Below are 72,089 nucleotides of genomic sequence, written 5' to 3' on the forward strand. Positions count from 1 at the left end.
CAGGCTCTGTGGAGTATTTCATCCTGGTTTCCCAAAGCTGCATGAAAATCCAGGTTTGTTTATTTTTTTTAAATGTAACTTATAAGCAACCGGTTACGATTAATTCTGCAAAGGTATAAGGTTACCAGAGGATGAGTTTGAGCACTTGTGAAGAGATCAAGAAAGTTATGTTAAATGTCTGGAGCAAAATCCATGTGTACCAAAATCTCATGGAACAGTACTCATATGAGGAAGACTCACCATATTAATGCCTCTTCTAAGGAAAGAAATGGGGGAAAACTGGAAAATAGGGACGTAAGAGAAAACAAACAACTTCGAAGCACTGAAGAAAAGTAGCATTTATCCCAGGAAGACTTCACCCCTTACCTGATTGCTCAGAAGAGAAGGAAAGTAAGTTTCAAAGTAGAGATAATTAAGAAATCATCAGTTGTATTTTTTTTAAGCACAAAGAAAAAAAAAACGATCGCAGGTTTTGTTTTGTTTTAAAAGTGAAAATACATGAAGATGTCTACACAGGTTTCCTAATAGACTCTCAGCTCCAGAGTCTGGGGCTGTCTCTGGTTTACACTGGATTCCACAGTACCTAACACTGTACCCAGCACATACAGGTGCACAATACATAGGTGATGAACCAATGAACTACAGGGTTTTCTAAACACTAAATGGGCCACCTAATTTTAACGTAGAATGTACTATTTTCTGTTGCATATATGAAAGTTTCTATTAGATAACACTAGTGCTTACAAGAGGTGACAGTAGGAACTCACTCGTATCTTTTTCACAGGATCATTTCTACCTTGAATACAATTTAATGATAAGCAACTACTGTGTGCTAATGCTAAAAAGACTTGAGATAGAATGTATAAATGAAGAAGCCTCTTGGATTACTGAAGTACCGTCTGTTACAAGCATAATTACCTTCTTAAATTATACATTTTTAAGAGGGTGTGAAATATTTTTCGAAGCAGTGCAGTGTTTAGTGGGTGGGATGGGAATTGTATATATATATATATATATATATATATATATATATATATATATATATATATGAAAGTACCTAGAAATGTGGGGAATTTTCCTCTCTTTACCATCCAAGAGTAACTAAGAATGGGCTTTTAATACCGTATATATATTTTAAGCGTCCCACTCTTCGGTACCCGCTGTTCCCCAGAGATTATAAGGATTATGAAGTTATCATTCTATTTGTGAAGTTATTTCCAGGTATGAGGTTTCAGCTTTGTAAGAGGCTACCAGATGTGAGCAGCAGATCGAGACACTAAGTTAAATAACTCATAAACTTCATCCCAGCAATGTGTCCAGATTTTCTCAAAGGCTTCACCACTGTTTTAGTCATCTGTAAATAGTATCTGCCAACGTGTAGGGAAAATGCGGCAAAAGGACTGCCCTCGCCATGAGCCTTTTAATGGGAATATGAGAAGGTGTAAGTAAACAGAGGATGCTTTTGTCCAACCCTCTTATTTTACTGCTTCTTCTCCACTCAGGATTTGCACACATGGTCCTCTAGCTCACTGTGTGGACTCCAAAGGCGGCCAGGCTGCCTGACTTGAGAAACCAGGAAAATTCAGGGGCCCGATTCCCTACATGGAGAGCAAGTGCCTCCCTGGCTGATTCTTGGACTAAGTTCTGGTCTTGTTTTGCAGTTTGGGAATAATGCTCAATTCTTGCTATTTTCATATTAACCTTTCCATGCATTAGACTCATTCTGGATTTTTTTCAGTGGTAGATTATGAGGCAACGTGGCTCCCAGCTTCACAGTTTCTTTTCCAATCACAGTTTAAATTTGTTTCAAATGTACCATTAATAGCAGCACAATCATCCAGCTATAGGTATTTCAACTTGAGAAATAAAATAATTTATGTGATTTATCTTACATAACTGATTTACAAGCTTGGTCTGTTTTTTTTTTTTTCTTGCCGATAACACTAAAAGTGAGATTGTTTAAATTATACGGGTTTGACTGCTTTCTTTTGTCTGAAAGTGTTATTTCTCTAGTGCTGCTAGTACCCTGACTCTTAATATATAAACAGTTTTGATATTTTTCTGGTAGGCCACCCAACATGCCTTATAATGACACGGCTGACTAAAGCTGTCTTTTATTCTGCCAGCACTTTTCAAATACTATTGACACAGTTGCCTTCATTTGTTACCACCCAGCCCACAAAAGAAGCTGCTTCCTATTATTATAGCACAGGCACGAAAAACCTGCTTTTCTAATCATGTTGTACTGGCATCAGGTTTAACTAGAAAGCACAAAAGAACTGGTGATAAAAAATATGAATAGTATATATTATATGTATTTACATATGTACTTGGAAACTTCAGTTAGTTGCAAATCTGAAATGGTGTAAGCCACTGCCTGCAATAGCATCTATGCTCTAGAAATGTCGATGAAGTCATGACTGACTGTTAAGACACCGAAGAGATTGGGTTATGTGGAGAGCCCATCTGAGTCAGAACTTTGTCCAACCACTGCAGTGGTCCATGAAGATGAATCTCAATCCAGCAGGGGGTGCTTGTGACATCTTGGCGATGATACTCAGCTCCCCAGCCCTGTAAAGCAAGAAGAGAGCCAAGAGTGAGGATGTGGAGAAATGGAAACCCTCATGTACTGTTGGTGGGAATGCAAACTGGTGCAGCCGCTCTGGAAAACAGTGTGGAGGTTCCTCAAAAACTTAAAAATAGAACTACCCTATGACCCAGCAATAGCACTACTAGGAATTTATCCAAAGGATACAGGAGTGCTGATTCATAGGGGCACTTGTACCCCCAATGTTTATAGCAGCACTTTCAACAATAGCCAAATTATGGAAAGAGCCCAAATATCCATCGACTGACGAATGGATAAAGAAGATGTGGTTTATATATACAATGAAATACTATTTGACAATGAGAAAGAATGAAATCCTGCCATTTGCAGCAATGTGGATGGAACTGGAGGGTATCATGCTAAGTGAAATAAGTCAGTCAGAGAAAGACATATGTTTTCATATCATATGTTTTCACTCATATATGAAACTTGAGAAACTTAACAGAAGACCATGGGGGAAGGGAAGGGGAAAAAATAGTTACAGAGAGTGAGGGACACAAACCATAAGAGACAGTTAAATACAGAGAACAAACTGAGGGTTCATGTGGGGTGCTGTGGAGAGGGGAAAATGGGTGATGGGCATTGAGGAGGGCACCTGCTGGGATGAGCACTGGATGCTGCATGGAAGTGATGAATCACAGGAATCTATTCCCCAAGCCAAGAGCACATTTTATACACTGTATGTTAGCCAACTTGACAATAAATTATATTAAAAAAAAATAGAGCCAAGAGTAACGGTGCCAGACTTTATGGTCAGCCTGCAGAGGTGTGAGACAGACAGGCCTCAGTGCACACAGAGCCCACACACCAGAGCCGCTCCTGACACCTGAGAGAATGTGCACTCGACCTTCCTGTAAGTACAGAACAACTTCTGCATCAACCAGACACCCTAAGATGAGTCCAAATCAAAGATCGCCTCTAGGCTCACAACTAAATACACAGACCTAGAGATGGTCTGGTCTCTAGTCACGTCAGAAACACCGGCAAATCATTTTCTCTTCCACAAGGGAAGGAGCCTGACCTTATGTTCCACCCCTTACTGCTGAACACAGTGTTTTGCACAAAACAGATGCTCACTGCAGACCAGTGACTGGATCTGAAAACTGTGAAGAGAGAACTGAGGGTGTTCTTGATGATTCAAGGGTTGGTTAAAAAGCCTGTTTCTCCTCTCTCTCTTTTTTGGCTCACTTTTTGGCAATTTCCCACTTATTACCATTCATAGGAAAGAGAGTAAAAGTAAAGAAAAAATAAATTTGTGTATTTTTTCTCTAGATGTTATATACTAGTAAAAAGTTATTTTTTTTAAATGAAGAGAGATCACAAATTACTCTTATTGGGAACAGTGACTATCTGTAGGTTAAAAAAACTTGGATTTCAACACAACCATGCTGCCTGATCACACTTTACATTCGAGACCACAAGCCTCAAGTGCCCCTGTGATGCCACCTGGCAATCAAATGACACTCCCCCAGTCCCTGTGCTCTCCCACTACCTCCCACACCCCAAATGACTGCTCACTCTTGTCCTTTTTCCTACAACCTAATACCTACTCCCCCGTCTACTTGAGAATGACTATCTTCTTTTTTATTTTAACCAGAATGAAGCAATCAGAAGGGTTTCCACAGCACTTGCACGAACATACTCAGCCTTTCTACCTCTCACCACAGATTATCTGTGTTTCCAAATAAGCCAGTCCATCCAGTTGTGCAGAAGACTCAAATGCCTTCCCAAAGACATCATTCCAGGAAATCTCCCCATTCTCTCCTATAATATTTTGTTTTCTGCTGGATCATTCCTATCAACATAGGAATATGATGAAATATCTCCCGTCTTCAACATACTTCTCTTGGCCCTAACCACTCCCACCACTTACTGCCCTATACCTTTGACCCCCTTTCTAGCTGTCCGAACTGGCTGTATCAGTTCCTCTCCTTCCGTTCTCTCTTAATTCCATTCTGATCAGCATTTCAACCCCAGCCTTCAACAAAACTGTTCCTGTTAAGATTTAAAAAAAATGGGGCACCTGGTTGGCTCAGTCAGTTAAGCGTCTGACTCTTGATTGTGGCTCAGGTCATGATCTCACAGTCGTGGGATCAAGCCCTGCATCAGGCTCTGTGCTGACAGCTTGGAGCCTCTTTGCCCCTCCCCAGCTCACTCTTTTTCTCTCTCTCAAAATAAATTAATAAACATGAAAAAAAAAGATTAAAAAAAACCCTTTACATGCTAAAATTAATGACCAGCTCTCAGTCTTCATGTCACTTGGGCAGCATGTGATTTGGTTTGTCCTCTCTCCTCCTCAATATACGTTCTTCTTTTGGTTTAAAGAGCACCTTACTTTCTTGGTTTTACTTCTACATTGGTTAATCTTTCTCAGTTTTCTTTTCTGGTTCTTTCTCTTTTAAGGTGGAAGTGTCCCAGGGCCCTGTCCTAGGACCCCTGATCTTCTCGGTTAAACTCAAACAACTCGCATTTCCACTCGGGCTCATGGACAGATACCGTGCATATGCTGACAATTCCTACATTGACATCTGCAGCCCAGCCCTCTCTCCCTAAATCCTGACTCATACCTCTAACTGTCTGTTCAGCACTTCCACCGGGATGTGTGTCAGTGCAAAGTTTCTCTCACTAAAACTGAACTCTTTATCTTGTGTCTAAATCTTCTCCGTCCCGGGTGGAGGGATCATCTTTCTAACTCCTCCTTTCTCAGAACTCACACAGAGTCACCTCCATAACTCAGAATCCTTCCCCTTCTTACAACTTCTTCCATAACACTCCTAGTGGGAGCGATGGTCATCTCTCAACTGAACAGTGCAATGGCCTCTTAGCTGGTCTCTCTGCTTCCATTCTTGCTTACACGATATTTGCAATTCACACGGCAACTATAGTGATCCTTTAAATATATAAGTCAGATCACGAAATCCTCTGCTCGAATCCCTTCAGGGGCTCCCCATCTTGTTAGAGTAAAAGGTGAAATCCTTACAGTGGCTTCCAAAGCACTGATCCGGTTCCCTATCACTGCTCTGATCTCACCCCCCAGCTCCCCACTCACACTCTAGGCACCCTGGCCTCCTGGTTCCTACAAATGTCAGGCCATGCTCTTGCTGTAGGGTTTGCCCTTCCCTCTGCGTCTACCACTTCCTCTCCAGATACCCTCATGATTTAACTCCTTTACCTCCTTTAAGTCCCCAATGAGGCCCACTCTGCCCACCTTTTCAAAATTTGCAAACTCCCCGTACTCCAGTACTCCCAGTTCTCCATACCCTGCTCTATGTTTCTCTTTCCATGCAAGTTCTTTATTATAGCTGTTGTTTATTGCCAGTCTCTCCCTACTGGAATGTTGATTCCATGAGGACAGAGATTTTGAGTAATCACTGATGTATCCCAATGCCTAGAATAGTGCCTGCTGCAGCACAAGGTAGGAGCTCAATAATATCTCACTGACTGACTGAATGAGTCCTAGAATCAGTAAAAATCAGAGCTAAAGATGATCTAGCCCGTCACCCCTCATTGGTAGCTACCAGTGTTTAGTCCTCTTTAATTTCTTATATTTTTTAAATTTTAATAATGTGTTTTATTCAACACAATATATCTGATATTATCATATTAATACATAATCAATATGTAATTAGTAACAAAGTATTTTACATTATTTTTATTTGTATTATCTGCCCCCCACAGTTTTGTTGACATACAATTGATATACACTGTGTTAGTTTTAGGTGTACAACATGATGATTGGATATATGCATATATTGCGAGATGATCACCACAACAAACTTAGTTAACATCCATCACCTCACATACTTACACATTTTTTCCTTACACATTTAAATTTCTTTTAACCTAGTCATCTGTTGTTGTATTTGCAATATTACTTAACTGTTTTCTGTGAATTGTATAGCTTTATGAGATACATCTAGCTGACCTTAGGACAATCAGATTTCTGTGCAAACTTATACTACAGTGAAATAATTACCTCTGATGTACTGGCATTTCATCCTAATTTTAAAAACATGGACCCGGAAAAAACAACTAAGAGTAAAATGGACTGTACGTTCATGGCGATTTAATGCCCTCTGCTGGCTCTAAAGCATCAGAACGTCTGAAAAGATTTCCAGGTATTTGCTAATTGTTTTACAGTATAAAAATGCTTTTAAAACTTAACAGTAAATTTGAATAAAACTGCTTTGTCATCATGAAAGAAATAATTTCAAAAATCCATTTTTTCCATTGCAAACTATATTCTTGATTGTTGTTTTTTAAAATAATTACTAAAATTACAAATACAATAAAAATAGATTTATAGAAAAATAGGACAACTATTTTTCCTGGTAATTTTAAAGGATTAATAAATTTTACTTTGAAAACACCTGAAATGGGACACCTGGGTGGCCCAGTAGGTCAAGTGTCCCACTCTTGATTTCGGCTCAGGTCATGATCTCACAGTTTGTGGGTTCAAGCACCGAGTCGGGCTCTCCTCTGACAGTGAGGATCCTGCTTGGGATTCTCTCTCTCCCTCTCTTCCTGCCCCTCCCTCTCTCTCAAAATAAATAAACATTTAAAAAACAAACCAAAAAACCTGGAAAAAACCATACTGATTTCTTGGATGGGTATGCAACAATGTGAAAACTATGTCACATATACCCAGTTAGTGTGATAAACACACTCCTATTTTGTAATATTAGAATTATTCACCAGTACTCTGCACAAGATGAAACAGCAGGTGGTGACACTCTGGTGACACTGGAGTGTTTGGCATCAGGGTGCAAACCCAGCTGTGTCCTTCCCATGAAGTAACTTCCTCAGTTCTCCAACCTTCACAACAACATGAGTAAGACCTAATTCAAGAAACATTCAACGAATACTCATACACAGAACATCTACTTCTCTCTGAGTTAATCATTCCCGCCATAATATTTCTATCCCAATTTGTTTATGCTTTTATAATAGCAACTTATTGTACACTAGCTTGTATTAGAACCAGTACTGCCTATTTTGTAGCTTAGTTATAAATATTATCTCCTCTGTTGGCCTAAGAGTTAGTTTACTTAATTCAGATAAATTCAACATTTATTGAGAGACAATAGTGCGCAGCAATTTGAGAGATGAAAAAAAAAATCAGATAACTACCTTAACTTGTCCTTCTTTCAAAACTATCATTTTTAAAATGTTTATTTATTTACTTTTTTTTAAGCACAAGCAGGGTAGGGACAGAGATAGAGAGGGAGACACAGAATCCAAAGCAGGCTCCAGGCCCTGAGCTGTCAGCACAGAGACCAATGCGGGGCTCAAACCCACGAACGATGAGATCATGACCTGAGCCAAAGTGGGACGCTCAACCAACTGAGCCACCCAGGCGCCCCCAAAACTAACATGTCTAAGAATTTTCTTGTAACTGCTAAACAAGAGAGTTGATACTCATAGAGGAGCTCTTCCTAAAAACAACTGAACAGAGTTCCAAAAAACGCCCCAAAAAACTCTGTTGTCTACTTGAACTGGCTGGAGAGCTACCACATCACCCAAAGAATGCATTTTGGCTTGTTTTATTTAGTTTTTCACTTTCTACCTTAACACGTGAAAGCAAGCGCTCCTTACCTTAACAAAGCTCATCCGGATAGTGCACATCTTAGTTAACTCATAGACGACTTCAAATCCGTGGTGAACTGACTGAGCCAGCAGCTGAGCAAAGAGCTGGTTGTTGAAGATCTTGAGACTGCAGCCACTGGGGATCTTGCAGACGGTGGCCGGGTGGAAGCCATGCTGATAGTTGCAGTTCCGGCTCTGCACGAAGATGCTGCTGTCACTCACACACTCGGCATACACCTCTCCCCCAACATAGTATAAATGCACGCCTACAAGGTAAAAATGGCGTCCTCAAGCAGCAGTACCAGTAGTTTAGGATTAACACCATCCCCTTCTCATTGCAACGTCAAGGTGTGTGACGGTCTGTTGCGAAATTAATTTTAATATCACCACAACCACAGTATGAAGCGTGACCTCCATGCTTGTGGGTTTTTTCCCACAAGTCCATTTAAAAGTGGATGGCAACCCATGTTTACAATGATTGTGGAGACTCTCCTGTACTCCTCTGTCTGTCACTCTCGATCTCGTGCTCATGCTTATCCACTCTATTATTTTTTATTTATTTTTTAATGTTTACTCATTTTTGGGAGAGAGAGAGACAGAGCACAAGCAGGGGAGGGGCAGAGACAGAGGGAGACACAGAAACTGAAGTAGGATCCAGGCTCTAAGCTGTCAGCACAGAGGCCGAGGTGGGGCTCAAAACCACAAACTGTGAGATCATGACCTGAGCCCAAGTTGAATGCTTACACCCAGGCACCCCATTATTCACTCTAAAAGTAAGCTCTCAGGGTGCTGGGTGGCTCAGTCGGTTGAACATCCGACTTTGCCTCAGGTTTGTGAGTTCAAGCCCCGCGTCGGGCTCTGTGCTGACAGCTCCGAGCCTAGAACCTGCTTCAGATTCTGTGTCTCCCTCTCTCTCTGCCCTTCTCCCTGCTCTTTCTCTCTCAAAAATAAAAATAAATATTAATTTTTTTTAACTTTTCACCTACTATTATAGATCACAGAAATAATGCCTATATTTTACTTGGGAACAAGGAAATCCTTGCCACCTTTTTCAGATATAAAGACTCACAATAAAAATGTGAGTTATGCTACTCTATCTCACATTCTTGTACTTTTTTTTTTTTTCCTTCACATTCTTGTACTTAACAAAGCAAGACAGCATCCTGAGATTGGTGCTTCCCAGGCTAATTTTTATTCCAAATTAAAGCTGAGCTGATTCTTTCCCTCCAAGTATCTGGGTTAAAGACATAACATAAATGCGTATATAGCAAGCGACTGGGGTTAGATGAAATGAAGAAGTTCAAGTCTAGTGAATGTTAAATACCAGAATGGTTTTTCCAGCCTTTCAGCAGAAACACAATTCTCCAGCATTAGGTGTCAATGTGACTGTAAACACAATCGCTGTGCAGTCACAAGGTGTTCATATAAACGGTCCAGAATACACCTAGAGTGATATACTTTGGATCTCTTCAAACTGCAAATACAGATTTTTAAATGATATAATCTAGAGAAGCCTGGGGGATTCTGCACAGCTGTGCACCGAGGAAACATCACAGAGGCAGTGAGCTGCTCAGTGCCTGTCAGGTTCTAAGCAGCACTTGAGGTGACCGTGCATTAGTTGTGACTGCCTTCCATCATATTTAGTTTCCTTTTCCCATCTCCTTTCCCTTAATACAATTTTAGAAAAGAATGTTTTTCAGTACTACGCATTCCAGCCATAGCACTGGAGACACCGATGTGGAGTCATAAAGCTAAAGTATTTGATGTTCAGGCCAGGGTTCCCCTTCTCTCCACCTCGGGCTGGCCCCTCTCCTTTTTTCTCAGCTCTCACTCCCTTTTCTTTCTCATGTCTCTTCTCACAGTCCCTGAACAGCCTGGGATCTGGCACCAATGGCCCAGGCCGTGAATAGTAGGGCAGGAAGGTCCCAACTGGCTGGGACACAGTTACCTGGCTGCATGGACATGGGGGTGAGGCAGGGGCAAATACAAGCAGACTTCCTTTACCAGCCCCTGTGAGCTCCCTGGGGGGAAGGCCTACCTCTGGAGTGGTTGTGGTTTTCTCAGAAGAGGGTGAACCAGTGGGGAAAGAGCCAGCGGAGACTGCTAAGTATTTAGTATGTATTTGAGTTGAATGACCTTCAAATTTGTAATCTTCCCAGAACCTACTAAGTAAAATAGATCGGACTTTTTGTTATCTGACTCTGGTCTTTATTTAGGGGATGATTTTCAATCCTGTTAAAGTATTACCTGCAACCACAGCACCGTTGCCAGAGTAAGGAAAGCAGAGAAGAGCCTGGGCAGGCAGGTGGTAGTTTAGCATCCTGAGCAAAAAGGGGCCAGAGCCCATGGAATTAGCACGTGGAGGCCTGAGTCAGCTCTGAGCAGCAGGCAAGGGTGGATTTCAATGCCAGTGTGAAGGAGGCTGGGTTTTGGTTAGAGAGGGGCATCCAAGGAAAAGTTAAGTAGGCAACTCATTTTATTTGCATCCACCTGATAGGCCAAAACAGGGGCTTTAAACCACATGTATTAGATTCAAAATCTCCACAGAGAACAACGAGCAAAAAGGATAAATGCCCAAAGAAAATGCATCCTGAGATGACAAAGAGGAGCCAGGCAATGTGCTCCCCAGGCAAGCTCTTCCAGCATTTTCTCTCGGGCTGCATCTCTCTTTATCTGAGTTTCCCACTTCTGTGTGACTGCCGCCCACATTTTAGGAGATGAAGGAGTGTGGAGTCCTGTGTTGTGGTTACTTAGGACCAGAGAGAGACACCTTGGGTTTGATTTGGGTCTGCTAAGTCAGATTGCAAGAGTGTTCCCTTTTGGTCTTCTTCCATAGTCTTGAATGACAGGGAAATAACAGGTAAGACTGAGAGGAAGGTGCGTAGGTTGGTGAGAAGGTTCCCTTGGTTTTGTAATTGATCATCCCCTTGCCTTTGTTACCCTCTCGTCTGCACACCATTTTAGCAACCTAGCTGAATATCACAATCATCTGGAGCTTTAAGAAAGTGCATATTTCTGGGTGTAATAATGGTACTTTTAGAAACCCCTTATATAGATATATATGTATATACATACGTATATACACACACGTACATACACATATGTATATACACACATATGTATATACACACATATGTATATACATACACATATGTATATATATACATATATATGCATATATATATGTATCCATATATATATATGCATATATATACTTAAATCTGTGGAGAAAGGATATGAAATCTGAGATTTATTTTAAAATACTCTTGCAAGGGGTGCCTGGGTAGCTGAGTAGATTGAGTGTCTGACTTTGGCTCAGGTCATCATCTCACAGTTCCTGAGTCTGAGCCCTGCATCAGGCTTGCTGTCGTCAGCACAGAGCCCTCTTTGGATCCTCCGTCCGTCTCTCTCTGCACCCCGCCCCCTGCTCATGCTTTCTCAAAAATGAATAAATACTAAAAATTTTTTTGAATACTCTTGCAAAACTATCGTGGAGGGATAGAAGAAAAAATGCACAGAATGCGAATCATTATTGAAGCTAGAGATGGTGCTATGAATATTCACTACGCGATCTGTCCACTTTTGTAGATGTTTGGAATTTTCCAAAATAAAACAAAATGTTTTAATGTATGATCAGAAAATAATAATATAAGAACACAGATTTCCAGATCCACGCTAGGGCTTTGGTTCAGAGGATAGGCCCTCCATTGGACTGTGCCTGCAGCTGTGCACTCCACAATCCAGGGTGTGCCTCGTAGCCTTTTAAGATCTAGGTAATCATTATAAAGCTACTCCAGAAGACGGCAGTAGCTTCTCTTGAGAAAGGGACTTCTAATTCACACAAAGCCATCTCTGGGCTGGTAGCAACGTCAGTCCCCCAAATCCGTATTTGAAGACTGGAAGTCTCTTTGGACGATATGATGAACAAACAGGTTCATCACACCTGTTTGGCCGACACTGAATGGCCCAGGTCAGTACTCACACTCAGCCACTCTGCCGGGCTGGGCCACACTACTGCAGCAATCCTGGCATGCCCTTACATGCCACATCCCACCTCCCCCCACACCCCCTTCCCACCACATCCTTCCACGATCAGGAAAGCCCACTAGAGAAAATTTAGAAAATACAGAGATGCAGAGACTAAAACTCAGCTACAATCAAAGCTAACATTTGCTATATACCTTTCAGGCTTCTCTTTCACATGTGTTTTTTAAACCTTTCACCCTTCCCCTACTAACAGTTTAATTTTATTATAATAGCCAGGGGATCAGTTGAAAATTCAGATCTCGACTTAAATCTATCTTCCTATTTTATGCAGAGTCAAAGCTAAAGCACTTAAAATGGCCTCAAGGTCACTGCAACCTGGTCCTTTCCCCTCCTCCTCTTCAAAGATTCCCCATTCCCTTACTACTCATCTTGGCCCACTCACTGTGGCTTCCCTGATGTTCCTTACAATATACCAGGTAGGCTTCAGGGCCTTTGCCCCTGCTGTTCCCTCTGCTTTGAAAGTTCCCCCTCCATGTAGCTAATTCCCTCTTTCCCTTTCTGTTCAAATGTCACCTTGTTAGGAAAGTCTTCCCTGGCTACCCCACTCTGCATTAAAACATGCTCTCCCCATTTTCTTCCTCTCCTGTGTTTTTCTCTAATCATTAAACATACCATTATTTCTTCTCTGTCTTTCCTTAGTTATAATAGGTAACCCATGAAAGCAGGATTTTCTGTTTTTGTTTTGTTTACAACTGTTACATCCCTAATGATGGAATAATCTGGCTAAGAACAGATGCTCAACAAATATTTGTAAGATGAATGCCTATCTCTGAAATCTAAGTGTCTCTATTAATTAACTCCATAGAAAAAGTTAACTTATTCACTAATCTAGGTGGGCATTTTGCTCCAAATTTATTCGGGCTGGTGCTCTAGGAAGCCTGCTGCTCAGAAACAAATAATCCAAGGGAGCACCTGAGAAACAGTCCTTGGACCTCACAGAAGACTGATAGCTCTTCCTTTAAAAATATTCTGGGGCACCTGGGTGGCTCAGTCAGTTAAGCGTCCGACTTTGGCTCGGGTCATGATCTCACAGCTCGTGGGCTTGAGTCCCGTGTCAGGCTCTGTGCTGACAGCTCAGAGCCTGGAGCCTGCTTCAGATTCTGTGTCTCCCTCTCAGCCCCTCCCCGAATCATGCTCTGGTTCTCTCTCTCTCTCTTTCTCAAAAATAAATAAATGTTAAAATTTTTTTTTTTAATTCTAAGACAACTTTGTGTGTGTGTACCATGCTTTATAATATGACTTATTAACTCCTCTAAGAAAAGGTGGGTTTTTTTTCCACATTAAAGCACTTCCAAACAGCTTTCTGAGAAGACTCTGACTCTGCATTGGAGACCACATGAGGGTGGAGTGCCCTTCCATCCAATCAGCACTTACACAGACTTTATGGCTTCCATAAAAGGCCATCCATCCTAGCCCTTCCAGCCAATCAGCACTTAGACAGACTCTCTGGCTTCCATAAAAGGCCATCCATCCATCCTAGCCCTTTTTCCTATGGCTTCTTAACCTGGGGATTAGCTCTCAGGCAATAATGCAGAACCTCAACTCTCCATGTCTGCAGCAGCAGCACCTTAAGCAAGCTACTTTCGGAAGGGCTCCCAGAAGGTATACAACACTCCTTTAATATCTGAAGTCTATCTTTGGATCAAGTGGCAGCAGCATAAGTCTGAAGTCTAATACACAGACCAATGTGCAAAGCTCCTCAGCACACAGCTCCACAATGTTTTAATGTTCTGCCTCTCGATTTCACTTGGAGATTCTTATAAAAATCACTTGAAAGTAAAACCGCAGTATCTGACAAATTTATTTAAGAATTTAGTCAAAGGGAAAGAATGGCTATGCTTCCTCCTTTACGATAAAAATTACAGTACGGTTGTGTTTCCTTGTTTTGACCTCCCTGTTAGGAAACCTAGAGCAAAATTTTAATCACAATTACAGTGGTCACCTTTAGCTATATTCTCCTTCCCTGCCACCCTCAGCCCCCAGTTTCTGATTTTCTATTTTTCATTTATCATTTCACTGCGAAGTTTTCCCTTATGCCACCTCAAAGCCACTATGGAAAAATACAGGATATAAACAAACATAAATATCACCATGAGAGTCAACATCAATGAATAAATTCAACCTGTTTCTAATCAACAGAGTATAGGTTTCCTATGACAGAAGAAATTTAGGGGGTATGTTAGAAAGAATATTTAGAATGATCATCGAGTACAATAATCAATCTCCTCTGGAAATCTGAAAGAAAAGGCTTGTGGCTACCTTGCTGAAGTGGTCTAAGGGCTGGAGGGAGAGAGAAAAGATAAAATGACTCTAAAGGTTCTGTATGCCTGTGAATCCACAGTAGTCCGACATGACAGTGGACAACCAGGTATTAAACGCTACCAACTATTCTAATATAAAGAAAATGATTTAAAGATCTGCAACCAGGCCTCACACTCGGGTAGGATTTGCTACCGTAGATCATGGTTATGAGACAGGCTTCAAAGCACCACTGGCCAGACCCCAGTGAAGCCTGTGCCCATCTGCTTCGTAACAATGCCTGGCCACAGGAGACCGCCAATTGCTGCCAAAGGTTCCCAAACATAAACAGGTCGTGATTTTCACTACCTCACTTCTAAGTCTCCAAAGGTCACTTTACCTGATATATATAATCACCAAGCCAGAATTCCTCTTATTTTGCATCTTTAGGCAATTTGAAAATAATTCATGATACTTCCCTTCAATAATTTCATCCTGCCTTCATATTTACCATCTTGTTTGTCTTCATAATATTTAACCTATGCCACTCTCCAAAAGATGCTGTGCTGACCCTAGAAGTAGAGAGACTAAGACCCTGAAAGCCTAGCTGTTTTCTCCCAGCTCAACAGCCTAGGACCAACCTGCTAGGTTATGTGGCCAGTATGTGGCTTGTTCCTGTCCCATGTTTTAGCTCAGAAGAATATAGGAATTACATATTTGCTTTTACCCTTTCCTATGTGTCTCCTGGTGTTTTCTATTGTTGAGTTTCTGTTTACGTTAGAAAGAAGTCCAAGACAGAATCTGTTCCTGTTATTTGAAGGGTCTGTGAATCCATCTATAAGCACGCTTCGGGAGGAGGCCTGGAACGTCTCCCCAACTCGGTTGTTCAGTTCATAGTACGCAACAGAGCACCAGTGCTGTGGTTCCTCGTAGCAAACTGGTCGAAAGTCTGCAAGAAAAAGAACGAGAGAGCACATCACCACTGTCATGCCTGGCTTCCCATCTCACGATTCCACCTGGAAACTTACATTAATGCTGTCAACCAGAAAGGTGGCTGTGAGACAAGGATGCTCTTTGTGATCTTTACAAACCTGTCACTTGACAGAAGCTATTGTAGTTAGCTCCTCTAGTTAACACACGTGGCACAGAGGCCACAGTCCTTGTGACTCTCCCATGGTTAGAGCATTTGTAATCATATTTATAAGTATTGAGGGGGCCTGACAACAATATGAACAGATCAATGTCAATTCCATCGCCCCTAAAGGAAACAGCTCCAAGGATGGTGGCAGGTCACCTCCTCTTTATGTGTGAATGATAGCATATTACTGTCACTGTACCAAACTGAGTCCCTGTGACAAGAGTATCATTTCCTAACAAACTAAAAATGAAAAATAATAATTTGGATATAATAAAAGCTGAATCAAAACTCCAGATAGGAATTTAAATTACTGAAGAAAGAAAAAAAAACTTCTATATAGACTCACATTCTCTGATGTGTACACATGGAGTACTTAGTTATTTATGGCATAAACTATTTTAAAGACAGCTGTATGTTTCATTAGGAAATCCAAGAATGTTATGCGAAACTTTTCAAAGCTAATTAAGTTGCCAGTAACCAACCACAGTTCAGAGTGCTAATTCTTTGCCACTTTCTCCACCTTTTTTAGTGATTATATTAGCTCTCTTCTCTTTGAATATCCTAGTTAGTCTTACATCTACAGTGTGTTCCTATATGCACTAAAACATAAATTTTTGAAACATAAATTAGGGGGTTATTATCTGATTTACAAAAGGGCCTTTACTTATAGAAGACTTCACCCTGGCCGACTTTAAACACTAAGCTCCCTTACACCCTCTCCACCCAGTGTGGTTCCTGGAACTACAGCTTGTGCATCGCCTGGGAGCTTGCTAGGAATGCCGGTTCTTGGATGCCACCCCGGATTTACAGAATCAAAACCTGCACTTACAGAAGATCGCCATGTGGTTTATGTGAACGTGAAAATTGAGCAACGTTTATCCAGCTCATTATAGGAAACAGATAAAATCCTGCAAAAACCCTATTTACATATTTACATATATTTGTAAGGGCACCCCTCTAAGCCAAATCAAAGACCCCATGACAAAACTATAGTATAAACACAACTGGAGCAAAATTGCTAACTTAAATACCACTTCCTGTACTCAACATCCAGAACTACAAACATCTAAATGTTAGGTTAAAATAAAAAATTAACTTACTCTAGTAACCGGGCTGATAAACAAACATTCACTCTACGGTATTGAGGAATGCCAAAGTTAAAATGCACAGCCATGGTTTCTGCCCCTTAAAACACATGTGAAATAGCAGGCTAGCACATTTCATTTTGTTTTTGGATTTGTTTTGTTGTGGGGTAATAGGAAATGCTCTTGGAAAACAGCTACATTTAGCTGTTCATCTACAAATTTACCTCCATTAGGCACTGACAGCACTAAATGACTATCAGCTGTGGCATCTACAGGTCGGCCATTCTGGGTCCCTGGGGCTTCTGTGGCATGATAAGGCGGGGGTGGTGTGTCAGCTAAAAGAAAGCAGTAAAACAGAGGAATGTCAAACTGATAAACTGCACAAAGACAGATCCAACCTTTCTTGCTGTGAAACTCCAGGGCTTGGTGGATAGCGTTATTGCTAAAGACGGGCAATAATATAATAAGGCTATTCTGCAGGACATTGTGAGTGTCACATAGAAGAAATCGGTTGTCCAGACATCCTCACAAAACGGCTGATTAGTTTTCCCTCTCACTTAGGAGTTATCTATGAGTTATAAGTTCCGACGAATGTAGGATAAGATTTTCAAAGCTAGGAGCTATTCTCCTAGCTTTTGCAATGGCAGAAGAGTCTGCTGTCTGACTTTCAAAGCAGAAAGCTAAACCTTCTTTGAAGTGAGCTTAATTTTCAATTCCTCTGTTGCCATGGATTGTACAATGGCCACAGAGATGGTCTTTCTCTGAGATAGTTCCAAATCTGCTCCCCCAAATGCAGAACAGTTGAAACCTGATTATAACCTGTGCCCCAAGGCATGCTGAGAGGAGCTCTTCTCCCCAAATATCAGTTCTATAATTGGACAGTGATCAGGGTTAGGCAAATGGGTGTGCATTCAGTAGATAATATCTTATCAGAAATTAATTCACAACACAATAAAAACTCCTGCAGCAGAGGAAGAACCTTTCAGTGAGAACATCAGAATAACTGATTCCTCCTGTATACATTCCTAATGTCAGTTCAGAATAGTCTTGTTTTGTTAGGGGTGGATGGAGTGCAGTGGCATGAAAAGTTGACTCAGTCTGCCTTTGTTGAATTGAATTTTGTCCATTCCAGTAGTTCCCACGCTTAAAGTGTGCATAAAATTGCCAGTGAAACTCTAGTTAAAAGATGCAGATTTCTCAGAAATTCTGAGTCTGCAGGTCAATGGCTAGATGAAGACATGTATGTTTACAGGCACTGATGGCAGTTCCCAGTGCATGCCACATCGTCCAACCGTGGATAAATCATTTCCTTGTGAGAAAATAAACGCTGACTCTGTTTATAGGAAAAGTCATAAAGCAAGGTGGCCCTTTTGTAGGTCCTTGACTGGGTCTATCTATAAAATACAGGTTGAACATAGTTACCCTATCACCATATCCACTCCTAGGCATATGCCCAAAGGAGCTGAAAGCAGGGACTCAAGCAGATGCTTGCATGCCAGTGTATACAACAGCACTCACACTAGCCAAAAGGTGGAAATAACCCAAACATCCATCAACCAACAAATGGATTTTTTTTTTAATGTGGTATATCCATTCAATGGAATACTGCTGTCACAAAAATGAAGTAACTGACACAGGATACAACCTAAACTATGAAAACACTATGCTAACTGAAATAAGGCAGACACAAAAAAGGCAGATAGCATATGATTCCACTTCTGTGAGGTACCTAGAATAAGCAAATTCATCAAGATAAGAAGTGGGTTGAAAGTTACCAGGGGCTGGAGGAAGGAAGAGGAAGAGAATCGGGAGCTACTGCTTAATGGATACAAATTTCCTGTCAGGTCGATGAAAAAATTACGGAAATAGACACTGGTAATGGTAGCACACAACTATGAATGTACTTAATGCCACGATATTGCACACTTAAAAATGGTTAAAATGGCAAATTTTATGTGATATATATTTTACCACAGCTTTAAAAAATTAAGATATGAAAAACCATTAAGTGCCACATTTTAAGTGTGTGAACTCTACGATGTATGAACTATATCTCCATAAAGCTGGTATAAAAAAAATTAAGGGGCTGAACCAGTGAATTTCAAGATTTCCTTTTAGTCTCACTTATCTGTGGATCTGTTATTCAGGTTGCATTTTGCTGTTAATCATTCAGAAAAGAATTGTTTTCTCCGAAATGAAAAGAGCCATTCCCTCCCTAAAAACTAAGCAGCTTCTGCAAAGGTGCTGAGGTCCATCTTTCATGGGTAGGAAGAGGGAAAATATCAACCTGCTAGTCCCACCAATTCAGGAAGACAACGTCAGTGCAGGCAATCTTTACAGTGCAGATACATTTTATGTAAATACGTGTTGGTGACATAATTATCCTCCTTTCTCTTAACCATGGCTCTGTCCTCAAATGACTTCTCTTCCTGTTGTGTCTCTTTCTCTGTGAATCCAGCCTCTTGTAAGACAGCAGCCATCTCCTTCCAGTCTGTGTGGATGACCCCTGAGCTTCCTCCCAGGGTCTTGCCCCACATCAATCCCTACTGAGTTCACCTCCTCAAATTCATTGTCTTCTTTCCATCCCCATATACCTCCCTTAGTTCAAGTCCTTATAGTTACTCGCTCAGGCATTACTGAGACCATGATTGTTCTCAACAGCCATTACCTCTTAAAAATCAGAGACTACAGTCATAATCAATCATCATCGTACCTGTAGCAGTAGCACAGTGCCTGGCACTTTTTAGGCACTCAGTAATTACTTACTGACTCAATAACATCTATATCTATAACCCCGAGCACTAGCCCTGTGTTCCAAATGCCTGTGTGGTGGTCCATTTTCTCTGTAACCAACGAATGAGCGACTACTGTGTTTTAGCGCCTGTGCTACACATATAAAAGAGAAGATGACTGACAGCTGAATGGGGGAAATAGACCCAGAAGGAATTATACAATGTAGTGTGTTAAATGAAATAGTAAACGTATATGAAAATAGTAGCTGTATTGTTGAGGGGGCAAAAGGAAGAACTGAATAACTCAGAAAGGAAGGGCAACTCCTTTCCTGTCTTCCCACATTTTATAAGTTCTGTGAGGATAGGGACAATTTTTACCGATCTTTTAATTCTCCTTTCAGCTCCCTAAGCAATGCTTTATGTAATAAAAGTTCAATAAATCTCTCTTAAATAAATGAATATATGAACAAATGAATGAGGCAGATCATAACATCTAGCACCAAATGAATCTATTCATGCCTTTAAGAACTTGTTCCTCGGGATATGATCTACCTCACACTCATGAGGTGCATGTAAACCTCTTCATCATTATCTAACTTAGACCCACTTTATAGCCATGGTAGCATGTGCAATTATGACAACGTGCTTGATTCTCTCTTTTGCCCAGGGCATGCACACTCCCTCTCCCTTACGTAGGCTTCTTCAGTTCAGCAAATGTTTACTGAGTAAGTCTGTCTTCAAGATGCTGTGCTGGCTTCACACAACACAAAGGGAGGACACGCTGGTGAGGTGAGGCCTGACACTGCCCCGGTGAAGTTATGCAAAGAAGAGGCCAAGCATGGACCTCTCACGTTTCTTGCCCTCAGGCCAAGTCTTCCTGCTTCAGTCAGTGAAGTATTTTATTATCTCAATTCTGCGACCTTTAAAAAAAAGCCATTTCGTTTCTGAGCGTTCCCAGAGGATTAGAACCAGAAATCAGAGCAAAGAGATGTTGCAGCTCCAGAACAAATGCTCCCAAATGGCCCTGATCTTAGAAGGGGCAGGGTCTAGTGGCCCACAGGAGATTGCCACACAAACTGTAAAGCTCCATATGAACATCAGTAGCCAGTGATTATGATGATGACGGCCCCACCGTGAATAACTGTGCTGGGTCAGGCTCTTTGGAGACTGACTGCAGCTTTTTTTTAAATTTTTTTTTAATTTTTTTTTAACATTTATTCATCTTTGAGACAGAGAGAGACAGAGCATCAACGGGGGAGGGGCAGAGAGAGAGGAAGACACAGAATCCAAAGCAGGCTCCGAGCCATCAGCCCAGAGCCCGACGCGGGGCCCGAACCCATGGACCGCGAGATCGTGACCCTGAGCTGAAGTCGGACGCTCAACCGACTGAGCTACCCAGGCGCCCCGACCGACTGCAGCTTTTACTGACCTGAGTGTTGATAGGGGCTCTCTGGCTCGGAGGGGCTTCCTGGGGAGTGAGGGTAGCCGGCGGTGCACGGGGACTGTGAGAACACGTGCCCAGGCGAGGGAGGGAACGCAGGGCACGGAGGCTGCTGGAAGGAGTCGGGATAGGTGGCATTGTGTGGCATGAGAGGCTCGCTGTGGAGGGAGGCACTGCGGAACTTGGCCAGGAGGCTGAGCTGGGGGTTATATTCACTATGTCTTGGCACGAGCACCGGAGGCAGCACTAGGACGAGAAAGGAACCAGCGGGTTAGACTCGAACGTTGGCTCGTCGGCACAAAACCCGGTGGACGCTTGCTGTTTGTATCTGTCCATTTTTGCTAAGACAACTCTGTTTTCTGGGAACTATCCATCCACCATTCTTTGTGCTTGCTGTAGACCTGTCAGTTAAGGTCCCATCTTTTCCCAGAAAGTGAGCTTGTGAAACAAGCTGAACACCAAAGTTTAACGCTTAAACACTCTTATTGCAAACTGAGTATTAAACAGAGTATCACAGTAAAAAACAACAACAACAAACAAAAAACCAGTTTAGAGGAGAATCATTCTGATGTCAGCACTCTAAAGAGACTGTCTATTCAGTCCTACCACATAAATTACCAGAGCTGCCCTATTATGTGGCCATCTGCAGATCTAATTGCTTGTGTCTTCCTTTAATTTTGCCCATAAAGTGGTTATTTTTTTAAGGCAAAATTGGTTTCTAAGTGATCCTCAGAGTTTTTTTTCCCTCAGATACCATGTTGAATTATTCAGATGGCCAGCCTAAATTTTAGGCTCAGTGGTACTGCTAAAGTAAAAAAAAAAAAAAAAGAAAAGAAAAGAAAAAAAAATTCTACTTGTCTTTACCAGAAAGATTTAAAGGTAACTAAAAATCATTAAGTAAAAGATAAACAGAGAGTTATAGAAGTAAGAGATAAGCAGAAATAAGAGAACTTATAAATAAAGCCCCATGTGTGTTTCTTCTGAATTCCATACTTGAAAAACAAAAGTATTTTTGATCCTGATTCTATACAAACAATTAGGAATGGATGCAGTTCTCAAAGGCAAACATTATCCAGGTTTTCCTAGTTCCTATTGATTTCTGCAGTGTCACAACACCTGGCAGTTGTCAGTAAATGGTGTTGAGTACAGCCTCTGACCAACATAAGTTCCAGAAAGAGAAGCAGAAAAAACAGAGGGAGGAAGTGATCAAAGAAATAACAGAAGAAAATCTCCCAGAGCTAAAGAAGGATCTATGTCATCACATTGAAAAGAGCCGTAGAATACACAACCCAGTTAACAAAAAGAGATCCAGACTTGGTCATACCACCTTGAATTTCAAACATCGAAGGGCAAATGGAATATTCTAAGGGTTCCTAGAGGATCACCTCAAAGCCACCTATGAAGACATGAGAACTGAATTGACTATTGGTTTCCCATCACCAATGCTGGACACTAGAAAGCAATGGACCAAGGCTCTTCTAAGGGAAAATAATTCTTACCACAAGATCCCATGATGGAAACCAATACAGTAGCCAAAAAATAAATCATAAACTAAAATGTAGATATCAAAGATTTAAAAAGAAGAAAAAAAGAGAGAAGTTAATATAAATTAGCTAAATCCTCATCTTTTGTATTAGTTAATGAAATTTCTAAAGGTGATAAATTCAGAAATAGATTTATAAGCATATCATATAGAATTACTTCCACAATTTTTAGGAATCAACGTGTAAACATTGTCTAGGTGTATATTATCTAGAGTTATCTCCATAATTTTTGGTAATAATGGAAGGAACTAGCAAAAGAACTAACCAATAATGATTAAAAGAAGTTGTTTCTGGAGATGGATGTGGTAGCTCTTGTTTTTAATCACACTATTGATTCGTTACCATACGCAAATATTGATAAAAACTTTCATAAACAAGTAAATATTCTGGGGGCACCTGGGTAGCTCAGTCGGTTAAGCTTCCTTCCAACTTTGGCCCAGGTCATGATCTCACAGTTTGTGGGTTTGAGCCCCGTGTCAGACTCTGTGCTCACGGCTCAAACCCTGGAGCCTGCTTCAGGTTCTGTGTCTCCCTCTCCCTCTGCCCTCCCCTCACTTGTGCTCTCTCTAAAAACTAAATAAACAGGGGTGCTGGGTGGCTCAATCGGTTAAGCATCCGACTTCAGCTTAGGTCATGATCTCACACTCCGTGAGTTCGAGCCCTGCATCAGGCTCTGTGCTGACAGCTCAGAGCCTGGAGCCTGCTTCAGATTCTGTGTCTCTCCCTCTCTCTGCCCCTCTGCTGTTCATGCTCTGTCTCTCTCTGTCTCAAAAATAAATAATAACATTAAAAAAATTTTTTTAATAAAAAATAAACATTAAAACAATTTTTTTTTATTTTTTTTAACGTTTATTCATTTTTGAGACAGAGAGAGACAGAGCATGAACAGGGGAGGGGCAGAGAGAGAGGGAGACACAGAATCGGAAACAGGCTCCAGGCTCTGAGCTGTCAGCACAGAGCCCGACGCGGGGCTCGAACTCACGGACCGTGAGACCATGACCTGAGCCGAAGTCGGACGCTTAACCGACCAAGCCACCCAGGCGCCCCTAAAACAATTTTTTAAAGGGTAAATGTTTCAGAATAAACAAACAACAATAATAGCAATAAAATAACATCAATCACAAAGCCTACCACTTATCCACCATAAAACATCTATGTCTTTCTTAGCAAGCAACACTTTTTCGTTCTACATGTAGAAAATAAACCCTAACAGGTAAATGAAAAGTCTTAAACTAAACCACAACAGTCGAGGGTGCAGAGAAACAAATTATTTCTTCCTCCTTTAAAAGCCAATATGTGCATATACTGTTTTATGACATTACAGGGCACCCAATGGCATCATCATTCAAAAAATGAGCTGAATGATAAGCCATTAAACTTCCTTTTATGTGTTCCATGAATACGCAGGAGAAGATGACTTTCTCCATGAGTTGTCTGAAAGTGAGGGCCCGACAGAGTAAATGGTATATGGCTTCTTTTGCAATGACGTTTCTTCATCACAATGATAACAAGGTTCAAATAAACACTCACTTTTCTTTTTTGAGTGGCCTCACACCCCCTGAATACAGAAAATTCAATTTCTTCGTAGGCCAAAGATCGGAGGCACCAAAAGAAAAAAACAGAGGGTTCGTCCTCCTTTAATGAGACAAATGCCTTGATAATGTGTTTTTACCATCTGGACGAAAATTTTTGTAAAGAAAACCAATGGTATCATTCTGGTGTTATTCAGCTTGACTGGCTAGTTTACCTTAGATTTACACTGATCGTATTTTTAAACACTTTCACTCAAAACATAGCTGTCTTAGTCCATTTGGACTGTTATAACAGAAATACCATAAACTGGGTAGCTTATAAACAATAAAAATTTATTCCTCACAGTCCTAGAGGCTGGGAAGTCCAAGATCAGGGTGTAGCATGGTCAGATTCTGGGGAAAGTTATCTCCCAAGCTACATATTCTGATCATCTGGGTCCTCATAAGGTGGAAAGGTATAAGGGATTTCTCTGAGGCCTCCTTTAGAAGAGCACTAATCCCATTCATAAGGGTCTTTCTTCGTGACCAAATCATCTCCTAAAGCTCCCATCTCCTGATATCACCTTAGGCATTAGATTTTCAACATGTGAATTGGTGGGGAGGGGTACATAAACATTCAACCCATAGTAATAGTTATTCCTAATTACTAAATTCTATTTCTAGATCACAACTGCTGCTTACAAATATGACACAGTGAGATTACAGACAGTGGTTCAATTTTATGCCATCTTTTAAATACCACACTGTCTGTCTTATTTATTTATTTATTTATTTTTTAAGAGACAGACAGCGACAGAATGTGAGCAGAGGATGGGCAGAGAGAGAGGGAGACACAGGATTTGAAGCAGGCTCCAGGTTCTGAGCTGTCAGCACAGAGCCCCACACAGGGCTTGAACTCAAGAACCGTGAGATCATGACCTGAACCAAAGTCTGACGCTTAACCGACTGAGCCACTGATGCACCCCAAATACCACACTGTCTTAACAACTAAGCATTACAAGGGGGCAAAAGTGGCAGGAGTTACTGTGTATATGGGTTATGTACAAAGCAGAGCTGAGAAAAGCTTTTTATCTTTTTCAAGAGTCATGTGGTTTTGATATATGGGTACTTTCAGTCAAGAAGAAATTGTACTCCTGAAATAAGCTCCAGTCGCATGGAGTAAAATCACCACACGCTGCAAAAACACTTTTCGCATGGCTTCTACTAAACTCCAGCCATGCAAAGTGAGGTTTGAGTACTAATGACACTCGTACTAACTGCTGGGTACCAGTCGATGAAGGTGCAGTATTGAAACTGAGAGTTAAGGTTTAAAATTTGAACAGCAATTTGACAGAGCAATTTTATATCTGTTGAAATGAAGAGTAAAACAAAAACAAAAACAAAACTGAGCTCGCATTTGGTAAGTCTTCTTAAATGTTCATTTGCCTGGCAATTCATTTGTATTACAGAAGTATTGATATTTGAAGGGTTGGAAATTTAAAAATTAAAAACTGGTCCTTCACTACAGGTAGTTTGAAAAGCATTTAAATAGATGATTTAAGTGGTTGTGTGAGTAAAAAGAAAATCTTGAGTGTAGCCCTCAATGTTCCTAAAATGAGGGAGTCAAGAAAATGAGATTTCAAATGAAAAACTTAAGCTTTATGATAATTAGGAACCCAATAAACTTGCCTAACATTAGCATTCTCACTGTTCTCAAAATATTTACTTTAAACACGACCAGAAAGCTAGATGTAAAATCTGCTTTTTCTAATAAAAAACATCAAAGTTAGGAATAAAAAATCCTGTGTAGCTTAAATATTACCTTAAAATTAATATTATATCTACCCATCTTTCATTTTGGGAAGTCAAACCTAAAATATAATAATATGAAATCTACCTGCCATATGTAAAAATATTTACATTTAACATTTCTTTTTTTTTTAATGTTTATTTTTGAAAGACTGAGAGAAACAGAGCATGATCAGGGGAGGGGCACAGAGAGAGGGAGACACAGAATCCAAAGCAGGCTCCAGGCTCCAAGCTGTCAGCAGAAAGCCCTCTACGGGGCTTGAACTCAAGCACCATGAGATTATGACCTGAGCTGAAGTCCGATGCTTAACTGACAAAGCCTACGAAGCCACCCAAGCGCCCCTTGCATTAATATTTCTAAAAGAACCTTACATAAACTAAAACACCAAATAAGGCTTTAAACTTAGGTTTTCTAGTATTCAAAAGGAAAGCCAGAGACAATGAGCCAGATAACTTCTTGCAATGTACATTTTACAACTCCATTACTCAGGAAGAGAGAAATGATTTCTTTTTTTAAATTTTTTTTTTCAACGTTTTTATTTTTATTTTTGGGACAGAGAGAGACAGAGCATGAATGGGAGAGGGGCAGAGAGAGAGGGAGACACAGAATCTGAAACAGGCTCCAGGCTCCGAGCCATCAGCCCAGAGCCTGACGCGGGGCTCGAACTCACGGACCGCGAGATCGTGACCTGGCTGAAGTCGGACGCTTAACCGACTGCGCCACCCAGGCGCCCCTTTTTTTTAAAAATTTTTTTTTCAACGTTTTTTATTTATTTTTGGGACAGAGAGAGACAGAGCATGAACGGGGGAGGGGCAGAGAGAGAGGGAGACACAGAATCGGAAACAGGCTCCAGGCTCCGAGCCATCAGCCCAGAGGAGAGAAATGATTTCTTAATGAACATTTTTTTCATCAGGTATACTTTGAGTGCTTACTGTAACTCATATCTTTGAAACAAACAAGCAAAAAAGAATCAAGTCATTGTCATAAACTTGGACCTGAATGGCTTTTTTTTTTTTTTTTTTTTTTGGTATACAGAAAGAGCCCAGAGAGAGAGGAAGGAAAGAAGGGAAGAAAGCTAAGACCTATATGATCTAGTGAAAACATGTCAGATTCTCCAGGGCTTTCTCAACAGTCTTCTACAGAGATTCACTCAATCCCAGGATGAGGAAACTGTGAGAAGCATCCACACGCAGGCAGTGACTTCCCTGACTATAGTTATACAACACGATGGCAAGATTTTGGAGCCTGAAAGGTGGCCTAACTCAAACCACTGTAGGCTGGGCACTTCCTAGTACCGCTGTAAGGTTAACGCCAGGCCTACTTAGACACAACCACCTCTCTCTCTCTTTTTTCTTTTTTTTTTGTTTATGTATTTTTGAAAGAGAGAGACAGACAGAGAGAGTACCAACAGGGGACGAGAGGCAGAGAAAAGGGGACAGAGGATGTGAAGCAGGCTCCAGGCTCCATGTTGACAGCAGAGAGCCCAACTTGGGGCTTGAACTCATGAACCGTGAGATCACAACCTGAGCTTAAGTTGGACACTCAACCGACTGAGCCACCCAGGTGCCCCTAGACACACCCATCTTTTAATGGACATGGGCCACTTGGCAGAGCTCATGTGCCAGCCCTCTGGTCTCCCGGAATGAGACAGGTGGCCAGTCAGGGAGAGGAAGCTCCTATGAAAACTGCAGCCCTATAGCCAAAGGAACACTCTATCCAAAGAGAAGTGTAGTCAAACTGCTACAGCCAGTGTGAAGGACAAGGGCAAACATCAGACTTCATAAAGGGGGTGAAATATATGTACCCCCCCACACACACATATGGGTACATGAAGAGTTTTAGAACAGTATGGAAGCCATATTTAAGAACAACTGCGAATCTTTCCCAGCCCCTGTTGCTTTCAGTCCTAAAAGGATTTCTAGCAATTCTTCCACTGGCTGTTTTCAGACCCAGATACGAGATACTTCCATGCACCTGAGCTTGGGGAAAGTGGCAGCAAAAACCTCCTTTAGTTTAGTTCGGTTTCATTGAGGGAGAGAGGATAGAAAGGAGGATGTTCCTTTTTTTTTTTTTTTAAGTTTATTTATTTTGAGAGAGAGAGAGTGAATGAACAGAGGTGAAGCAGAGAAAGAGAGAGAAAGATTCCCTAGCAGGCTCCACACTGCCAATGCACAGCCTGACTTGGGGCTCGATCTTACGAACCGTGAAATTGTGACCTGAGCCAAAATCAAGAGTCAGACACTTAACTGACTGAGACACCAGGGTGCCCCAGGATGTTCATGTTCATAGCAAGGCCATATTAATACCTTCAAAGACCTCCAAGAACTGGAAAAACATGATGACAACTGCAAAATACATCAAAACAAAAATTCATTTTTCAAAATCTCACAAAACGTCTATGTATACTGGAAGCACCTTCTTTCTAGATTTTTCTGACTGCAAAAGTTTGGATTACTTCCTTGGATTTGAACCTCCCCTCTTCCTTTTCCTTTGGTGAGGTGGGGTGGGGGGCGGGGCTTGTCTTGCTGATGCCCCATCACTCCTCTTCAAGTGGGACAAGACTCCTTAACTTTAAAGATAAACCATGACATCAGGAAGAAAATCTCACCTGGAGTCTCCACCCGGCGATAGTGGTAGGGGTTAATGCACACCTCTTTCTGCTTGGATCCGAATGGGAACTCACAGCACTCCAGCGGCTTCAACTCGTGGTGAGACTGGAGATCAGGCCAGCGCCACACTCGGCAGTAAATGACATGGGGCAACCCCTTGCGGTGGGACACCTGCAGCCGCCCATCCAGGGACCTGGGAATTGTAACGCATTTGCTGGGCTGCCCCGGGCAGCTGAGGGCCCTCTCCAGCTCATCCATGGCTCCTTTCTTCTTCTTTAATTTCTTTACTAAAGAGTCTACTGCCTTCTCTGCCCACTTTTCCTCTTCATCTCCTTGCTTCCAGCCTAGCAGTCTCTTCACTGCCGGGCTGGTGAAGGAGAAGAGGGAGCTGATGGGGGTGCTGGAGTGCATAAGAGGTGAACTGCAGGTGTCCAGTGCAAAGAGGACCTGGACAGATAGCCCTTTATTGCCTGCAGGGCCTGAGGGAAGTATGCAGCAAGTAACTCTCCAGGGATGTCATAGGTACAAACTCTGCAGGGATGTCACAGGTACAAACTCTCCAGGGTTGTCACAGGTACAAACTCTCCAGGGATGTCACAGGTCTTCCTTTTCTTCTGGAAGTAACTGACCGATTCAGGCTGGGAACTGTGTTGACTTTCTGCTAGGTCCTAGAATAGGCTGGCCAAGTCTGAAAAACAAGAAAAATACACTCCAATCAGCTTAATCAGGATAATTTTCAGAAAAAAATTAAAGGTTGGATATAAGGAAGAAAATACACTTCAAATGTTTTGGACTTGAAAACTCTTAGTCATCTTTGGCTCTTCCTTCTCCATTATCCCCTGACCCAAGTCTTGGTGATTCTGCCTTCAAAATGTCTTCTAGAATTTGAAACTTCCTCTCCATTTCCACCAGTATCTGAGGCCTAGCCCACCTCACCATGACTAGACTACTGCAACAGATTCTGAAGTGGTTCCTCTCTTCCAATTCGAATAATCCATTAAATCCCAAATATAAGTTTTAATGAGTCATTTTCCTATTTCAGAAATTACAGTGGCTCCTTAGTTTCCCGAGCATAAACTCCTCTGCCTAGATTTGAGAGCTTCTGTAATCTTTCCTCAACGTGCTCACACTTCTCCCTTTCTCAATTACAGTTTATGCAAGTAACCCATCTTCACTGATGAAAGAATACGTACACGGAATAAAAAAAATAGGACACTAATAACCTCACCATTTGTATATGTTCTTCCAAACGACTTTACAGGGACAGTGGTTCCCAAAGTGTGACCCAAGGACTCCTGCGAGTCCCAGAGTTCCTTTCAGAGAGCTGCAAGGCTTTCTCTTTTCCAACTACATATCTGTGTGTGCTAGACTTTTCTTCATGTATTTCAACTTTAAAAACATACCACAACAGATTATATGCAGAAACAGGTAAGAGGATTCCAAGTGTCATCTATTAACCAGGCATTAAAGGGATTTGCAGAGATATAAAACAATAACACTCTTTCCAATAATTCTTTTTAAATATAGTTTTTAAATAAAAATGTTTATGCTAATATATAATGGGTTTATCATTCTCTTTTAATGAATAATTAAGTATTTTTAAGTTTCTCACTCTTAATTTCAAATTGGTAAATATTTGATAGATATAAGACACATACACAAAGAACCTTTGGAGTTCTCAATAATTCTTAAGAGTAGAAAGAAGTCATAAGACCAAAAAGTTTGGGAACTGCTTTTTTAGAAGTTTTTTATAGTCATGGTACATAAATGTGGACAGAAAAAGGTACTGCTGTCACATTTCTTATTCTGCCTGAAAATCAGCTGAATTCTTCTTCGCCCTGGCACCCAGAGGAGACATTCTTTCCCAGTTATTCAACATTCCCATTTAAATTTCCTGAGGTTGAACTATACTTCCTCCTCCGTGAAATAGTTGGCTTAAACAAAACCCTCTCCCTCCTCCAGATTTTAGAAACCAGCTACCTTATTAACGTTTAAAGTGTCTGTTGGTAACGTTTTGGAGCAAGCAAACTCTCAGTATTCAAGAATCAATCTAGCTCAACATCTCCAACAATTGCTTGTTTAGTATGAATTAAATATTATTTTCTCCTCCACTTCCCTGGAGGGAAAGCTGCACCTTTCTGAACACAATGATATAAACTTCTCCCGACGAAGATGTTACATAAACCCCTGCTATTGTAATTATCAGGGGCCCCATGTGAGGAGGATGTCAGCCTGGTTACTCAAAAATTGATGAATTTAGTAAATTAAAGCAACACCTGCATCATTTTATTCCGTATATAGACTTTATTTAGCAGTGTATAGAGGTAAATGATGATGGAAAGGAGACTTGAGGGCTTGATAGCTGGGTTTTTTCACTTGGAAGTTTGACTTACACCCGGTTTTATTTAGAAAGGTTGATTTTGTGGCTTAACGGTCATGAAATATAGTTAAGTCACTATGTTCTAGTTCTGTTTACTTAATCAAGACAGGCTGCCTTAAAGCAATGGTTGAAGAAGATTAGGAGCTTTAAAGAGAAGTAACATGATGCAGAATAATCTGAACCCCCAACAGGCTTTGAATTCTGCTTAGTTTTACATGGGATTTCTATTAGTAAATTGTGAAATAAATATTTAAGTTTAGGTCAGTGACTGATAAAAGCTTTCTATAAAATGTTCCACAGAGTTAAACTAAATATACCCTTTAAAAAACGTTTGTTCCAGCAGACAAGTAACAGTTCTCTAAACCAGGGCTCATTGTTGTTTTAAACTATGTGTTCCTATCTACGAATGGCACTTGAAATCAACTTATTAGAACAAAACAGCTTTTGTAAAAACAACAAAATAGACTATAGTGCAGTGCAGCTAACGAAGGAAGAGTATTATTTCGCTAAAACTTTCATTCAGAGGTGTATGTTCTGTGTGACAGATGGACATGAGGGTCACAATGGAATTTGCAATGCACAATGTAATGTCATTTGGTATTGTGGGTTACAATCAAAAAAGATTGAAAAGCACTACCTTTAAGCCATAGAGTTCCTCAAGCCATGCCTGTTTGAGGTTCACCTTGGTAAGTGACTTGCCAGGGCCACTATCCCTCCTCATCCCTTGGGGAAACACCGACTAGTCAGAAACCTAAGGTCCAAGGAACCCTGGCTCTACAGTCTGATCTCACTGCCACATTCTGAATCTATATAATGGTCTCACAGTGGCTCTTTATAGCTCTAAGACCCAGCTCCCATCGCATTACACAGAGGCTCTTGCATTGAGGGAGGCCCCAAAAAGTCAAATTTAGAATCTCAGAGTATTTAGCACTAAATTTGTAATAGGAGCCTCCAGGCAGGGAAGGAAAGAGGATAGAAAATATCAAAAAGTTAAGGTTTAATAAAGCTGGCTGGTGGGTACACAGATGTTCAAAATAATATTCTCTACACTTGTTCTTTGTTTTGATACGTTTTTTAATAGAACAAGTAAGTTTAAAAAGTGAATCAGACTTGGAATCTCACTAACATTAAGGCCTCAGTTCCTATTTGTCCAGGGGAACCATTGAAGGTTCATTAAGGCCATTCCATTCTCACTCATATAAAGTCTTTGCCACCAAAGGAACAAAGGGCCCCTTGTTTATCTCCAGCTGGTCATCACTCTGACATCAATAGTGCACCCCCCCTTCCCCCCATGCAAGCTTGTTTAGTAGTGTCAACCTGGCTCAGAACAGCTTTCCACTGTCAGATAATTTAAATGCCCTTAGACTATCTGCTCAAACTGAGCACGACCTCCTCAAGTAGCACTGCCCAGGCCCATCATCATCATTAAAACAGAGCACTCCCAGGGAGGTTATTAAAACACTGTTTCACAAATAGGAGGGGGGTTGTTAATACTGCTATAGTTAGTTACTCTATTCCTATAAAGTACAAAGAAGGATAAAGCCATCTTTATAGTCTATAAAGATGAATGTATGTGAAGTATTTATAAACAAAAACCTGACCAGACAATTTCCACAAAATCTAACAAGAGCTATGGAAGAGAGATGCCAGGCGGTACAGGGGGAGGAGTCTCTGGCCCAACTTTGGGGGTTCTGGAAGGATTTTGGAGATGATTACTGAGCTGTCCTTAGAAGGATGTAGGTCACAGTTAAAAAACAAACTAACTTGGCAGATTAGGATAATTTTCTAGTAATTCTTTTTGTGGCTAAATTCTCACTTTCCTAAGACAACTGTCTATGCCTTGTCACAAACCAAGTGAGCGTTGGCAAGTCATGTGGTCTCTCTGGCCCCCCTCATTTCCTCGTCTGCAGATCAAGGGGGGCTCACCCTCAAAGTAGGCTCTGCCTGGGCAATAGTTCCACGACTCCACGGCTGTCGGCTGTAACCTGCCACATGGGACTGTGTGACTTCTTCAGCTGTTGCCGACACGACATTACTACCCTAGTCTACTCCTGGGGTAGCACAGCCTGAGAATGAAGCCTTCACTCATGAAGCTGTATTGCATAGAGCAGAGCAAAACAACAATTTTTTCCACTGTTGTCAAATTGACCCTCTTTATAGCAAATGTCATGTACCAACACAGCATGATTTCCACTCTTCTCTCCATACTTTTGTTTCTTTCTAGCATTGTCTTTATTACCACGAAGGAACCAGAGTGAAAACATATGCTTGTGGGGCGCCTGGGTGGCTCAGTCGGTTAAGCGGCCGACTTCAGCTGAGGTCATGATCTCGCGGTCTGTGAGTTCGAGCCCCGCGTTGGGCTCTGTGCTGACGGCTCAGAGCCTGGAGCCCGTTTCAGATTCTGTGTCTCCCTCTCTCTGGCCCTCCCCTGTTCATGCTCTGTCTCTCCCTCTCTCAAAAATAAATAAAATGTTAAAAAAAATTAAAAAAAAAAGAAAACATATGCTTGGTATTACTGTGTTTGACATTACATGCAGTGCCTTCAGTCAACGCCCTCATCACCCCAGACCTCCACAAATGTTATCTGCTGGTCATTACAGCTTGCCTTCTGTAGGCAGAAGGACAAAAGCACAGCTCATCCCTCCTCTGACTCACCAGTGGTCCACTTCACATAGAGCACAAAACAGTATTTCCTTTTTTTTTTAATTAAAAAAAGAATTTTTTTAATGTTTATTTATTTTTGAGAGACAGACAGAGTATGAGTGGGGGAGGGGCAGATAGAGAGGGAGACACAGAATCCAAAGCAGGTTCCAGGCTCCGAGCTGTCAGCACAGAGCCCGACGTGCGGCTTGAACTCCGCAAGATCATGACCGGAGCCGAAGTCAGACACTCAACCGACTGAGCCACCCAGGTGCCCCACAAAACAGTACTTTCTTTTTTGGGCATCTGAATTTTACAATAAACCTCAACTGAGTAAGCAAAAAAAACCCCTCATTTTCAAGTTTTTAAAATAAACAGGACCACTTAAAAGAAGAGCAGAGCTGACCACAAGCATATACACTATGATTTAACTACCTAATTCCACCCTAAATTCCAATTTGTCAGGCTGTACAAAAGTTTGGGAGATAGGAACGTTTCATTTTTAAGTTGTTGGTTTAAATCAAACTCCTGTTAGCAGTTACTCAAGATTATTTTTCCTGACTGTCCTCCTTGGAAGATTCAATTGGTGATTTTAATCCTGACGAGAACAAAATTTAAAAAATATCATTTATGATGAATATGTTGGCTATCTGCCCTGGAGCATGCCAAAGCATTGCACACACAGAACTTCTGAGCAACCCTCCAGGGGCACTGCTTCCTTGTCAGTGTGTCCAAGAAAAGTCAACATCACCAACCATGCTGCATGCCAGCCAGCCTAGGGGATCAGATAGCATTTGCCCATTCTGCAAGGGCCCACTCCAGAAACACTGACCACGTTGAGACATAATTGTTTCATTATTTTTGTTTTTTAATTTTTCAATCTTATCAATTTTGACCCTCTAATCCATAGTATCCCTACAGTATCCCTATTTTTATAGCACTTTTGTATACCAGTAATTAATATGGCAATAACAAGTGTCTTAAAGTTAAAAACAGATCCAAAAAAATGTCTACCTAGAAAATAGTTGGCTATTATTACCCCTATTGGCACATATATATCATGTCTTATTACTGCATACACTTGGAGAGAAACCAAGCTTAAAACACACACACACACACACACACGCACACACACACACACACACACACACACATGCACAATGTGCATTTCACTTAAACTAGTCTGTCATCCCTATGTGTTTCAAATGAGTGGTAATTACAAGTTTGCATTGTAAGGGATAAATAACTACCCCATACATGTACCAGTTTAGTGTCACTGGATAAACATGTCAGTTGTGTAAACATGGAAATGGTATCATAATTTCATGGGAAAGATGCTTTTCTAACTGTATTCAGAGCTTCCCTACAAATCTGTGAAAGGGCAGTTCCTGTTCATAGTTTGCCCCTGAGCGTCTTGTTGCAGGGTAGAGTGTCTTCTGACCACAGTGCCACAGGAAGATGACAGAGATGCATCTTTATAACAGAGGCTCTACTCAAGAGGGCCATGGTGGGATTTCAGGTCATCTATTAGACATCTGAACTGTCTGCTCATTTTGGGTGACTGCATGTATGGATTTTTCTAGGAAGACAGTCCATAGGTATTTTTCTTCAAATTATTAAAAGAATCTCTGACCTCTGAACACTTACAAAAAAAAAAAAAGCAATGAATTAGAAGAAACTGGAAAAGAAGGGGAAAGAAGTAAGAGAAGGGGGAGAAGCTGAAGAGATAAAGAGAATTACTGATTATTCTAACTGACTAAAACAAAGGAGAGTCTTAAGAAAGACTAGGGTCAGAAGATTCTGGAAAGATGGTGGAGTATGAAGCACCAGAAATCTGTCTCTCCATCTAGACAATGATTGCACTGACAGGATCTGTATAATGTAACTAGGCTGGAACTCTAGAGTCAGTTGAATGCTTAGATGGTAAACATGGCTAGTTTTGGTCAATTTCAGTTCTTAGCCCATTAGCAGCCACTTATCGCCTACCCCTTGGCAGGCAGCTATGCATGTGTCCCTGCAGCACCTTGCAATCACTTCGCCAGGATCCAGGGAAGACGAAAAGGACCCTGTCCTCCAAACATCAGGGATCTGTGCTCTGAGCACCAATTGTTGTTTCTGATCACTGAGGTGTCAGTGGGAGGGTAGCCACTGTAGTTGCACTCTCCCCAGTGTTTCAGGTCTTTCCTCCTCTGGCTAAAGTGACTCCAAGGGTGTTTCAATAGGGCCAGCACCCTTCCCCCATCCCTTTTATTTTTCTCTTTTTATCCTTGTGGGAGCTAGACATTAAAGACTAGGACATTCAAAAGCAATTGCATACGTGGGGGAAATTAGAAAGTGACTATGCATATCTAGGGAAAGGAGCAGGCTCAGAGAAGACTTGAGAAGACCTTGAGTTTACACCTCAGGCTGATCCTTGGCACAGAAACAGCCTACAACATTAAAACAAAACACAACAAAACAAAAACAGCCCAAAAGCAATAACAAAATCCAGCATTCTCCTGGCAAAGGGAGAGAATCTGATTTCCAGATTTGCCACATTATCAGATTGAGATGTTTGGGTTTCAACAATAAATCAGAGGCATACAGAGAAATGGACAAGTATGACCCATTCACTTTAAAACAGAAATGAAAAATTCATTAGAGGGTTACAAAGTGGGCCACTCATATTCAAAGCACTCAAAGGTAAAAACTATTAACCAAGCATCCTATATCAGGAAAACCTGTCCTTCAAGGGCGAGGGAGGAATTAAGACATTTCCAATATACAAAAAGCTAAGGGAGTTCATTACCACTAGATGTGTCCTGGAAGTAAACGAAATGATCAAAGGATTCTTGCAGTGTGAAACGAAGGACACTAGACACTAACTTGAAGTTGTATGAAGAAATAAAGATCTTGGGGCGCCTGGGTGGCTCAGCCGGTTAAGTGGCCGACTTCAGCTCAGGTCATGATCTCGAGGTCCGTGAGTTCGAGCCCCGCGTCAGGCTCTGTGCTGACAGCTCAGAGCCTGGAGCCTGTTTCAGATTCTGTGCCTCCCTCTCTCTGACCCTCCCCCGTTCACGCTCTGTCTCTCTCTGTCTCAAAAATGAATAAATGTTAAAAAAAAATTAAAAAAAAAAAAGAAATAAAGATCTAAATAAAGGTAAACACACAGGCAATTATAAAAGCTAGAATTTCTATGATAAAGGTTTGCAATCCACTTTTTGTTTTCTACAGGATTTAAGAGATTAACGTATTTTTTTTAAAAATTATTAGTCTAAAAGCTAGTACTATTGTAACTCTGGTTTGCAACTCTTTATGTTGTTTTCTATATAACTTAAGAGGCTGATGCATTTAGGAGAGCCTGAGTGGCTCAGTCAGTAGAGCATGTGCGTCTTGATCTCAGGGTTATGAGTTTGAGCCCTATGTTGGGTGTGGAGATTACTTAAAAAACAAAATAAAATCTTTAAAAAAAGATAGACTGATGAATTTAAAATAATTATTATAGTTTATGTTTTGAGGCATACAATGTATAAAGATGCAATTCTGTGACATCAACAACTGAAAGGGATGGGGCTGGAGCAGTGAAAAAGCAGTTTTATACGTTATCGAAGTTAGCCTGGCATAAATTCAAATTGGAGTGTTATAACTTCAAGATGTTTAAAATAATTCCAATGATAACCAAAAATAAAACAGCTAAGGAATATACACAAAAGGAAATGAGACAGGAATTTAAATGTTTCACTTGACATAAAAAACTTAACACAAAAGAAGTAGTGCAGGAAATGAGGGACCAAACAAAGCTATCAGGCATATAGAAAACAAATAGCAAAATGGCACAAGTCTCTCATTATCATTACTTTAACTGTAAATGGATTAAACTCTCCAACCAAAAGATAGAGATTGGCAGAAGAACAGAGAATAAACACGATCCAACTATATTTTGTCTAAAAAAAGACTCAAATCACTTTGGATCCGAAGACACAAATAGACTGAAAATGAAAAGATGATAAAAGCTATTTCATGGAAACAGCAACCAAAAGAGAATGGGAATAACTGTACTAATATCAGACTAAGTAGACTTTAACCAAAAAAGTTTATAAAAGATAAACAAGAACTTTATATAATTAATAAAAAGCTCAATACAGGGGTGCCTGGGTGGTTTAGTCAATTAAGTGTGTGACTCTTGGTTTTGGCTCAGGTCATGATCTCATGGTTTGTAAATTCAAGCTCCATGTCAGGCTGACAGCACAAAGCCTGCTTGGGATTCTCTCTCTCTCCCTCTGCCCCTCCCCTGCTCACTCCTCTCTCTTTCAAAATAAATAAATAAACCTAAATTAAAAAAAAAAAAGCTCAATATGGCAAGAACATATAACAAGTATAATCATTTATACCTATAAAGGCAGACCAGCAAAATTATGAAGCAAAACCTGATAGAATTGAAGAGAGAATGAGAGAGTGCCACAGTAACACTTGGAGACATTAATACCCACCCCCCCACCCAGTTTCAATAATGGACAGAACGACCACAGACTCAATGCAATCCTGACCGAAATCCCAAAGAAGTTGTTTGTAGAAATAGAAAACTCATCCTAGAATTCATACTGAATCTCAAGGATAAGAATCTCAAGGCTATCTCTTGGATAGCCAGAATAATCTTGAAAAAGAACAAAGCTGGAGGCCTCACCCTTCCTGATTTCAAAATTTACTACAGAGCTACTCAAGCCAAGACATTGTGGTACAGGCACAAAGACAGACATACTGGCCAATGGAATAGAATGGAGAGTCCAGGAATACATCCTTGCATATATGGTCAAATAATTTTTGACAAAGATGCCAAGACCATTCAATGGGAAAGGACAACCTTACAAACAAATGGTGCTGGGAAAATTGAATATCCACATGCAAAAGAAGGAAGTTGGACCTTTATCTAAGACTACATTCAGAAATCAACATGAAATGGATCAAGACTTAAATGTAAGACCTAAAACCATTAGCAACTTTTAGAAGAAAACATAGGGCAAAAAACTGCAGGACACTGGATTTGGCAATGATTTCTTGGACATGACACCAAGGCACAGGCAAACAATGAAAAAAAAATACACAAACTATCCTTCACGAAAATTTAAAAATGTTGTACATCAAAAGACACTATCAACAGAATAAAAAGGCAACCCATAGAATGAGAAAAAATATTTGGAAATCATATGCCTGATAAGGGATTAATATCCAGAATATATAAAACTCAACAGAAATCCAAACAACCTGATTAAAAAATGGACAAAAGACTTGAACATACATTTCTCTAAAGAATATATACATGCCCAATAAGCACATTAAAAGATGTTCAACATCACTAATCATTAGGGAAATGCAAGCCATAACTACAATAAGATACCACCTCATGTCCATTAGGACAGCTACTATTAAAAAAAAAAGAAAGAAAGGAAAGAAGAGATAGTGTTGAGAATGCAGATAATTCAGAGAACTCAGAACACTTGCGCACTGCTGGTGAGAATGTAAAATGGTACAGCCACTGTGGAAAACAGTATAGCAATTTCTCAAAAATTTTATTTATTTTTTAAATGTTTTTTTAATGTTTATTTATTTTTGAGAGAGAGAGAGAGAGAATGAGCGGGGTAGGGGCAGAGAGAGAGGGAGACAGAGGATCCGAAGCAGGCTCCATTCTGACAGCAAGAGAGCTCAATGTGGGCTCAAACTCATGAACCGTTGAGATCATGACCTGAGCCAAAGTCAGATGCTTAACCGATGGAGCCACCCAGGTACCCCTCAAAAACTTTTAAGTAGAATTATCATATGATCCAGCAAGTCCATTTCTGGATATATACTTCAAAAAAATGGAAATCATGGGGCGCCTGGGTGGCTCCGTCGGTTAAGCGTCCGACTTCGGCTCAGGTCACGATCTCGCGGTCCGTGAGTTCGAGCCTCGCGTCGGGCTCTGTGCTGATAGCTCAGAGCCTGGAGCCTGTTTCAGATTCTGTGTCTCCCTCTCTCTGACCCTCCCCCATTCATGCTCTGTCTCAAAAATAAATAAACGTTAAAAAAAATTTTTTTAAATGGAAATCAGATATTTGAACAGATAATTGTAAACCAATGTTCACAGCAGCATTATTCACAAAAACCAAAAGATGGAAACAACCCAAATGTCCATTAACAGAAAAATGGATACATAAATACTATTCCATTGCACATAATGAAATATTACCCAACATTTAAAAGGAAAGAAATTGGGGAACCTGAGTAGCTCAGTCGGTTAAGCACCCAACTCTTGATTTTCGATCAGGTCATGATCTCACAGTCATGAGATTTTCGATCAGGTCATGATCTCACAGTCATCGGGCTCCCCACTGGGCATGGAGCCTGTTTACGATTCTCTCTCTCCCCCCTCCCTCTGCCCTTCCCCTGCTCATTTCCTCTAAATAAATAAATAAATAGAAATAATTCTAAGACATGCTATAAGATAAATGAATCTCAAAGACAATATGCAGAATGAAGTAAGTCACACACAAAAGGGCAAATATTATATGAATCCATTTATTTGAATAGTGGTTGCCAGAGGCTGGGGGGGGGGACAGTGGGGAGAGGTGGCAAGTTATTTTAATGTGTATAGAAATTTTAATTTCACAAAATGAAAAGAGTTACAGAGGTGAATAATGGTGATGGTTGCACAGCAATATGAACATTACAACGATGTACATTATGAATGTATTTGATACCTCCAAATTGTTCACTTAAAAATGGTTAATAGGGTAAATTTTATGATACTGCATAAATTTTATGATTACTGCAATAATTTTTTAAAAGACTAGCGTTCATGGAAATAATAAAAACAAAGCGGAAGTAAGAAAGGCTTATGGCTAACATGTACTGAGTATTATGGTGGTAAGTTTTCACATGCATTTCTTCCCTGAATCACTGCACAGGCATGCGTGGTTATTATAACTGCACTTTATATTTGAGAAAACTGAAGCACATCAAAATTAAGTAACTTCTTCAAGATCACACATGTAGGAAGCAGTGGTACCCAAAGGAGATAGGAGGAAAGCAACAATAGGTGTCTCCCCGGCCATGCCGAGACTGGGAACAAGAGAGGACACGAACCCAAAACTGAGTCTGAACTCTGTACTGAAATGGAGGATGATGAGAGAAGGGACATGCATGATAGGAAGGCAGGATAAAAGTCATCCGAGGTCTCTTCAATCTCCAAAATATTGTGATTCTAAGGGACACCCAGTTCAAGTGAAGGACTGGCTTTCTGTTGTAAAGGAATGATTTCTGTACCTGAAGGATAAATCAGAACCAAGCTTCATTTGTTACTCAGCAGTCAATCATCTGTGTATTTCAACAAAAATACCTACCATCAGTGCTTACTTTGTGCCTGGCACTGCCTAGTGGTGAATAAAGCACACATGGTCCTTGCCTTCACAGAGCTTAGAATCTTCTCTGAATATTAAAGCAAATGTTAACAAACCATAAAGTACTATGCAGGAAATGCATAGTGTTTCCTAGTGTTGAAACTAGGAAACACTAGTTTCTAGTGTTGAGACAGAGAAAAGCAGGGGCAAGAGATCTCCTTGGACCTACTGGGGAAGACTTCACTGAGGATGTAACAATTAAACTGAGAGGAAGAGGAAGTGCCAGCCTGTCCACAAGCTGTGGGATGAGAACTCCAGGCAAAAGCTCTAAGAGGGTGGCATAGCCACGGGGAGAACTTGGTGCCCTTGGGAAACTGAAGGGAAGCCTGTGTGGCCAAGGAGGAGTGGGCAAGGAGGTACACAGCTAGAGGTGAGGCTGGAGGTGAGGACTGGAGACAGCTGTGCTGGACCTTGAGAGCAACATATGGAAAACTGGTTTTATTTTAAGTGCAAAGGGAAGCCTTTGAATGGATTTAAAAAACAATTAAGTTTAGTGACCTCATGTATTTTTCAATGATCACAACAGCTCGTATGGAGAATAAATCAGAGAGGAGAGAAAGCAGGGAAACCAACTAGAAGATGCTGTAAAGTTCATGTGAGAGACTGTGGGAGCCCTCACGGACTGTGGGAGCCCTCACAGGGGCGGTAGCTGTGGAGGAAGGTGGATCAGTGGACTACTGTTTTGTTGCTTTGTTTTGTTTTAAGAAGGGGCTTCTAAAGAGCATATTACAGATTAAGAAGAATTAATCAGTACAAAGAGAACATTCATGTTGCAAAAGATAGGAAGTGGAACAGCCTACGAACGGAAAGAGGAGAGAAAGAGGGTAGTGCAGGCCTGCCCATCTGGTCACAGCAAGAATGAGAGTATTCCCTCTAAAAGATCTGATGTCTTGATGAAGTCTGAGTACGACTGGAGGGGCAGGGGTGAGAGATTTGAGAAGCAAGGAAAAGACAGGAAGTAGGGAGAGGGTGGGAAGGCAGGAGCGTGTTCTGAATAACGGGATAAAAAACAAAAGGCAAACTCCCATACAGCATGATTGACAACAAAACCCTTGGAGGGTCCCACTCTGAGGAACTTCAGGAAAAACTACATATACTCTTGGAAAATGAACATTGCTCCCTTCTAAGTCCAAAAACCTGGCTCCTCCACCACTGGGCTCTTTCCCCTTAATGACAAGAGGAAATGACCAGAGCTGGAAAAAGAAGCAGGACAGCCAAGCCGGTGCTTGGGCGCTTATCCCTAAGAGGCACAAAAATATCACTACAATAAACTCTCAAAATATAAGTTGGGCACGTTCTTATTAAAGTAGGCAGTGCCCTTAGGCGGGAAAAAAAATAACACCTCTAAATGTTTTTTTTGTGACGCACATGCACTCAGCCCTCAGAAGTTAGGAAAGACGGAAGAAATTCTGATGGTGATACACAGTATTTGTGTTCCATACAAAAAAATGTGATTAACTTGATTGTCTTTTAAACACTTTAATATGATAGCTTAGAGGAAGGGGCCAGAGATAAATACTTTCATTACTCTGAAAGGCTGCACATGAAACTGACAACATTCATTATTTTTGGGAAAGAACTAATGGTGCCTGGAGAGAACAGGGAAAGACATGTTACTTCTGTACTTTTTTTGTATAAACTGAAAATTAACTCCAGAGTCAGAAAGACCCCAACAGAAAACTGGTAAGTGCACTCTAGAAAAGTGGAAAGGATTTTGCCCACTTATTGCAAGCACTGATTTTTCATGCTTGAATGTTAATTAAGATTATTTTCCCCACCCTTCCTCAACTCAATTTTTTGTTTTTGTTTTTTTTTTAAATGCTATTTATTTATTTATTTATTTATTTATTTATTTATTTAGAGAGTGCAGGGTAGGGACAGAGAGAGAGGGAGAGACAGAATCCCAAATAGGCTCCGTGCTATCAGCGCAGTACCCAATGCGGGGCTCAAACTCACAAACTGTGAGATCACGGCCTGAGCCCCAATCAAAAGTTGGACACTTAACTGACTGAGCCACTCAGGGCCCCCCTCAACACATTTTGAAGAAGTACATATAATTAGTCTCTCTGAGGACTAATGGTACTCACATATCTTGGTTCATCTCTTGTTAAAACTATGGGAAGACTGGATTTCCCACATCTGTTCTGAAAGTGGTCTGCCATCACTCTAAAATGGGTTCCAAGTTCCCTTCGCTCCCAAGATAAGTCTTGCATTCCTAGTTAGCCAGTAGGTAGCAACAATCTTACACACAGGAATGAGCTGTTTCATTCATCAAGAGCTCTCACTTGTCCTAAAACTTTAACTGCGTACCCAGAATTCAGCAGAGAGCCAGGATTACAAAAACAAAGTAGGCCTTTACTCACAGTGGGACCCAAACAGGTTGCAAAAAGGTAGACTATGTGTTACTTAGAGCCTATTCTCAATTTATACCTAATTCTAGCATGGTTTATTATTTGCATTAGAGTGCTTTGATTGAAATTTCACTAGGCACAAATGTATACTGTCATATTACTGACAGCATAATTCTTTCTTCTCTCTATATTTGTAACTTAAAAAAAATTTTGTTAATGTTTAATTAGTTTTGAGAGACAGAGAGAGAGGGAATGAGCAGGGGAGGGGCATAGAGAGAGGGAGACAGCATCTGAAGCAGGCTTCAGGCCCTGAGCTATCAGCACAGAGCCGGATGTGGGGCTCGAACCCATGAGCCATGAGATCATAAGCTGAGCCAAAGTCAGAAGCTTAACTGACAGAGCCACCCAGGCGCCCAGATATATTTGTAACTCTTAATGTGTTTATAAAACACTCCACATTCTCAAAGAGAGTAAGGATCACAGCCAACTATTTCAGCATGCATGACTTATCAATTACAAATTGAAGATCCTTAAATCTATTTTTACCGAATTGTTTATAAACTGGCAAATAACTGCTGCCCTTTAAAAAAAAAATTAAACTTTTCTGTACCTTAGCAACCTCAGAAAGAATAAACCAGATCTTAAGCAACACAAGGCATCTTAAAGGTGTCCTTACTCCAAGCAATCTTGACCCATGAAAATCTGGGATTACCACAAATATAAATTTGAGAGAGACTATTCGTCCTACAAAATGAGTTATGATAAATGTAAAAGTATTATTCAATTTACAAAAGTCTGATCGTATGCAGCTTTTTCAGGAATAAATATCCTTCCATTTCGTAAGTATTTACCAAGTTCTTTATGTTGCAGTTCCCAGTTAACTGCTAAACTTCACAAAGTTTACTCCTAAAGGTATCTGATTCTTTGGTCAGAAACAATCTAGACTCTTTAGTTTAATTAAGAGAATTCATTTTACCTTCCTACTTCTAAAATTCAATTCTAATTTAAAACAATGTAAGGGGCGCCTGAGTGGCTCAGTCAGTTAAGCATCCAGCTCTTGAGTTTGGCTCAGGTCATGATCTCATGGTTTGTGAGATCAAGCACCACGTTGGGCTCTCCACTAACAGTGCGGAGCCTGCTTGGATTCTCTCTCTCCCTCTCTCTGCCCCTCTCCCCATGCTCTCTCTCTTTCAAAATAAATAAACATTTAAAAAAATATATTCTGCCCATCTTATCTAAATGTTTTTGTTGGGCAATAATGAATACCCTTGTTAACAAACTGCAGAACAAATCAGTTTGCCCTTCAAAACTCTTTGCCCTTCAAAACACCAAACCTTAAAACTTTTAAGAATTTTATAACTGTTCCAGCCTTTTTGTAAGCAATACATTATTTTACTGATGTAGTCAATAAGCCACTTTTTAAAAATGTTCCCAGCATGTCTTTCAGAAAACCAATGACAATTCTAAATATCAGATGATAACCATGTAGAACAGCTTAGCTGAATTTTGGGAAAGGGATATTTTCCCTTAAAACAAAACAAAACAAAACAAAACAAAACAAAACAAAACAAAACAAAAAAACTCACGTGTTTTAAAATTGGTTTTGTAGGTAATGAGGTATATTCCCACCTTCCCATTGTTGTAAAGTCACCTCAGGACAGCTTGGATGTCATTTTTTTTAAACCCTGAGTAGTGTTTGGAAACAACAAAAACAAGCTTCCCTTCAACAAATACAAACTTTCATTCTCATATTCTCTCTCCCCACCCTCCCTCTCTCTTTCTTCATACCCCCTCCTCCATCCACCACTGCCTCCCTCCTTCCCTCCCTCTTTCTCTCGATAAATGTAGTTCAGCCCAAATATGGGAAATGTGATCTGGTGGCACAGTAGGGACACTACATCACAACCATATTACACAGAGGACAGAAACATGGCTTTTCACAACTTTCCCTATTTTTTCATTCAGAACGTCTCATATGTCAACGCACAAGTAATGTATAATGAGGCACATGAAAAAAAATTTTTAATGTTTGAAAGAGACAGAGAGAGCATGAGTGGGTGGGGGGGAAGAGAGAGAAAGAGAGAGAGAGAGGGAGAAAGAGAGGATCCTAAGCAGGTTCTGAGCTGTCAGCACAGAACCTGATGCAGGGCTCGAACTAATGAACCGTGAGATCATGACCTGAGACAAAGTCAGATGCTTAACCGACTGAGCCACCCAGGAGCCCCCTCAAAAAAAATTTTTTTTTCTTAATGTTTTTATTTATTTTTGAGACAGAGAGAGACAGAGCATGAGCAGGGAAGGGGCAGAGAGAGAGGGAGACACAGAATCGGAAGCAGGCTCCAGGCTCTGAGCCATCAGCACAGAGCCCGATGCGGGGCTCGAACCCACAGACTGTGAGATCATGACCTGAGCCAAAGTCGGACGCTCAACCGACTGAGCCACCCAGGCACCCCTCAAAAAAATGTTTTTAATTAACTTCCATAACTCCAGCTTATAATTATGGTAAACACAATAAATGGCCTTTTACTTCTTTCTCGCTTTGGTCCTCTGAGAAATACAAATCTACAGAAGAATGAATGGTCACATACCTGCTACCAGCAAAAACATGCTACTACCCTTCCTTGTGTTCAGGTGCACTACAAAAAGTAGGAATTATTTCTAAAAAGCCCTTAAAAATACCCTTTGGGAAGTCATCCTGAGGTAATTCTCAAAATTTTTAGATTCAGTCTCCACCATGCTACTGGGTGCTGTGCTGTGTGTGCTACAGTAGCTTCCCCGGTCAAACATCTTCATTACTCAAGGAATTAAAAGAATTTTAAGTCAGGACACAATGCCACTAAACTGCTTCAAAATATTTAGTCTTCAAAATGTAATAAAGGATACCTGCTGGGCTAGCTTTGACTTTACTAAATGGTTTATGGGAGCGTATTGTTTTGTTTTGTTTTATCTTTATTTTAAACATAGGTGACAACAGTAATTTCATCACAGAGAGTCTAAAACTCTGGCCTGGCCCAGCCCAGAAGCAATGTGTTTTCTTCATTGTACAGGTCTGGGGAGACCCACAATCTGTCACTGACACCCAAAGGACTGTTCCCCTATTCCCTAGACCTGAACTGGATGGACTTCTGTGCATGAACTTGAGCTGCTCCAATTTGTTATATTTTCTCCAGTCTTCAAATGCAGACAGGTATAACTGAGGACATGATACTTACTAGAGTCCTAGTATTTCTGAGGGTAAATTCATCAACTCCTTCTACACTGCGTCACATCTGCTCACTGCTACTCTCCCATTGTGCAAGCAAGTGCTCTTTAGATGTACAGCGTGGATTCCTACTGCTGAGAAAGAATTCCAGAATCTAAAAAAACAAAAAACTGAACCTGTGCCGGAGTAAACGTGAGCTTGTCCATTGTAATGAGCTCCGTATATGCTCAAGCCAGAAAAACATCCAAAAGAATGACAAAGTGCAAGACCATGCTGGAAAAATTTTTGTCCATGATGATGACAATTTTGTTGAAATATATACAGAATAGCATTATTGGGTGACCAGGCTTGATTGTACCACTGACTTGAAAGATGAAGCTGGAGGGAAGCTGGAGCCACCTACGTCAGACAGGCATAAGAAAAGTGCCTTGCAAGGTTATGTTTGATCACCCATTAACCAAGAGGATAGCCATGAACAATGAAGTTAATCATTGTGCAGAACAAAAATTCTTCCTATGTAGTTTAGTCACTATATCCAGACTAACAAGTGGATTTTTACATGCTATGGATTCATGAAACACAGCAGAAGCCAGGAGGGGATACACCAGCATACAGAAGCACTACCTTAGTAAGTGTAAAGAAAATATCAGGAAAGACAGTCTCCACCTTAAAAATGGTGACAAGACCTACAAAAATGAGCTAAGTAAAATTCTTACAAATCAGTCTAAGATTTAGGGCTGGGTCTATAAGGCCACATTTAAAAAAAATTCAACCAAAACTTTTCATCAAACAGCCTGATTATATACATTTAACCAAACCTTTGAGCTTTAAAATTGATATCACCAAATGTCCATAAAAATTTCAATGTTTCTGGAATGAAATGTGTCATACTACATCGAGGACAACATAGCTATTTTCTCAGTAAGTTTCAGGTTTACTTAGCAAGTAATTTCTCAGTAATGCTTAACTATAAAATAATCAAATGCCAAGCCACAACTGAGATAGATCAATAGTTGCACACTTGAGTAATAAAGCATACAGAATAACAAGGAAGATGTACATTTAAGCAAAGAAAATGTGAAGACCTCCCTAAGCAAGCTCTCAACTGAATACAGGATAACTCAGTGTTCTCCAGCCTTCCAGAAGTCTGGCATTTTATTCAGTAAGAAATTTTTAATTGTAAAATTAGAACATATTTAAAAATAATTAATATATCTTCATTTGGTTTATTTTGTCTGACATAACAAGTGTTGATGAGAATGTGATTAACCAAAATTGGTAGGAATAGACAGATTATACACTTCAGAAACACTTAGCCATCATTTTTTAAAGTTGAAATTTGCATTTCACAAGATCTAGCCAATTTCACAGCCCAGTATATATCCTAGACTAGTTTTCAATCCTTAGGGAGAAATAATTAATGCAATTTACTTATTTATTTACTGAGTTTATTGGGTCCTTATTAGTAATTTTTTTAAATGTTTATTTACTTTGAGAGAGAGAGAGGAGAGAGAGAGAGCACATGCACAAGTTGGGGAGGGATACAGGGAAAGAGGGAGAGACAGAGAGAGAGAGAGGGAGAGAGAGGAACCCAGGCAGGCTCCACGCTGTTAGCACAGAGCCCAACTCGGGACTGATGTCACCCTGAGCCGAAATCAAGAGTCAGACATTTGACTGAGCCACCCAGATGCCCCCACATATTCTTTTTTATACACATATATCACATATTCTTTTGAAAGTATTAACTATTATATCATGAAATGTTTTAATCAATTTAAAACAAAATCTCAGAGGACATATATAAAATGTTCCCTCTTATTAATTAACAATGATATCTCTCAGCAGAACAAAATTTAAGAACCAAAGTCTAATCAAAGATTAAGAAAAAGAGGGGTGGGGTGCCTGGGTGGCTCAGTTGGTTGGGCATCTGATTTCAGGTCAGGTCATGATCTCGAGGTTCGTGACTTTGAGCCCTGCATCAGGTTCTCTGCTGTCGGCACAGAGCCCACTTAGGATCCTCTGTCCCCCTCTCTCTCTACCTCTCCCGCACTCACACACACACTCTTTCTCTCAAAAATAAACATTTTAAAAAAAGGTTTAAAAAAAAAAAAGCAAAAACAGGGAGGGGTGCCTGGGTGGCTCAGTTGGTTAAGCATCTGAGTCTTGATTCCACTTCAGGTCATGATCTCACAGTGCTCTGTGTGGGGCTCTGTACTGGGTGTAGAGCCTGCTTAAGATTCTCTCTTTCTGTCTCCTTCTGCCCAACTTGTTGAGTGGGCACTCATTCTCTCTGACTCAAGAAGAAAAAAGAAAAGAAAGAAAGAAAGAAAGACAGAAAGAAAGAAAGAGATTAAAAAAAGGTTCTAATCTATAATCAGAAGGGCCTCAAAACAATGAATAAAAAGATTAAGAACAAGCATTTCTTAGCATCCACTAAACACAAGTTATAAACTTACAAGCAACACATGGAACACTGAGTGAGCATCTAAGAGTTAATTATTTGTTATAGCCCTCCCTGGCCCTGTGTCTTCATTCGCGCCTTTTCGACTTCCTGACCTCAATCTCCCCTCTTTGAAGTTCAGTGCCCTCCACAGAGCCCTCCTGATCCCCTACCTGAATGTGATCTCTACAACTGTTCATGGTGCACTATACCTCCCATATGTCACTTATCCCGTGTGGCCTCACACTGATTCAGGTCCTAGCAGAGAACTTCACCTCCTCTGAGGCTGTGGTCCCTTTTCACCTCTGCGTGAAGTCTCCCTGGAAATCTTGAGCCAACCCATTAAAAAGATGGCAGTGCTCTAAGCCCTTGATACATTTACTACCCCATGAATCTCCTTGGCTGTGATTTATGATTGCTTTGTTTATGTCAATCTCTCTTTCACATTTGTGGCAATGATGGCTGCCTGTTTTCTCTCCATGATCTGGTAGTGAGGGACTCCAAACTGCCTAGCTGCCACCCACCCCATCTCCTGCAGTCAGTTTCAGCCAGCACTTGTTGGCATTAGGCCAGATTAACCAGCTAGATCCCTCTACTGCTCCATCAACCTGAAGTCCTCAAATCCATGCCCTCCTCAGTTTCCCAGGTCATCCTTTGTCCAATGAGTCCCAATGCTCTACATCCAATATATGTATCAACTATTCCTCTACTGTAAACAGTATCATAATTTTCTGGATATATATCCCTTACTAAAATGGGAAGTCCCATGAATCTCCGCATCTCTTAAAGGGTCTAACACAGATTTCTCAATCTCAGCACTACGGCATTTTTTCCCCTTTGATTTTAACAACAATTTGTGTGGCGGCTGTCCTGTCTATTATAGGATGGTTAGCAGCATCCCCGGCCTCTATCCACTATATGTCAGTAGCACACCCCGTGCAAGTTGTGACAACCTAAAAATGTCACCAGATATTGTCAAGTGTCCCCTGGGGGGTAAAAATCACACTCTGTGTCAACATCACCACTGGTTAACATCAATCATAATTCTGTTCAATAGTCACGAGATCTTGAAAAATTTAGATTTCGATTATTGTTGAATAAAAATGAAATAGAATTCCAGAGAAAGATGTGTTTACCATGAATTTAAATAATCAGAGGAAGCAGGTACCTACGTGGCTCAGTCAGCTGAGTGACCAACTTTGGCTCAGGTCACGATCTCACAGCTTGTGAGTTTGAGCCCCTCATCGGGCTCTGTGCTGACAGTTCAGAGCCTGGAGCCTGCTTCACATTCTGCATCTTCCTCTCTCTCTGCCCCTCCCCGACTCATACTCTGTCTCTCTCCCTCTTTCAAAAATAGACATTAAATTTTTTTTAATTTATAAAAAAAACAATAAAGAAAGAAAATTTAGTGCTTTATTTTTGTTAAGTTATCCTAGGAAATGTTACCCTGTGCAGTTGTTTTTGCTGAAGATAATAGAAGGATTTGGATATTGGTTTCTGTACTCCACTTGAAAGAAATAGCATTTTCCTGGGCAGCTTGAAACTTTGTGATTTAGTGTTACTTTAAACCACCTTAGCAAAAGCCAAAGGGCTCAGATAGGAGTTTTTGTCACGGAAAGAGAAGAATCACAGTTCTGTTTATATCAAAGAGTAATGAAGTTACAAAATAGATCTGAAATGATTTGTTTTTAAGTTGAAAAATATAAAAAAGAGAAAATTAACCTCTCCCTCATTCTCTCATTCCAGTCCTACCCACCCTGTTACCAATCCTGTGGACTGTTTACTTTCTAAACATATTTCAAAACCATCTCTTCCTCTCCATCCTGCTCACTTCCCTCCATCCCTCCCAAACCTCTTCTCCAACTCGCCAGGTTTCTAACACACATCTCGACTAACATTCTCACTTAAAAGATGTACAGAACTCCCTATAGCATGTTTGCAAACGCTAAGAATTTCCCATCTTCTCTGATCTTCTCTGCCCTGTCCAGCCTTTCCTTCCTTCCTTTCTTCCTTCCTTCCTTCCTTCCTTCCTTCCTTCCTTCCTTCCTTCCTTCTTTCCTTCCTTCTTCCTTTCATTGGGATAGAAAGGGGGTTTTCTCACCTTGATTTAAAAAATAATATGTGGGGTGCCTGGGTGGCTCAGTCAGTTGAGCATCTGACTTTGGCTCAGGTCATGATCTCGTGGTGTGTGAGTTCGAGCCCCGCATCGGGCTCTGTGCTGACAGCTCAGAGCCTGGAGCCTGCTTCAGATTCTGTGTCTGCCTCTCTCTCTGCCCCTCCCCTGCTCATGCTCTGTCTCTCTCTCTGTCTCAAAAATAAATAAAAACATTAAAAAAAATTAAAAAAAAATAATTTGTGTTCATGAAAAAAAAAACCACCTGAATATGAAAAAAGACAGTTCAAATAATCACTGTCTACCCACACAGAGATAATAATCCCCGTTAACATTGTTGTGGATTTTTAAACCTTTTTTTTATAAATAAACATATTTTAAAATAGCATTAGTTCATAGATATGTCTTATATTCTTCCTATTTCAATGAATGATATTTTCATGTTATTAAATATTTTGTTTTTAAAGTTCTGTGGTAGAGTAATATTCAATTTTTAATTTTAATTCTAAGTTGCATTTTTACTTCACTTGCGGTCTAAGTTGCATTTTTACTTCACTTGCGGTACTCTCTTGTGCCATAGTTTGAAACAAACAAAACAAAACAAAACCAACCAGATTTAGAGCACTCTGTACAGATTTTACAAGCTGGTTTTCTACAGTTCCAGAGTAATTGCTAAAACAAAACCAAAAACAAGACCTAGTTGCATTTTGCCTCTAGTCATACGTAAATCAGTCAAGTCACTTTACAGTTCTAATTACATACGGTCCACATCAAGTTATTACTCCTCCAAAAATTAAAACATTATAGATAAGGTTAAATTTTATCTGATCATCAACCATAATCCCCAAATCCTCATGTCCTTCTTGCTATGATTACTGTTACAAGTTTGAGCTTATTTTTAGGTATTTTACTCTGCATGTTCATCCATAGATAGATCCTTACAAAAAATTGTAGTATTAGTCTGTATTTTTTTAAATTATTTAATCAGAGGTGTCTGGATGGCTCAGTCATTTGAGCATCAGACTCTTGATTTTGGTTCAGGTCATTATCCCTGGGTTATGGTTGGAGCCCCAAGTCAGGCTCTGCACTGGGCACGGAGCCTGCTTAGGACTTTGTCTCTCTCTCTCTCTCTCTCTCTCTCTCTCTCACTTTCTCCCCCTCTACCTCTCTCCTCAAATCACATGCTCTCTCGCTCTAATATAAAATAAAAAATAAAAATATTTTATCATTTTGCAACTTGCTTAAGGTTATTTTCTATGTTAGTATAGTATAAATCTCCTTCATTCGTTTTAACTGCTGCACAGTATTCTATGTTATGACAAAGCCCTTTTCTGCTTAAGTTCAGCCTGCCATTCAAATGAGTCTACCACAATGCAAGAAATCTAAAATATATTCATGTCTGTCTGTTTTAAATCTGGCATCAACTTAAGGAATGTGGGAAATCTTGAGAAGATGTTCTAAAATAATTTTTTTCCTAAATACTAAAAAAATGCAGATTTTGATAACCTGTTTTGATAACCTAACAGAATATCTATTTTTTTAATTTCTTTTTTTTAATTTTTAATAAATGATAAAAAAATAAAGCTAATATGTGATTGGTAAAAAAAGGTATACCACAATGCAGTTTCGGTTATAATTGCTCAGTTCATATAGAGCCTAAATTACAAAGAGCTATTTATCCAAAGTTCATTAGCAGGAACATCTGGGGGTGATAGAAATGTCCTAGGTCTTAATAAAAGTGTGGGTTACACAGATGTATACAACATAGTTAATTTTTGATCTACAGAGAAAGAAATTGAATATTTGAATTGCCTTATCCCTGTTAAACTGAATTCACAACTAAAAACTTTCCCTGGAAGAGACCACTTAGAAACATAGATATAAATATCCTTAACAAAATACAAGCAAATAACCTCCAGCAGTATTAAAAAGATTAATACCCATGTCCAAGTAGGATTTAACACAGAAATCCAAGCTTGGCATTACATTTGAAAACAAATCAACATACTTCACCATATAAACAGAATAAAGGAAAAATACCATATTATTATCTTAATAAATGCTGAAAAAGCATTTGACAAGTCACTACCCATCCATGAGTTTTAAAAAATTATTAACTCCCAGCAAACTAGAAATAGAAGGAAATTTCCATAGTCTTTAAAGGACAGCCACAATAGCCTATACCTAACATCATAACCAGTGGTGAAACATCAAGTACTTTTCACTAAGATTGGAAACAAAGCAAGAAAATCCACCCACACAACTTCTATTCATCATTGTTCTGGTTAGTGCAATATAGCAAGGGGGAAAAAACAGGCATAATGCTTAGAAAAGAAGATGTAAAACTGTTTATATTCAAAACAACAAAAATAACAACAAAGAAAATCCTACTGAATCCATTTTTATAAAATTGAAACTAGTGAATTTAGCAAGTGGCAGGATAAAAGGTAAATGTGCAAAACCAATTCTATTCCTACTAAGTAGCAGCGAACAAGTGGAAAATGAAGTAAGTAAAAGCATTTACAATACTATCAAACCCCCCGAAATAAACTTAGGAATAAATTTAAATTAAAAAATGGGCAAGAACTCTATAATGAAAACTGCAAAACACTGCAGGAAGAAATTAAGTGAAGAGTTATATCAGGTTTATGAATTTATAGGCTCAAAACTGTTAGGATTTCAGTTCTCCCCAAATAAATCTGTAGACACTGTGCCATTTTGACAGGATTTGCAGTAGTATTTTTTTGTATAACTTGACTTGGTGATTTTGAAATCTATATGAAAAAGTAAAGATTTTAAAATATAAAAAAATCTTGACTCTTGGGACTAAGGGAGTAGGAAGAGTCCAGATTTCTTGGGCACATAGGTGATGGTATATCATTCATTAAAATGGCAAATTCAGGAGGAATTGAAGTCAGGGGTCAGATAGATGGCAATGAAGTCTATTTGGGATATACCGGGTTTCAAATGGTATGGCGGGTAGACGTTCAGGAGAAGCACTGTATCAAAGTGGAATTCAGTAGGCAGTTAGGTACAGGATCTGGAGCTCAGACGACAGGGCTGAAGCAAAGGGATTTAGTCCCAAGTTTATCAGCATCTTTAGGTGGGAAAGGAAATGACAATGTGGGTGAAACTGTGTCGTATGGAATAAGCAGAGCCAGAACAACACTTCCTTATATTATTATAATGGCCTTCGAACTGGTCTTCCTGTTTTTGCACTTGCTCCTCGTCTGTTCTTAACACAGGTCTGGTCGACCCTATTAAGACAAATCAATTTCGTGATCCTTCTCTGCTCAAAACTCTCCAAAGGTTTTATTCACTCCAAATAAAAGTCTCTGCAGTGGTCTACAAGGCTCTGCAGTACTATATTCTCAACCCTGGTGGCACGTTAGAATGACCCTTCCTTGAGCATCCACTTCCCTGATCTCTCTTCCTTCTACTGTCCCCTTTGCTTTCTCTACTTCTGCCACAACTGCCTCCTTACTTTGCCTTGAACATGCCAGGCATGTAACTACCCCAGAGCATTTCTGTTTCTGTAGTGTTCTTCCATCAGGTATGTGCGTGGCTGTCTACCTCACCCATCCCCTTCAGAAATTTACTTCTGTCATCTCAGCAAAGCCTTACCTGCCTTATTTATTTATCTATTTATTTATTTATTTATTTATTTATTTATTTATTTACTGTATCTATTTATTTATAATTTTTTATTTGCTTAATTTTTAATTCCAGGATAATTAACATACAATTTTATATTAGTTTCAGGTGTACAATATAATGATTCAACAATTCTATTCATGACTCATTGCTTATCAAGATAAGTGTACTCTTTTTAAGTTTTTATTTTAATTCCAGTTAGTTAACATACAGGGCTATGTTACTCTCCTTTATTTTATTTTATTTTTATTTTTTTTAATTTTTTTTTTTAACGTTTATTTATTTTTGAGACAGAGAGAGACAGAGCATGAACGGGGGAGGGGCAGAGAGAGAGGGAGACACAGAATCGGAAGCAGGCTCCAGGCTCTGAGCCACCAGCCCAGAGCCCGACGCGGGGCTCGAACTCACAGACGGCGAGATTGTGACCTGAGCTGAAGTCGGACGCTTAACCGACTGAGCCACCCAGGCGCCCCGCCAATTCCACAGTTTTGATTACTGTATCTTTCTAGGATATTTCAGACTGGGAAGTGTGAGCCTTCCAACTTTGTTCTCCCTTTTCAAGATTGCTTTGTATTTTACTTATTTTTATTATTTATTGTCTCTTTTTCCTCCCCACAACATTGACTGTATTAGGATGTGAATTTTTTGACCATTTTGTTCACTGCTGTACCCCAGCACACAAAATAGAGCCTAGCTTGTTTAATATTTACTAAATGAATGAATGGGCTCACAGAGTCACTCACAGCTCCCAGAAAGTAATGGGGGTGGGAGGAGAAGAGGAAAGGGAGAGAAAACTATGGTTGAGCAACTCCTGTCAAAGAACAGTTGAAATGGCAAGAAGGAGGGGCAATTTAAGGTCTCAGGCTCCAGTGCCAAGGGACCCTTTCAAAACCATATTGCCAGGAGGGCATGCGCAGCAGGAGCCATTCTGGTGTGTGAGTCAGTCTTTAGTAATTGAAATGTACTAAGACTAAAAACCATTTAGTTACTAGCACGTTGAACATTTTATATTTTTCAAAGACAAAACATCAGATGAGATGAAACAGAATGAATAACAGTGAATTATTTTCTGTGAACTGAAAGGGCAAATAGCTTTTGCATCTTATCTTAAGAGTCTCCATGGCTCTTAGCATATGTAAATAATTATTCTTGATAAGTTAATTAATTTTACAATCATATCACACAACATCCCCTGCAATGTAAAAGTACCATACTGACCTTTTAAAAAAAATTCTGAACAAAATCTTAAATAAATACACCTATCGCATTTAGTCAAATTAAATAACTGGGTAGTGACATCAGCAAGTCTGAACACTATTGTTTCTAGTGGGACAGAAGCCAGTGAAGAAATAGCAGAGCTAAAGTACATGTAGGGCAGTTTAAGATAGATGCATTGGCAAATTTTCTTTGGTGTTCATTACTTTCTTTTCCAATTTGCAAAATGTTTAAAATGTAAATACTTAAGGAAGGATGAAGGGTATCACTCCTATTGAATATATATTACATAAACTGCCACGGATTAATTGTATTTTTCTTACATAATAGCAAATACTGCTCCCATGAGATTAAGCAACATATTGCCACCCCACAAATAAAGCCATATGGTTCCATCTGTTTCCAGGTTCCATTACAGTACGCCTACGGGTTAATAAAGAAACTGTTAACCACAGGATGCAAATATGCCTCTTATTTAATTTTTCAAAATCAACAAAGTGTTAATGATATAATTTGGCAGAGTTTGACTTATTACGGGAGTTAGATATGCATCTCCTAATCCTCTTGCACTGAGGATGATTTAACACGGTATGTGAAATAAATAAACTAGCGCTAAAATCGCATAGCTCTGGGATTTGCCAGGTGCTAATTGCTCTACTGAAGCCTGGAGGAAAATGCACAATTGCCCCGTGTAGTCGTCCTAGGTATAATTATGGTCTGAGAGTTTTATTCCCTGGACAGAGGTGACAGCCTGGAGAGAGCTTTGCATGAACTTGGTCTTCATCTTAGGATCTATAAAAAAGACCACGGGCAGTTCACCACCTCCCCTGCAAAGCCCACCACAGGAGGGGAAACTGCTATTTATCCTTCAAGTGCAGCTCAGGTATCGTAGATAGAATTCTCTTCTCAGGCAGTACCTTATACACATTATATATTCAGTTTGGATCATAACTTGTTTGTATATATGTCCCTCCTCTATTAAATAACAAAGTCTTTAAGGATGTGACTACCTTGTTCACCTCTGTAGCTCCAATCCTTCGCAAAAAAATGGCATTTAATAAATATTTATTACTAATTATGTTAAATGACTATGTCTCCTAGTGCTGGTGCCCAAGAAATAGTAGATGCTTAATAAATTTTAAGTATCAGAAACTGTCTTCCTCTCCTCTACTCAAAATTTCACTTTTTCTCCCCTTTTCATCACCATTCTTCTGTTAGAACACAGCTCAGGCTCTCATCATCCTAGACCAGTGGTTCTCAGTGAGGGAAGAGGGGGTGACCTTGCCCCCCATCGGTCATCTGGCAATGTCTGGAGACATTCTGGGTTGCCAGAAGTGGGCCGGAGGGAGCGGGCCTCAGTGGCATCTAGTGCATAGAGGCCAAGGATGCTGCTAAACATCCCACAACTCAGAGAACAGTGTGCACAACAAAGAATTATTTGGGCCCCTGGGTGACTCAGTCGGTTATAAGTGTGTGACTCTGGGTTTCAGCTCAGGTCATGATTTCACAGTTTGTGGGTTCAAGGCCCATGTAGGTAGGGCTCTGTGCTAATAGCACGGAGCCGGCTTGGGATTCTCTCTTTCCCTCTCTCTCTGTCCCTACTCTGCTCATGTGCTCACTCTCTCTCTCTCTCAAAACAAATACATAAAGACCTAAAAAAAAAAAAAAAAAAGAATTATCTGGCCCCAAGTGCCAGTAGGTGAGAAACTCTGCCTAGACTTCCATTTAAAAAAAATTTTTTTTTAATGTTTTATTTATTTCTGAGACAGAGAGAGACAGAGCATGAGCAGGGGAGGGGCAGAGAGAGAGGGAGACACAGAATCCGAAGCAGGCTCCAGGCTCTGAGCTGTCAGCACAGAGCCTGATGCGGGGCTCGAACTCACAGACCGCGAGATCATGACCTGAGCCGAAGTCGGACGCTCAACCGACTGAGCCACCCAGGCGCCCCTAGATTTTCATTTCTTGAAATTGACTCCTGGTCATTCCCTTCTAATCCTATTCTTTCTTTCTAATCTATTCTTCCTAAAAATCTCCTTGTTTGAGATATAATTGACATAAAATATTATATTAGTTTCAGATGTACAGCACAATTCAATATTTGTATACACTACAAAATGATCACCACAGCAAGTCTAGTTAACATCTGTCACCATTTTTATCTTATGATGTAAACTTTTAAGATCTACTCTCTTAGCAACATTCAAATATACTATATGGTATCATTAACTATATCACCATGCTGTATGTTACATCCCATGACTTGTTTATTTTGTAACTCGAAGTTTGTACACCTTTTGACACTCTTCACCTATTTTGCCCACACCCCATCCTAAACCTCTGGCAACCACCTACCTATTCTGTGTACCTATGAGCTTGGTTTTGTTTCTGTTTGTTTGTTTTTAATTTTTTAATTTATTTTGAGAGAGATCTTGGGCACAAGTGGGAAAGGGGCAGACAGAGAGGGAGAAAGAGAATCCCAAGCAGACTCCATGCTGTCAGCAGAGAGCCTGAAGTGGGCTCAATCTCAGTAACCCTGAGATGAATACCTGAGCCAAAATCAAGAGTTGGATGCTTAACGGACTGAGCCACCCAGGTGCCCTACTGGTTTTTTTTTTTTTAGATTCCACATATAAGCGAGACTAAAAATATTTCTCATTGTTTTTCTGTTCCAAAGGCCTTATACTTTTTGTTTTGTTTTTTAATGTTTATTTTTGAGAGAGACAGAGCTTGAGCATGGAGGGACAGAGAGAGTGAGGGAGACAGAATCCGAAGCAGGCTCCAGGCTCAGAGCTGTCAGCACAAAGCCTGGGGCGGGGCTTGAACTTCTAAACTGTGAGATTATGACCTGAGCAGAAGTTGGATGCTGGCCTAACCGAGCCATCCAGGCGCTGGGTCTTACACTTTTTTAAATGTCTTTGTTTTTTGGTTTAGTTGCTGCTGGATTTTCAACACTATCAATATATCAATATGTCAAAAGCAGAACTGGAACCAAGTCTTAAAAATTCCTATCTCTAATTTAGGTGCTTTACAACTCTCTTAACCCAAATGAAAGCTTTTAAATTAGGAGGACACTGAGAAAACAGACTCTGAAGTGATGGCAGCTAATTTTTTTCAGTGATCCAAATTTCTAAACCTACAAAAAGCCAAATGTCCCTTCTAACTTTGTTTGCAGTCGAAATGCTGTTTCACTGACAGTTATATCACACACTGATATATGCCGGCTAGATATCCTCTAATCTAACCATGATTTGTTCAAAATTAATGTGATCTAAGACTAGTTTTAAAAACAAAAGACTTTTGAAAAACATACGTGATTCCCTTTATTTAGATGACCAAATGTTATGAAATTCCACAGAAGTAACTCTTAAATGTGAAAAATCACATACAGAAGTATGTGAAAAATCACATACAGAAGTAGGTGGAAAAAAAATATATATATAAATATATATAACGCATATATATAAATACATATATATACATATATAAAAATATATATAATAAATAAATTTTTATAAATAAATAATGTATATAATAAAATATATAAAATATAAAACTATATAATTATAAATTATAATTATAAATGTATATAAAGTATTAAATGTATATAATATATAAATACATATATACACATATATAAATACATATATATACATATATATAAATACATATATATACATATATATACATATCCGATAAATGATTCATATCCCAAATAGATAAAGAACTCCTATAACTCAACAACCAAAAGAAAAACCAATACTATTCAAAAGGGGACAAAGCACTTGAATAAGACATTTCTCCAAAGAAGATATATAAATGGTCAACAAGCATATGATTGTATGATAACATCATAACATCAATAGTCATTAGGGAAATGCAAATCAAAACCACAATGAGATACCACTTCACCCTCATTAGGATAGCTATTACAAGTGTTGGCAAGGGTGTGGAAAAAGGAGAATCTTTGTGCATTGTTGGTGAGACTATAAAGTGGTTCAGCCACTGTGACAAACAGCTTGGAAGCTCTTCAAAAATTAAATGCAGAATTACTAAATGACCCAGTAATTGCATCCCTAGATGTACACACAAAAGAACTGAAAACAGGTACTCAGGTACTTGTACACCAATATTCACAGAAGTATTATTCACACCAGCCAAAAGGAGAAAAACAACCTAAGTGTCCATCAACAGATGACTGGGTAAACAAAATGTGGTAGATATGCACAATGGAATATTAGTCAGCCTTAAAAAGGAAAGAAATTCTCATACATGCTACAACATGGATAAAACTTGAAGATGTTACACTAATGAAATGAGCTAGACACAAAAAAGCAAATTTTGGGGCGCCTGGGTGGCTCAGTCGGTTAAGCGTCTGACTCCTGATTTTGGCTTGGGTCATGATCTCGAGGTTCATGGGTTCCAGCCCCGAGTCAGGCTCTGTGCTGGCAGGACAGAGCCTGCTAGAGGTTCCCCATCTCCCTCTCTCTCTGCTCCTCCCCCACTTGTGCGCACAAGTGTGCTCTTTCTCTCTCAAAACAAGTTTATTTAAACTTAAAAAATAAAAGCAAATTTTGATTCCACTTATATGAGGTAACTAGCATAGGCAAATTCATAAAGACAGGAAATAGAACAGGTACTAGAAGAAAGGGGCATGGGAAGTTCTGTTGAATGGGGACACAGTCACAATTGGGGAGGGTGAAAAAGTTCTGGAGAAGGGTGGTAGTGATAGTTGCACAACAATGTGATGAATTTAATACAACTGAATTGTACACTTAAAAATGGCTAAAGTGGTAAATTTTGTGTGTTTTATCACAATAAAATACAGTGGAAAAAGTCTCATTCCAAATGTTATAATAATTTGCTTCATCACTGTCGTCAAGGGATTTTACAAATAATGTCTCCCACTAACAGAATTTTAGGTTTTTATCTAAATTTGAGATGGAAAATAATGTGCCATTGGTACATGCATGTCTTGAAAGAAATTAGAATCCCTGATAATATAAAATGCCAGGACATCACACACAAACCCCAGGCCCAATTATATAGGATAATCTCCTTTCAACAGCCCATACTCAGTGAAGGACAGGCATAGTTTTGTGCCATCCCCGGCATTTTGCCTGCCTTTCAGATCCTTTCTTCCACTTAATGCTGATTCATGTAAACATATCAATTTTCTCTAATGGTTGTAGCATGGGGGAGAAAGAAAGTACTGTTTTAAAAATATCATTTGTTTCTACGCTAAGAAAAGGTGAAAATACAGAACAATGTCCAGAAAGATTATTTTTTTTAATGAGATCTATTGTCTATCCCAGAACCAACCAATGGCAATTTTACATATTATCGATCAGTATTTTTGAGCTTTATTTTTTTGGAATCAGCTATTTTTACAATACAAACTATAAAATTCCTTCAGTCAAAGCAAATAATTACATTCAAAAAACATCCATAGATTCAACAACTGTGAGCATTCTGAAAGAAAGCAGAAATAGAAGTCTTTTCATGCACGAACACATCTGATATTCATTCTATATGTTTATATAAGTTTATTTATTTTTGAGAGAGAGAGACAGAGAGAGAGAATCCCAAGCAGGCTTCATGCTGTCAGCACAAGCCCAACACGAGCCATGAGATCATGACCTGAGCCAAGATCAAGAGTTAGACACTCGACTGAGCCACTCAGGCACCCCCACATCTGATATTTGAAGTTGTATTAAAATCTACTAATACTCCAGAATCTCTGTGTGTTCAAATCCATTAGAAGGTCCACAGAATTTGAAATTCACTCTTTCATAAAACTGATTTTATGACCCCTCCTTAATAGGAATGTAATAGAACCTACTACCTGAAAATGTTACTGGATTAATAAATTTACCCTATAATACACAACTAAGTACCAGAATATTTGAAGTTAATCTTTGTCAACAGTTGTGGATTTGGGTAAACTGTGGCCCAAACTACATAATGACTGCCTGAGTCTCATCCAATAAAATCCCACAAATATATCAAAACCCCCACGTGCATAAAGTATACAATCTTATTTTAAAACAGAACTCCAAAACCAGCTTCATTACTTTTTACATTAGTACTGAATTTCACAAAAGGTCCTGATTAAAAGTGATAGTTTTGCCTACACCAAGACAGGACTATAATAGGCAGCCCTGTGCTCATGACAGGAGGTGCTGAAGTAAACTGGTGTCATTGGGATTTATACTTAATAGGTCACTGGGATAGGTTTGATTTACGTTCACTTAAATCCCTGGGATATGGTCCTCTTGAACACTCATCTAGTTTGATTTTTCAGCTAAAATGTCAATGTTGATTGGCTATCATTTCTTAAGTTTCAGTGGAGATTTAGAATTATTTTTTATTTTTTTCTTTCTCTTAAGTTTATTTATTTTGAGAGGGAGAGGGAGAGAGAGAGAGAGAGAGAGAGAGAGAGAGAGAGAGAGAGAAGGGGTGGGGCAGAGAGAGAAGGAGGAAAAGAGAATCCCAAGCAGGCTCTGCACCATCTGCACAGAGTCCAACATGGGGCTTGAACTCATGAACCGTGAGATCATGACCTGAGCCAAAATCAGAAGCCCGACTGACTGAGCTACCCAGGCGCCCATGGAATTGTTTTTTGTTTGTTTGTTTTTTTAATAAAAAGACAGGATACATTTTTTACTGTTTCTCCCTACCACCTTTAGAAACAGAATTATTATTCTATTGCCTATTTGATATTTTATAGTGAAAGGGAAGAAGAACAGGCAATAAAGCAGCAAAGAGAGGATCTAACAAATACACCTAAGCGTTTGGGCCACTTTTAAGGTAGACTTAAAATGTTACACATTTTTTTTCCACGTGCTATTCTGAATAGTAAGAGCATGATTGAACATTTTAACGCTAAACAACTCATAAGACTGTCGTCAGAGAATGTCAAAACAATCTTGGGAAGATTACAGCGTAAGTTTCTAGCATTCCACACTCTATTCTTTTTTTTTTTTTAATTTTTTTTGAATATTTATTTTTGAAGGAGAGAGAGAGAGAGACAGAGCATGATCAGGGGAGGGGCAGAGAGAGAGGGAGACACAGAATCCAAAGTGGGTTCCAGGCTCCGAGCTGTCAGCACAGAGCCCGACGTGGCACTCAAACTCACAAACCGTGAGAGATCATGACCTGAGCCAAAGTCAGATGCTTAACCGACTGAGCCACCCAGGCACCCCACCACATTCTCTTCTGTACATCGTCAGCATTTTCTTGGAGAGATGCTATAGACCACCCCACAAGTGTGGTATTTTATTATTTAAGTTTGGAAGGGCCCACAATGTAACTAGTGCCTCCGGGAAAAGATGCAACACGATATAATGAATATTTGGAGGAAGGACGTGGAGGAAGAAGACTTGAAACTGAATGCTAGCTTCCTCACTAATGTGACCTTTAAGTAATCAACCACTTTGATCCTATTTCCTCCTCTGCAAAACTGAAAGAAAAATCACTGCTTTTCATACTGAGAGGATGTGTGCAAAAGCAGTTAGAACACTGTAAACTTAATGCAAAGATACTATTTTTTATTACTAACAAGTGGTTATACTTCTACTTATTCCTCCTACATGCCTCACTGTAGAAGTAAAAGGTGCCAAAAAAAGAAGAAAAGAAAAGAAAAAAAAAGGAAAACAACATCAGAAAATCAGCAGAGACAAAGAAGGAAAAAAGAGGACAAATGTTCACATAAAAAGAAAAAAAAAACAGTATGTCAACCATCTCAACATATTAGCGTCTCATTAGGAATCAAATTATGACATCATTTTCTTCCTAATCAGCATGAAATGCTACAATTCACCCAACAGAGCCGATGGACAGATATTCCTGAGGCCGCAATACATACTTCCTACATAACTCCAGGACCAGTCAGAAAGAGGGAAAAGGCAAGAAGATAAATGGACCCCAAGAGAAATGAGATGATCACTGTATAAAATTTGACTATCCAGCAGTTCCAACTGTACAAAACCTGAGAACTACCAACAAGCAAAAAAGAGCTGTACCTGCCAAAATGGATGTTATCAAGTCTGTACAGAAAAGATCACATAGGACCTATTTGCGACTATTTGCGACTTAGGTTAAACAAGCGGGTTTACAGGATTTCGAAGTTTACAGCAAATCAGAACAGCAAACTGGGAGACAGATGAGGAATGCCACCAGCAGGTACGTGACAGCAAAGTGAAATCAAAGCTGGTGGCCTGGCCCCAAGGAAAGGGACCAAAACCAGCCAAACAAAACAACGAAAAAGCTCCTGAAAAGCAGACACCAGTTCTGAAAAGCACAAGAGTTTGAGGTCGCTGCATCTGGGAACTACCAGCCCTTCTTTCCAGCTCCAGAATTGCTTACCATGCAGTTCTTCAAAATTCTGGAGACCACAGAGAGTCTCAAACACAGCAGCAAGAGAGTGGCAGGACGGACTTGGACACCAGGAGAATGGCAAAGCACTAGGCTTCGTCCCTCTGCAGATTGCCACCTTCCACCAAAGCAGCCCGTTTTCATTCAGCTTTACTTAATGAGGCTTCTTTGATCTAAGGGCCCTGTTGGTTTAAAAAAAAAAAATTTTTTTTTTCATTAAAATTTGACCACCACTGACTTCCATACTCCAAGATCCTTAAATGCAGTATGTTCCAATGTAGTAATGGAATCTAGGCCAGGAGTTGGGGAGACGGACGGATGAACAGGTGGAGCAGAGATGACTTTTAGGGCAGTAAAACTCTTCTGTATGATATCGCAATGGCTATTTGCACATTATACATTTGCACAAACCCATAGAATGTATAGAATGTACAACACCCCATGGACTTTGGGTGATAATGATGTACCAGTGTAGGATCATCAACTGTAACAAATGCACCACTCTGGTGGAGGACATCCATAGTACGGGAGACTGTGCATGTGGGCGGGTGGGGGGGGGGGCGGTAGGAGGTATATGGGAACTCTCTGTACCTTTCGCTCAATTTTTCCTGTGAACCTAAAACTGCTCAAAAAATGTTTATTATTTTGTTTAAAAGAGAAAGAAATGGAGCCTATTAGCTTTCTTAAAACAGTTTTTCCTCCATATTTTCTGGGAGCACCACTCCCCACCCACTTGCTCAAGCTAGAAACAGACTCAGAACAACCCCATGGAAATGTTATTCATCCTCTTCCTCAATCCCACTTTCCCTAGGTCATCAAATCCCATGGATGGATCCTCCACATATTTCTCAGCTATGCCCCATCCCAGATGTCCTCAATGAGTCTACTCTACCCAGGCAGCTGTGTCCTACTGGGCCTCCCCTCATCTGCACACCAACCCCCCACCAAGAGCACCCTCCCTGTTGGACCCCTAGTGGCCTGTCCTTCCAAGTCCAGAGCAGATCCCTGCACACTTTTTAGTGACAAATCTTGCACTGAGACTAAAACAGACTAGGACAGTAACTATTTCCAGGGGTTGGAGTTAAAAGTCTTTTATTTCTGCTTTAAACAGTTGGTCTCCAAATTTCTTCCTTTTTAAAAATATTTTATTTTAATGTTTATTTGAGAGAGAGTGCTTGTGCAAACATGCCTGTGCAAGTGGGGAATGGCAGAGAGAGAGGGAGAGAGAATCCCAAGCAGGCTCTGAGTTATCAACCCAGAGCCCCACCCAGGGCTCCATCTCACAAACTTTGAGATCATAACCTAAACCAAAATTGAGAGTTGGACGCTTCACTCACTGAGCCATCCTATTTTTCTCAAGTCATCTCTATACCCAACGTTGGAGACTGAACTCACAGTCCCGAGATCAAGAGTCAAATGTGCTACCCACTGAACCAGCCAGGCGTCCCGTCTCCAAATTTCTATTATGAGTGTGTATTTATGTATTTTACACGGGGGAGGGTGGGAAGCAGTATGGTGGGTAAGATTTGATGATTTGAGCATCACTTTCCAACCAGGCTCTTCACAATCTTTCTCCTCAAATGGCATTCCCAGACTCATCAATCCTCACTCCTTTTGCCCTGCACTGCTTCTCCTCTGCCCTGAGGCCTGTGAGCAGCTACATCCTGGAAACCTCCCCCATGGCCCCAGGCAGCAGCGTTAATGAGCTCTCCACAGCTCTTCTGGGCTTCCACAGCACCTGACATACACCCTCACAAAAGCACAGAGGACACTTGCTTCCTTACCGTGGTTATTTGTTTTCCCCAGAGAAGCTCAGCTCTTTCTGAAGGCCACAGGCCATGCTACAGAGTGCTCTGAACTGCCTAACACTAGGTCTGGCACACAATAAACGTTGCACGAATGAAGGTAAAATCCAGTCTCATCGATAACATCAACTACTACATTATGAAGCCCTATATAATTAGTCTAACTTCTGATTCTGAGCCATTGCTTTGCTGATGTAATATAACAAATTCCTTTGACAAGCAAAAGCATATATAATGCTTTCCCTCCTTCCTGTGCACTTAATAGTCTTTCTACTTAAAGTGTGTTATAAGAACACTGACCTGTACGTGAATACCAGCAAAGTGTTAAATGGCTATAAATAATACTTTAAGTGTTTTTTTAAAATGGTGTATGGGTAATTTTTAAAGTTTCGTTGATGTGTGTATGTTGTGGGAGGTTGAGTTTCCGGGCCAAGGGCTGCTTGAGCTGTGGAGATTAGAAACTGATGGAGAAGAATCACTAATAACCGTGTTATAGATTGCTGTTTGGAGAAACTCAGATTTTTAATTGCCAATGACATGCATGAAGCAGTGGAGATGGTGTGTCAAATACCATCTCGGCAGCTTTGCTTAGTATGAATGTGGCCACTTAGAAGTACCATATCTATTTGTCTTCAATCTCTTTTCAAACGCCCCTTTGATGATGTGATTCTCCTGCTCAAACCCTTCAGTATTTCTCTTTTGACCACAGGTTAAAATGTAATAGTTTTCTTTTGTCTACAGATTAAAATCCAAATGCCTTATCCTTCCTTCCACCTTATTCTACAAAACACCAACATATCTTAGGGAAGAGAAAGGACCGTGGTTGAAGGAAGAAACTAAATGTATCAAGCATCAAGGATGAGCCAGACACCTATTCTAGGTGCTGGTATTTTAAGATAAAACACGGTCTCTTCGCTTTGTGATATCTATGGGGGGAGACAGGAATCTAAACACATTATTACCAGGCAGGCTATAGAAGATTATTATTACTGCTATTAAAAGGGTCATGGGTGGTTTCCTCCTAAGGAAGAAAACCAGAGAAGCAAGGTCTCTTCTCTTGATAGACACAGTAGTACAATTCCAGGCCTAGGGACATCGTCAGCTTCCTTAACTTCTTGCAAGGACTTACGGCAAGAATCTCTATTCCCATTATACCTTGTATTTCACTTTTATTTAGAATCCTAAACTAAATGGGACCATTCTAATTATCCTTCTCAAGGGTGATGCAAAATTCACAAAGTAAAAATGGAATTCTAACCAGGAAAAAATATAGAGAAATCCAAATAGATTACTTCTTTTTTTGCATAAAGAAATTTACCGGGGCGCCTGGGTGGCTCAGTCGGTTGAGCCTCCGACTTTGGCTCAGGGCATGATCTCACGGTTTGTGAGTTTGAGCCCTGCGTCGGGCTCTGTGCTGACAGCTCAGAGCCTGGAGCCTGCTTCAGATTCTGTGTCTCCCTCTCTCTCTGACCCTCCCCCATTCATGCTCTGTCTCTCTCTGTCTCAAAAATAAACATTAAAAAATTAAAAAAAAAATTTACCATTTGATAAATATTCTGATATTTGCCTTCCTCACCACTCTCTTTCTAATTAGGCTATGATATCCTGGAAATCAAGATTTTATTTGCCTCTGTTACTTTATTTTGTTATATGGTCCTTAGGACTTGGGGCCTCACAAGCAGTGTAAGTACAATAGGCACAGAACAAACAACGATTGAATGAATAACCTTTATAAGCCCCCAAATTTATAAGTCCCACTTTCTAGACCAATTAATATATCCACAAAATCATATTTTACTAAAAAAAATTTTTTTTTAATGTTTATTCATTTTTGAGAGAGAGGTGTGAGTGGGGGAAGGAGAGACACAGAATCCAAAGCAGGTTCCGAGCTGTCAGCACAGAGCCCAACACGGGGCTCGAACCCACAAACCATGAGATCATGACCTGAGCCGAAGTCAGACGCTTAACCGACTGAGCCACCCAGGAGCCCCACAAAAATCACACTTTAAAACACCAAACATAATCCATACAATTTTTTTTTTTACAAAATTAAAATGTGTGTTTGCAATCAATTTAGATGAATGACCACAGAAAGGAAGTGCCACGCCCTTGAAATAATACCTGGGCACCAACTTGCAATTGTTTGCAAACACAGCCAACACCTAATGACTGTTTTATGTAAACACAATTAACCAATAAGCCCTAAGGGAAGCATGGGGGACACACAGGTTTGTCTTTGACAAACATCTGATCTAACTTTTGCTCCTAAAAGTGAAATTCTACTGCCCTTAGAAAACAGGGAAAGAATGATATAAATGCACCAAGAAGTGAAAGAAAAACACACGAGAACTAAAATCTTTTTAGCTTTAACACATTTTCTCACCTTCCACATTCACTGGCTTCTGACAGTCACTCACATCATCAATCATAACCATTAATCATAAGCATAACCATAATCACTCATATCATTAATCATAACCGTTAATCACCGGCAGCACCACTTTATGAACAAGTTGTGCCAGTTTGGGGGTAGTCATTTGGAAACTGGAATGCATTTGCCCAGAGAAACAATGTTCTGAGTGCTGATATGTTCCTTGGCCAGCCCACGGAGACCTTCTAAACTAACACCAGTCCAAATAAGCGATGTCTGCCTTTGACATGCATAAGCCTGTCCAAGCTTAAGGTGCCTCGAATCCTCACCACTGAGCCCATGCACAAACTTTTCAGTTAACTCTTCCTCCTTCCTACTCCAGCCAAACTCCAGTTCTCTCATGTGTGATTCCTAGCAAAGAATAAAACAAGATGGATTAATGGATTCATAATGAAGCATGAATAGTAGAAGTCAAATATTCTACCACAAGATGGAAAACTCTGATGGAATCTGTAAATCCTTTTCGGAGTTATTTTCTGAAATGTGTGGCTCCTAAGTCAGTTAAATTTAGCTACAAGAATTCAGAAACCAACTCCCAGCACATCGGTTGAACTTCACCATGCATCAAACTCTCCATAAAAAAAAAAAAAAAAAAAAAAAAGTCTGCTCTAAACCTCCCACAGCCCACAAGTACTCAGGACAAACTCCTAAAGGCTTCCGATAAACTGTCCCAATCTACAGTTCTGGGTCTATCTCCCACCCACACTACTCACGGCACAATTTTTGCATTTCGTAAATTCAAATCGAAACATACAGTCACAAACACACTAACCAAAGCAAATCGACATTTGATCAGCTTTCAAGCAATTTAACAGATCAAAAGTGAAAAACACTAGGCTACGTGGAAGAATATATTCCTTGGGATAAAGCAGGGTTTGGTGAAGGCTCTGGGCCTGCTCCAGCTGGGAAGCGCTCTCAGCATCGGCTCTCAGTCTAAGCTGTTGCCACTTACAGAGTGTTCACACTTCTACTACTCCCCAAGCCTCTTCCCTAGGTGGTTTCAGAACCAATCTCCAGTGTCAACATGTCGGGGTGGCCCCCAGAGCACTTGTGCACTTTACAGATTATTAGCCCAGCGGTAAAAACTGGCAACTGCAATTCTGGAATGAATGGTCATCCCTGGTAATTGCAATGTTTTATAAAGCAAAGACCGCTTTTCACTACTTTTGCACTAAACAATTTCATGACTGAGGAATACATGTTTTCCACTTACCGTCCTTCAAAATTAAATTTGCAAAAGGGGAAAAGGAAGTGATCAAATATTAAATTTCCCCAAGGGGAAATTCGTATGTTCATATACGAATTCCACCAATGATACCAGGTAATCATAACACAAAAAGAGAGAAAAAAATTGATATTTAGTATTCCCCCCCAAGAAAGAAAATCAAAATTGCCTTTATAGGAAAAAATCAGAACTTTGTAGGACTCCTTTCATGGATTAAATATTTGTCTTTGAATTAAACGTGGGTTAGAGAATGAAGGGGAAAAACCAAAATCTTTTCAGCGTTTATGACTTCTAAAATGATACAGAGCTGCATACACATATTTATAATTTGCTTCTTAATGTTTTTGCATTTCATTTTAAGTTCTGAATTTCAAGTTTTGTCAGAATCTCTTTGATTCTTAGAAAATTGGTTTTGACGTGATTAGACTTCCCAATTAAAACTGTAAAATCCAATGTATTATAGAAGCATGATATTTATACACAAATTATATTTTTACATTATATTATCTCTATTAATTCTGAGGTACTTAACAGAATATGACGCATTTTGCAAAATGATTTAGCATTGTTTGGTAACACAAGGAGCAAGGCACAAAAGGGAGATTCAGCTCTCTGACAAGGCTGATAACAAGACCCTTTATAGATCCAACCAGACTAAAACAGAAGCTCATCTCAGCAGCAGTCTTTTTTTTTTCTTTTTTGAGCATAGTTTGAAACATATACACTAAAAACAGTATCAATTTTTCTGTGGCTATGGTGGGGGTGGGGAGAGGGGTCAGCATATCGTGTTAGCAATTTTCTGTGGAATCACATTAGAGTTTCACTGCAGTAGCCATATCACATTAAAATCTGGGGGGTTTTTTGCTAAATGGTTTCCATTGTGTATTTAGTGAATCTGATATGGAAAATTGCTAATGCAATAGGAGTATCATATAAGCTTTCCTGACTGTAATGCTCAGCCACAATATTCAGAAGAAGCTCAATAGGACTGGAGGGGTTTCAGGGCTAATTCTCCACAGCCTCTTAACAAAGTCCTCAGCTCAAGTTCAACACTGGCTTCTTGAAAGACGGAACCAACGCTAAGATCGATTGTATGGGGGAAAACTCCTTTACAGATTTTTATTTCAGAAAAAAACATGGGTTCAGTGAAAGATGTGTCATTTAATTAATATTTATTGACTGACCGCTATGCTGGGCACTGTGGTCCGTATTAAGGGAATGACAAAGATAGATGAAAACATGGTCCCTTCCTTCACAGAACTTGAAAGCACTGACTGAAGAAAAGAAATAAATTAGCACACGAGTAACTTAATACAAGACACGCTGTGGCAACGGTGGAAAATGCAAAGAGCCATAGGAGCTCAAAGGAGGACACACCTGAGACCAGGGTCATTGGGAAGTTCTGTGGAGGCAGCACCTGTACAGGGCCACAAGACATGAGAAGATGTAGGTAGCTCTGAGGATCAGATGACAGGCTGGGAAGCAGGGGATGGCATTCTAGGCCTTTTCATGAGTAAAGAAAGATGCAGGAAAGAGGAAAGCCACGACATGCATGGAAAATTATAATCCATTACTTCAATGACAGCATAAAATCTGGAAGGAATAGGAAGATAAACCTGAAAAAGCGGTCTGGGGTCAGCCTGAGGCTGCCACCAAAGGAGAGACATACACGGTCTTCAGGATGGTTTGGGGTGGAAGTCTCAGCATGCAGTGCACTGGCAAGATTAATACCCAGCTTTCAAGGGTATGATGGCTTCTAATGCTAACAGCTCCTCTGAAATCTTAACAACTTTATTTAGCACATGTTTCTTAAGAGACACTATTTATAGGAATATTTATTTTAAAAGGTTAGTTTATTGCCAAGGGATAATTGTTTATTTTTTTGTTATGTGACAATTCATGACCTGGACATTCACTAGGTTAACAGAAAAAAAAAAATCCATAAAGCATGCTCAAACTGTTGCAACTACTTATGAATTTACTGTTTGCTTTTTTTTTTTTCTTTAGAATAACTTTTCAACTCACTAGCAACAGTAACCAAGGAAATATAAATCCAACAGCCTAGAATTACAACTATTTGAAGAGATTCATGCTTTCAACTGTACTGCTATATTTTTTCTTTTACTCTGGACACTTCCTTGTTTCTGAATTCCTCTCCGAATGTTAGAAGCAGTAAACAAAATCTACACTAAGCCTTGTTGGAAGCTTAAAATTTAATTAGTATGTTTTGCAAATTAAAAAAAGTCTTCATTTTCCATAACCTTTACCTTACCTTAAATCAGAGTACACTCTGTGGGTATTATTTCCAAAATAATAAAACAGAATAGATGAAATTGTTATTTTATTTATTGCAAAGAGAACATAAGATATAAACTAGTTAGCTGCCTAAGTGCTACAGTGACCACTCATGAAACATCAGCTCTCCAATTTGACAAAGGAAATTGCACTCTCATTAATCACAATTAAACTATTTGTAACACTGAAACTGAATACTTAATC

At 39.9% G+C, this 72,089-nt stretch overlaps 1 protein-coding gene across 2 annotated transcripts; it reads right to left on the bottom strand.

Moving 5' to 3' along the window:
• Nucleotides 1–2,337: 2,337 nt before the first annotated feature.
• SMAD9 (SMAD family member 9) lies at nt 2,338–28,836 on the bottom strand. Of its 2 annotated transcripts, XM_047076378.1 has the most exons (6): nt 28,349–28,836; nt 20,864–21,121; nt 16,927–17,037; nt 15,207–15,428; nt 8,204–8,460; nt 2,338–2,571 (listed from the first exon to the last, which is right to left on the bottom strand). In XM_047076378.1, exons 1-6 carry the CDS (start codon nt 28,758–28,760, stop codon nt 2,428–2,430), a joined length of 1,404 nt encoding a protein of 467 aa, XP_046932334.1. In that variant the 5' UTR covers nt 28,761–28,836; the 3' UTR covers nt 2,338–2,427. The 2 variants fall into 2 exon arrangements, with proteins under 2 accessions (XP_046932334.1, XP_046932365.1); XM_047076409.1 differs by lacking the exon at nt 16,927–17,037.
• Nucleotides 28,837–72,089: the final 43,253 nt, after the last annotated feature.

The sequence above is a fragment of the Lynx rufus genome, unplaced genomic scaffold, assembly GCF_022079265.1.
Source record: "Lynx rufus isolate CCGP_SWC_20201006 ecotype Redwood Valley unplaced genomic scaffold, mLynRuf1.p SCAF_1, whole genome shotgun sequence".
Lineage (NCBI taxonomy): Eukaryota > Metazoa > Chordata > Mammalia > Carnivora > Felidae > Lynx > Lynx rufus.

Excerpts from the sequence above, each read along its gene's own strand:
- SMAD9 (XM_047076378.1), bottom strand. The coding sequence starts at position 28,760 with ATGCACTCCAGCACCCCCATCAGCTCCCTCTTCTCCTTCACCAGCCCG. Across the intron at positions 17,038-20,863 it reads GAGCCCCTATCAACACTCAG|CTGACACACCACCCCCGCCT; the intron begins GTCAGTAAAAGC and ends GCTTTCTTTTAG. Across the intron at positions 8,461-15,206 it reads CAGGAGACACATAGGAAAGG|GCGTGCATTTATACTATGTT; the intron begins GTAAAAGCAAAT and ends TTTACCTTGTAG.